The following is a 70,124-nucleotide window of genomic DNA, read 5'->3' as shown; positions in this document are numbered from 1 at the left end:
TTCGATTCACCATCACTTTATCCAAAGCATCTTGAACGACTCTTTCTGATTCAGCATCCAGTGCACTCGTAGCCTCGTCCAACAGTAGGATCTTCGGGCTCTTCACGATCGCTCGAGCGATCGCTACTCGTTGCTTTTGACCACCTGATAGTTGACCTCCCCTCTCTCCGACCACCGAGTCATAGCCCTACATTGTTAAGTGGTTTGAGTTAGGTAAGTAAAAAAATACGTGATGAACAACAAAACGTTTCATTTTCTGTAATGACCCAGGTCCACCACTAGCAGATATTGTCCTCTTTGGATCTTCCCTCTTTGGATCTTCCCTTTTGGGCTCCCCTTAAGGCTTTAAAACGTATATGCTAGTGAAAGGTGGTTTGTTCAATTGGGCTTTCCCTTTCGGGCTCCCCTTAAGGCTTTAGAAGGCAACTAGTAGGGGAAGGTTTCCACACCCTTATAAAGGGTGGGTGGTTTGTTCTCCTCTCCAACCAATATCGGACATCACAATCCACCTCCTTGGGGGGCCCAGCATCCTTACTCGCACACCACCTCGTGTCTACCCCTTCGGGGAAGACCCTTATAAAGGGTGGTTTGTTCTCCTCCCCAACCAAAGTGGGACATCACAATCCACCCCTCTTGGAGGCCCAGTGTGGGAGGCCCAGCATCCTTACTGGCACACCTCCTCGTGTCTACCCCTTCGGGGAACAACGAGAAGGATGACACATCGCCCGGTATCTAGCTCCACCTCGTGTCTACCCCTTCGGGGAACAACGAGAAGGATGACACATCGCCCGGTATCTAGCTCTGATACCATTTGTAACGACCCAGGCTCACTACTAGCGTATATTGTCCTCTTTGGGCTTTCCCTTACAGGCTCCCCTCAAGACTTTAAAACATGTCTATTAGGGGAGGTTTTCACACCCTTATAAATGGTGGTTTGTTCTCCTCCCCAACCAATGTGGGACATCACATTTTCTCACCTGTTGCAAACCACTGATGAACTTGTGAGCGTTGGAAAGCTCAGATGCAGCAATTATCTCACTCTCGGTTGCATCTCCGCCCTTCCCGTACGCAATGTTAGCTCGAATCGTGTCGTTGAAGAGGACGGGCTCTTGACTCACTAACCCCATTTGTTGTCTCAACCATTTTAGTTGAAACTTATGAATCTCTATTCCATCAAGAGTGATACTACCAGAATCAGGATCATAAAACCTTTGCAATAGTGAAATGACTGTGGATTTCCCACAGCCACTTTCTCCAACCAAAGCAACAGTCTGAAACAAAGAATCACAAAAATGAAAACTCGGGCAACGTTTTTTCAATGAATGTTCGAGTAATCGGTAAAAAAAACGATACCTTGCCCGATCGGATAGTCAAGCTAAGGTCTCGGAGAATTTGAACGTCAGGTCTAGAAGGATACTTGAAGCTTACATGTCGAAACTCGATCTCACCCTTTAAATTTTCCAATGTTTCACCTATTTCGATACTCGGGTCGATTTCGGATTTTCGATCAATCATGGAAAATATGGAAGCCGTGGCGTCTTTTGCCTTTGAAGAGTCGGGTGCAAGCGAACTCGATTGAGAAATGGCAATAGAAGCCATGGTTAAAGCAAAGAAAACCTACCAAACGAAACACGAGTTGTAAGTATTACGAGAGTACGAGATGACCATACGTTCGGTTCGACAGGTACTTACCCGAAAGATGTCGGAGACAGATGCTTTGCCGTCTTGAACGAAATGAGCACCGGCGTAGAATGTCGTGGCGTAGACAGCAAACAACAAAAAGAATGATACTCCAAATCCTGTCCCACTGATCAAACCTTGTCTTATGCCTGATTTCAATGGCCCTTCACATTTCTTTTTGTATAGTTCCATCACCTTTTCTTCAGCACAAAATGATGCAACTGTTCTTATACTCCCCACCGCGTCGGTAGCAACTTGGCTAGCTTGTTCGTACATCAACTACAAAACGATAAACGATGTCAACAGATACTAATACGAAGATCACATCAACTACAAAACGATGAACGATGTCAACGGATACTCATACGAAGATCTCGACCTCAAGAGATTTTACCTTAGAATCAGCACTAAATCCGGTCATAAACTTCGTTTGAACGAAGGCGTTGAGTCCAAGAAGGGGAAACATCGCTAGGACTATCAAAGCCAACTCCCAACTCGAAGCGAAAGCAATGACTAAACCAGCTGAAACAGATGCTAGATTCTCGACGAGTTGACTTAGTGCATCCCCGACTAGAGCACGTATGGTTGCAGCATTAGCCGAAAGGCGACCCCCAATCGAACCACTAGAGTTCTCGGTCCTATCGAACCAAGCAATCTCCATGTTAACAATCTTCTCGAAACAAAGCAATCTTATCCGTTGGATTAACTTGTTACCAGCCACAGAAAAGAAGTATGATTTAGCTGGAGCTGAAATGAATGATGCTACACCAAGCAACAACATTATCAATGCCCAAAATCTCGAATCCTTTTTGAGTTCGTCGGGTGGTTTGTAAAACGTTCCGATTGCGTTGGCGAATAGTAAGCCGAAAATTGGAAGAACCATGCCGTTGACGACTGCAGCGACGGATCCAAGTAGAAGGATGGGAATTTCAGGCTTGTTGAGATATGCAAGTCGACGGAGTGGGACGGGTGGAGATCGTTCGGTGGCGTCGAGAGATGTGTTTTCACCTTCCATGGGAACATCTGAAATAGGAACTCCTGTTGGTAAACCAAACGAAACGGAGAGAGAGCGGCGGCTGCTGCTGTTTCCTACTCCGGAAGATCCCCTGCTGATGGATCGTTGCATCGACGTTGTTTTGCTATATCTTCTAAACGATCCCGACGTACTTTCTTGTCTCGTTTTATCGATTCCAGCTTCTTCGGATTCTTGGCTGACTTCTTGCAGCTTAATAAGCTGTGAGTATGGACCTTCAGGATCCTTTAGTAGTTCCGTGTGAGAGCCTGATCATTCAAAGTCAATATTAGAAACAAGCTCACCGCTAGCAGATATTGTCCTCTTTGGGCTTTCCCTTTCGGGTTTTCCCTCAAGGTTATTAAAACGTGTTTGTTAGGGAGGACGTTTCCACACCCTTATAAAGAATGTTTCGTTCTCCTCCCCAACCGATGTAGGGTCTCACAATCCACACCTCTTCGGGGCCCAGCGTTTTCGCTGACACTCGTTCATCTCTCCAATCGATGTGGGATCTCACAATCCACCCCCCTTTGGGGCCAGTGTCCTTGCTGGTACACCGCCCGGTGTCCACCCCCCTATAGGGCTTACCATCCTCGCTAGCACACCGCCCAGTGTCTGGCTCTGATACCATTTGTAACCGTCCAAGCTCACCGTTAGCAGATATTGTCCTCTTTGGGCTTTCCTTTAAGGTTTTTAAAACGCGTCTACTAGGGAGAGGTTTCCACACCCATATACAGAATGCTTCGTTCTCCTCCCCAACCGACATGGGATCTCACAGATCATAACCCACAAACAATAGCGAACCAATATGAGGAGTGCTCGAAAAAAGGAAGAAAGAACTTGTTTAGTACCTTTTTCGACCATCTTTCCTTTATGAATGACAGCAATCATGTCTGCATTCCTTACAGTGCTTAAACGATGAGCAACGATTACGGTAGTACGATTAAGCATGATACGATCCAATGCTTCTTGCACAACATGCTCGGATTCAGCATCGAGTGCACTCGTAGCTTCATCTAGAAGTAAGATTCGTGGATCCTTTAGAATCGCTCGAGCAATGGCAACTCTCTGCTTCTGACCACCAGAAAGCTGAGTCCCGTGCGCACCGACAAGCGTGTCCAGTCCCTAGATTCAATCAAGACTCCAAATATTACAAGCTAAACATTCAAAGCTACTATTGATGCGTTAAACTCGTAGCGAACGTCGATACCTGAGGAAGTTTGTCGATAAATTTCCAAGCATTGGCGAGCTCAGCTGCTGCTTTTATCTCGTCATTGCTCGCACCGTCTTTTCCATAAGCAATGTTATCTCTTATGCTCGACGTAAACAACACGGGTTCTTGACTGACCAGCCCGATTTTGCTTCTAATCCATTTTAGCTGAAGCTCTTTCAGGTTAATGCCATCAATAAGAACTTCACCCATACTTGGATCATAGAATCTCTCAATTAGACTTATCACAGTTGACTTTCCACTTCCACTTTGCCCGACCAAAGCTGCGGTCGTACCGCTCGGGATTTTGAGGGAAAATCCCTTGAAAATTGCCTCGTTCGGTCTCGTAGGATAGCTAAAATGAACATCTCTCAATTCTATATCACCCGAAATGTCGTCTAACGTCTTTCCTTTCGTGTCGTAAGCATCAATCAAAGGCTTCCTCTTGATAGTTTCAAACATTTTAAAGGCTGCAGCTTGACCAGCACCAAATGCACTTAAGCATGGAGAAGCTTGGCCAAGAGACCTGATAATTAGCAACGAGTTAAGTAAGCTATAACGCGACGTTTCCGATGAACTACGTAACGTGCAATGGCACAAATGTAAATAAAACTTACATGGAACCGGTTAACACGGCAATGACGACGTTAATAACTTCTCCTCCCGAGTATCCTTTATCCAAAATCAACTTTGCGCCATACCATATAGCCAATGAATAGCTGCAGAAAACTACAGCTAAAATAGTTCCGAAACCAAGTCCGACGGCCAAGCCTTCGTGAACACCCGATCGATAAGCAGTTACGAGAAACTTCTTATAATTGCTCACAGCTTGTTTCTCTCCCGTAAACGATGCAACCTACAAAGCAGCAAAGTATTAAGCATCGTCTTTGATAAAGAATAGATAGTCGCTAAGACAATGATAACTAGATAGCGTACCGTTCTAATTGAGCTGATTGTCTGCTCGACGACATCGGCTGCTTTCGAGTAAGCACCTTGACCACGGGAAGTGACTTTGGTAATAACTAGCGATGTTATGCCCCCGGAAGTCACGAGTAGAGGGAGGGACGATAACATGACGAGCGTTAGAAGCCACCCTTTAATGAAAGCTATTATAAAGCCTCCAAAGAATGTTGATATAAGCTGTATACATTTTCCAACCTGAATGAAGAAGAAATGGATTTCTTAAGCATCGAGCGTTTTTTCTTGGAACGTTTTATAGAAAATGTCGTTACCTTCTCCCCCATTGCATCTTGTATAAGCACGGTGTCGCCCGACATCCTGTCGACCACCTCTCCGGTGTTCGTTTCCAAATCAAAGAACGAAACGTCTTGTCTCAATATAGTTTTGAGATACAAACCTCTTATTCTTGAAGCTTGCCTTTCTCCTGTGACCATCCAACTCGACACCTCTGATATACAAAAAAACGAAGAATTCGACAATCAGAAAGGTTTATGTAACGGCTCAAGCACACCGCTAGCAGATATTGTCCTCTTTGGGTTTTCCCTTTCGGGCTTCCCCTCAAGGTTTTTAAAACGTGTCTGCTAGGGAGAGGTTTCCACACCCTTATAAAGGGTGTTTCGTTCTCCTCCCTAACAAATGTGGGAAGTTACAATCCACCCCCTTTGGGGCCAGCGTCTTTACTGGCACACTGCCTTGTGTCTACCCCCCTCCAGGGAATAACCTCCTCCCTGGCACATCGCCCGGTGTCTAGCTCTAATACCATTTGTAATGGCCCACCTCTCAAGGTTTTTAAATCGTGTCTACTAGGGAGAGGTTTCCACACATTTATAAAGGGTGTTTCGTTCTCCTCCCCAACCAATGTGGGATCTTACAATCCTCCCCCCCTTCAGGGCCCAGCGTCCTCAGTGGCACTCGTTCCTTTCTCCAATCGATATGGGCACACCGCGTTGTGTCTACCCCCCTTTGGGGAACAGCCTCCTCGCTGGCACATCGCCCGGTGTCTGGCTCTGATATCATTTGTAACGGCCCAAGCACACCGCTAGCAGATACTGTCCTCTTTGGGCTTTCCCTTTCGGGCCTTGTTTCTACCCCCTTTGGAGAACAGCCTCCTCGTTGGCACATCGCCCCGTGTCTGGCTCTGATACCATTTGTAACAGCCCAAGCACACCGCTAGATACTATCCTCTTTGGGCAGCCCTTTCAGGCTTGCCCTCAAGGTTTTTAAAACGTGTCTACTATGAAGAGGTTTCCACACCTTTATAAACGGTGTTTCGTTCTCCTCCCCAACCAATCCGGGATCCTACAGTTTATGCAACACAACACGAATTCAACACTCGGAATCGAAAAAGTCTTACGGATAAAAGCCGCTACACCACATCCAATTGCTAAGTACACAAATTTGAGACTGACCTGCACAAGAACAGTTTGAAATCAACAAAATTTATGAAAATGAAGCTTTTCTTGTAGTAAAACAAAAAGGGATTCTTCTCTTACCTTGGAAACTGCTTTAACTATATCTGTGTTTTTCTGATTAACACCAAATGAATCAGTCAATTCACCAAACAAAATGGTCATAAGGGGTAGAGAGAGTCCATTCCCGATGGCACCGATCGAGCCAACGATCATTAGAAGAACATCGGTCGAATCGGCAAAGGAGAACAGCTTGAAGAACGGAACCGATTTCGTTTTCGTGTCCTCATTTTTGTTCTTCATTTCATTGCTTCTTGATGAGCTTGGATGATCTGTGTTGTTTGAGTTTCCATCTACACCATTTTCTATCTCCATTTTGGTGTCTTAAATTCAGGTTCTAGTAGCTGGAAAAGAGTACACAAAAGAATGGCTTATTAGAATCATTGCTTTGAAATCTAGAACATATTTGGTTAAAAAGTAGCAGAAACTTGTAGAGAACAAACGAGAAAATGTAACCGCTCAAGCCCAAACCCGAACCCACCGCTAGTAGATATTGCCCTCTTTGGATTTTCCCTTTCGGGTTTTCCCTCAAGGTTTTTAAAACGTGTCTACTAGGGAGAGGTTTTCACACCCTTATAAAGAATGCTTCGTTCTCCTCCCTAACCGATGTGAGATCTCACAATCCACCTCCTTCGGGGCCTAGCGTCCTCACTGGCACTCGTTCCCTTCTTCAATCGATGTGGGACCTCTCAATCCACCCCCTTCGGGGCCCAGCATCCTTGCTGGCACACCGCTTCGTGTCCACCTTCTTCGGGGCTAAGCCTCCTCGTTGGCACATCACTCGATGTCTAACTCTTATATCATTTGTAACAGTCCAAGCTCCAGATATTGTACTTTTTGGGCTTTACTTTTCGGGCTTCCTCTCAAGGTTTTTAAAACGTGTTTGCTAGGGAGAGGTTTCCATACCCTTATAAAGAATGTCTCATTCTCCTCCCCAACCATTGTGGGATCTCACAATCCACCCTTTTTCAGGACCCAGTGTCCTCGCTAACACTCGTTCCCTTCTCCAATCGATGTGAGACCCCCCAATCCACCCCCTTCGGGGTCCAGCATCCTTGCTGACACACCGTCTCGTATCCACCTTCTTCGGGGCTAGCTCAAGCTCTTTGGGATTTCCCTTTCGGGCTTCCCCTCAAGGTTTTTAAAACGTGTTTGCTAGGGAGAGGTTTCCACCCCTTTAAAAGAATGTTTCGTTCTCCTCCCCAACTAATGTAGGATCTCACAATCCACCTCCTTCAGGGCCAACATCCTTGCTAGCACACTGCCTCATGTCCACCCTCATCACCCGATGTCTAGCTCTGATACCATTTGTAATGGCTCAAACTCACCGCCAGCAGATATTGTTCTCTTTGAGCTTGCTTCCCCTCAATGTTTCTAAAACGGGGAAAGTTTACACACCCTTATAAAGAAGGTTTCGTTCTCCTACTACGAACGACGAAAATGGCATAAAAAGCTGAAAATCAAATGAGAAACCAAAACCAAAACCAAATGAAGAACAAAAAAAAGCTCCCCAAAATGCTCTACCATGGAAAGAAACACAGAAAACAAGAACAGTTAAGATCAAAACCATGATCAAAGGCTTCATTGAGAAGAACTATCCCAAACCCACATGAAAAAGAATGATACCCACAACAGAAACCATCCTGGAAAGGGACAACACAACCACAAGAAAGCTCCAAAGCACCAAAAAAAGAACAAAAAACAAATACAAGTGGGTGCCAAACCTTGCAGAAGATCAAAGCAAAAGAACACCACCACGAGCACCTCCTGGGAGGAGCACTTAGAACAAAGAGCTCTTAATGGCACCACTTCCTTGGGCAGAGCTTTATAAAGGGCTTCTTTTTTTGATTTTGTTGATGGGTTTTAAAAGAAAAACAAAACCCATTTTCCAAAATTCAAAGCCACCAACAATCCTTTGAAACATCCACACGTCTGCTTGTAAGCTAAGTAAAACTGTTCCCTCATCTGAATATAAAATTCGCCGTTTTGACTTTTTTCAAGAACAAATGTTCGTCTTTTCTTCTTCCTCCTCTAGTCTACAACATGTGGAGATCCGACCTCGGTTTAAAAGGAGAGCGAAATATCCTTTTGTAAAAGTGTGGAAACCTCTCCCTGTCATACGTGTTTTAAAAACTTTGAGGATAATCCCGTAAGAAAAAGTTAAAGAAGACAATATTTGTAGATGGGTAGACACAAGGTGATGTGGACCCTGAAGGAGAGTGGATTTGGTAGGGTCCCACACCGATTGGAGAAGGGAACGAGTGCAAGCGAGAACACTGGGTCCTGAAGGGTGAATTGTGAGATCCCACGTCGATTTGTGAGGGAAAGTGGATTTAGTGGGTCCCACATTGATTGGAGAAAGAAACGAGTGTCATCGAGAATGTTGGGCCTTGAGGGGTGTATTGTGAGATCCCACGTCGATTGGAGAAAGGAACGAGTGCCATTGAGGACGTTGGTCTTTGAGGGGTGTATTGTGAGATCCCACATCGATTTGTGAGGGAAAGTGGATTTGGTGGGGTCCCACATTGATTGGAGAAAGGAACTAGTGCGAGCGAGGACACTGGGTCCTAAAGGGTGTATTGTGAGATCCCACATCGGGTTTGTGAGGGAAAGTAGATTAGGTGGGGTCCCACATTGATTGGAGAAAGGATAAGTACGAGCAAGGAAGCTAAGTCCTGAAGGGTGTATTGTGAGATCTCACATTGGGTGTGAGGGAGAATAGATTTGATGGAGTCCCACACGATTGAAGAAAGGAACAAGTATCAGCAAGAACGCTGGGCCTTGAGGGGTGAATTATGAGATCCCGCATCGATTGTCAGGTGAACGAAATACCCTTTATACGGGTGTGGAACCCTCTCCTACCCGACCCATTTCAAAAATTTTGAAGGTAAGCTCGTACAATAAAGTCCAAAAAAGACAATATCTCCAAACGTTGTACTCGACCCGTCATAGAATATTACAACCAACAACAGGTAATGGATTTGCATCCAGAAATGAGCAGGAAACAGTAAAGATCTTGATTGTCCATTACTTGAATCGGTGCTCTGACAGCAAAATTGTTATTACAAAAAACAACACTTTTCCCAGAAGATTGAATAACGTGGCCATTGTCGGGCACACAGTTCATTTATTTATTCAACTTTTTGACTTGCTTCCTTTGAAAATCAATGAATTTCATATGGGAAAGGTAAAGGGTTCATTTAACTCGAAAAGTCCAAAACGGCTTAGATAAAATGAGCCCGAGAATTTTCCGTTCAGACCTGAAATAGGAGACAGCTCCGAAAAATTTCTAACAGTAAAAAGTCGAGATTCATTCGATAAAATAGAATCGAGAATTTTCATTTCAACCTGAAATGAAAGGGAGCGACAAGACACTTTATCCGATTAAATAAACAGGGATAAAGATTATATTCTCGGTCTCCATCCTCACTCAATTCTCGACCCCTATATATATATATATATATAAAGATTATATTCTTCGTCCTCATTCTTACTTAATTCTCGGCCCCACCTATATTATATATATATATATATATATATATATATATATATATATATATATTAGAAGATTTTTTTAAGTGTTAAAAATTAAATTATAATATTAAAATTTAAATTTTTAAAAATTAAATTAAATATTATACCATTGTTTATATTGAAAAATGAAAATTATTCATTAAAATTTCTTTTAAAATTAATAATTTATTATAAATTTTTTTAAAAAAAGTTTATATTAGGAACTCGATTATAAGAAATTCATGTCCCGATCCTCATAAAAATAAATAATAAATTTTATTTGTTGAGAATCACGAATCAAGTGAAAAATCGATGCAAGAATAAGAATAATAATAAATAAATAAATAAATAAATAAATAAAATAATGACTTGAATTTTACTTTTGATAAGTATTAATAAATAAATAATGCTTAATTTAAATAAATAGTGATTAAAAAAATTAAGAGATAATGAGTGATTGAGATTTATTGAATTAATAATTTTAATTTAAGATAATGAGTGATTGAGATTTATTGAATTAATAATAATTTTTTTAGGGTATAATTCAAACTTTAATATTTTTAAACAATATTTAATTATTAAATTACACTTTAATTATTTAAGGATATTTTAAAACTTTTTTAAAAAAAAAATCAAAATTTAAGAATATTTTTATTAATACAAAGAATAAATTAATTAAAAAAATATTTAATTTTATTTAAAAAAAAAAGATTTGAACTGATTAAATAAAATTTAAGATATAGTTTAAATAATTTAATTAAAAAAATATTAAACTTAATTTAAATTTATTATTTGGGTAATAGATATATTAATGGAATTAATGCTTAAATTAAAATGCTAAATAAAGTCATGTAATAAATATATTAATTATTACATTTAAATTTTAAAGACATTTTTAAATGCCATTTTTTTTGTAATATTAATTTATTTCTTTGATTTAATAATTTTTTAAAAATATATATTTAAATTATTTGTAAAAGATAATTGATAATTATATATAAATATTTTAAATAAAAAATAAAATAACATAATTTAACTAATATTTAAATAGAAAATAAAAAAAGAACAAAATAATTTAGGTTTTTTTTTTTTTCTTTGAAAAATTTGGTTTAGGGAAACTATATACTTTTAAGTATTTGAAAATTCAATATATTTATGTAAAAATTGTATTTTTAGCATTTTTTAAATTAAAATATTTATAATTGATCGGAGTTGCTATTAAAACACGGGGAATAAAAACTTTCCCAAAATGGCAAAAACTTGTTCGGAGTTGCTACTAGAACCTAGCACATTACTCTGGTCCGTCTCTGACCCTCAGAGCCCGAGTTCTCCAAAATACCCTCACCACGTGCCATGTAAATTCAGGTACCATCTAAAAATAAACGGATAGTATAAGTCACTATAAAAATGCTCAGTAAGAAGCTCTACTTACAAGACGTCAGCACTTAAAAATAATAAAGTCATTGTTAACTTTCTCAAGATAAATAACCGATAAGAATTCAACAGTGGTGACAGATCCTCAATCAAGACAACACGTACACAACCGATCACAACCAGTCGTAGGTGAGGACAACGGTAAAAAGTTCCTAAGCAGTCTAGCGAGGCCATCGAGGTTATATCCCGCAATTTATTTTTTTCATTGAAGTCTTAACGATTATTTAAATTCCTCGAACAAAGAGAATATTCCTTCCCAAGAACACAACAAATGATGCCATGCCATTACAAAAGTTGATATTCTAAGGCCTCCAAAAGTTGCATTATGCATTGCTATCAATCATGAAGAACAAATGCCTTACTTTGGATATCTTATTATCAACCATGAACAAACCTTGTCCATAAGCTTTGTTTATCAAACTATTCCTATCTTTTTTTAGCAACTTTCTTAAAATCTAAACAATTTGATCTATGTTGGTTCGTTTCAATTCTGTAACAAACCGTACCCAGAATTCAGATAAGGTTACGAAGTTTAAATTTGACATCTGATAGCCCCGACATTTTCCTACGATATGGTTAGGTTACAAATGGTTCGTTTTTTAGAGTAGACGAACACGAGTCCTTCGACAATATTTTATCCTCACTCACATGCATCTTAAGAAAATTTTCGGGAGGTCACCCAATATAGAATTGCTCCAAGCAAAGCACACGTAACTGTGGAGTTTCTATGATTGAGTTATCGAAAATGAAGGTGCTCCATGTTGATATATATAGTAACTTTCATTTACTTTAAATTTTTCTTAGTCATTATATCTTCACCGTTACTCTCGTTCATATGTGGTCTAGGTTCATTCAATCAAAATTATAATATATTATAATATTTAGCTATATTGGACGTACATTATTGATTTGAATCTCGAAACCACTTTTAAAAAAATATTTCAAGAGGGTGAATATCTAACTTTGAAGGGTTATTTGGAGCGTTGAGTTTGTGATATCCCACATTGGTTAGGGAGGAGAACGAAACACCGAGCGTGTGGAAACCTTTCTCTAGCATACATGTTTTAAAACCTTGAGGGGAAGACCGAAAGGGGAAACCCAAAAAGAACAATATCTGCTAGCGGTGGATCTGAGCCGTTACAAATGATATCAGAACCAGACACGAGGTGATGTGCCAGTAAGGACGCTGACCCCGAAGGGGGTGGATTTGGTGGTGGTCTCACATGGGTTGGAGAAAGGAACGAGTGCCAGCGAGGACACTGGACCCTGAAGGAGGTGGATTGTGATATCCCACATTTGTTCGGGAGGAGAACGAAACACCCTTTATAAAAGTGTGAAAACCTAACAATATAGAAACTTTTCTCTAACAGACGCGTTCTAAACCCGAAGTAATACCTATTAACATATTCAAATTCTGTAGTTGCATACAACGATGCTCAAATTGATATCTATTTCAAAGCAACGGGTTGGAAATTCATTATGTGACCCCACATACGTACTTATGTATTTGGCATCAAATTCTCGTAAAAGAAAAAACGAAGCATAAACCCTTTTACATCGTTTTTCTAACCATATATTTAAATACGAGTATCACTCAGCTGAATAAAACATAAAACGACCTAAAAAAGTAAAAAATTCGAATCTCTCACATTCTCGTTTGTTGAATTAAAAGAACCCTTATATCGGGTAGAAAAACAAATATTTTAAAGATCATATTTGAAGTCATAAATTTTTTTTTAGTTCATCGAAGATATCTAAACTTCTAACGTTTTAAACAATGATATACGTCATTAATGGAGTGGTTGGGATGTTCGGACCCTAAAGGAACGATGACGTTCGTTATTAATATATAATCTTTTAGCTTATAGTTTTTTAGTTTAAATTATTAAAAATATTTTTCAATTTTGTATTTCGTCTAAAAAAAATATATTTCTAAATTTAAAAAAAAAAATAAAAAATGCCTTTTAAGTTAAAAAAAACGTTAATATTTTATTTCACAAATACTATTTAATTTTTTTAAAAAAATCTCTGACTCAGTATTTCATGAATTTTAAAAAATTTAATAATACTTCAAAAATAGCTTTAAAAAATACTATCGGGCAGGGAGAAGTTAACTTTTCAATAATTTAGGGCCCCATAGTTATATGTGTAAGCTGTTGTTGTTGCCTTTTTGCTTGCATCACATATAACATCAATTTCAATCTTTCAAAACTCTCTTTCGAAATCTCACTGCTCCGGTTTTCTAAAACTTTTTTCTTGAACCGGGGCCAGAGGCTCGAGCATACGTCGCTTAGCCGTAGGCGACGCAAGAACAAATTGACTTAACTCACTTGTTGCTAAGAAGTGGGTGCTGCACAATTACAAGTCCGCTATCATCAAAAGTGCGATTGTGATAAGTGGGTGCTATAGTAAACGCAACTGAGTCAAGAATTCAAACTTAATTTTATAACGACCGTTTAAGTTATTACTTGAAGATGATGTTCCGGTATGTTACACACATACTGTTCAAAATTACATTAATAACCCTGGATTTTTCATACAATAGATAATCTTAATTGCAAAGAAAATAATCAAAATTATTATTAAGATTAAATAATTAATTATTAGACTTTAGGACATAAATTTCGACATCTGTGAGTTTATCTCTCGTCCCTAAGTGATTTATTCATTTGGTCCCAAAAAATGATCTTTTTTAATTTTAGCGACCGAAGGATTTATTCCTTTGGTCCCAAAAACGAACTATTCTCTTTTTGTTATTATTATCAATTCAGTCCTTAAATTTAAATAAAATTTAATTTCAATTTTTTAAAATTTGTAACGATTTAATTTTTAAAAATTGAATTTATTTGTTTTAATTAATTATAGTTTTAGCAAAAATAAATATAAAATTAGGCTAAAAAAATCAAATTTTAAATAAATTTATTGAAGGTGCCAATGGTGATAAGAATGTTGGTACCACATTAAATTATTTTTTAATTAATATTTTTTTTTTTTCATTTTTATTATTATAATCCAAATTATTTGTAATTAAAATAATTTTGGGACCATTTAAAAAAATTATAATTTAACTTTGTCATTAAAAAACAAACCAATGGGGTTTTAAAAATTATTTTAGAAAATGCCTAATTTCAATAATTCAAGTTTCAACTACTACAATTTGTTCTTTTGTTTTTAACCTATTTGAAGTATTTAAGAGAAAATAATAATGAACGGGTGTACTAACTCATGCTTCGGATTCGTATCGGGATTTCAAATCTAGATTTGGTATTTTCATGCATTCCTTACGTTACGATCACGTTACTTGTGAGATCCTACATCAGTTGGAGAGAGGTATGAAACATTTCTTGTAAGGGTGTGGAAACCTCTCCCTAAAAACGGATTTTAGAATCGTGAGACTGATGACAGTTTGTAACGAGCCAAAACGGACAATATCTGCTAATGGTAGGCTTCAGCTGTTACAAATGGTATTAGAGACAGACATAGGGTGGTGTGCCAACAAGGACGTTGAACCCTCAAAGGGGGTAGAGGGTTCAACGTCCTTACGTTATGATCACGTAACGTAACGTAACTTACGTAACTTGTGACAATATTTTCATGCATTCCTTAAGTTATTACTTGTGAGATCCCACATCGGCTAGAGAGAGGTACAAAACATTTCTTGTAAGGGTGTGGAAACCTCTTCCTAAAAACGCATTTTAAAACTGTGAGACTGATGACAATATGTAACGAGTCAAAATGGACAATATCTGCTAATGGTAGGCTTGGGCTGTTACAAATGGTATTAGAGACAAACACTGGGTGGTGTGCCAACAAGGACGTTGAGCTCTCAAGGGGGGTGGATTGTGAGATCCCACATCGGTTAGAGAGTGGAACGAATCATTCCTTATAAGGGTAAGGAAACCTCTCCCTAACAGATGTGTTTTAGGGTGTGGAAACCTCTCCCTAAAAACGAATTTTAAAACAGTGAGACTGATGACAATATGTAACGAGCCAAAACGAACAATATTTGCTAACGGTACGCTTGAGCTGTTACAAATGGTATTAGAGACAGACACTGGGTGGTGTGCCAACGAGAACGTTGAGCCCTCAAAGGGGGTGGATTGTGAGATCTCACATCAGTTAGAGAGAGGAACGAATCATTCCTTGGTGAGGAAACCTCTCCCTAACAGATGTGTTTTAAAATTGTGAGACTGACGACAATATGTAAGAGCCAAAGCGAACAGTATTTGCTAGCGGTGGGCTAGGACTGTTACATTACTCGACTCGAGTTACTTTAACCCCACAAACTAACACGAGTCCTTATGTGACATGATTACGTTACTTACTTGACTTGAATTGCTTCATAGAGTCAAAGACTATCCCGACAAACTCACATGAGTTCTTTTAGCATCTTTTATTCTCATTCATTCCTACAAGATCGATCATCTAACATAGAACTGCTTCAAGTCAAACACGTTTAAATTTGGAGTTCCTATTATCGAGCTACCGAAAAGTAAGCTACACCTCGTTCGTATATTAATGTTTTAATTAAATTATTAGTAAATAACTATATTTTCTTTTAATTTATTATATATATTGAATTATATATAATAAATATTAATATATATTGAATTTCTACAAAATGCTTGAAATAATAAAATATTAATGTTTGGTTATAAAAAAAATTATTTAATTAATTTCATCATAAGAATATGTAATTATAAGATAAAGTACTAAGCTCTTGTTAAGTTAGGGATAATTAATTAATTAATTAATAGCAATAATTTTAAACTAATTTCATTTAACAACTAATTAATTATATTGCTAATAAAATATTATTAAATATAGTTAGCAGTTAATTAATTAATTGAAAATAGTACTAGATAATAAAATATTAATTTAAAATAATTTAATTAGTAAGACATAAAAGAATAATTTAAGAGAATTAAATTATTAATAATAAGTGGTACCACAATTAATATAAAAAATTAAAATATATATTAAAAAAAAATAAAATATATGAAAAAGTATACGCAAGCAGATATGTATTTAATATATATATATATTTATTTATTTATTATTATTATTATTATCATTATTTATTAATAATTTGACGCTTTTTTCTTCCTTGACAGTTGGATTTCACGTAAAGTTTTGTTTTTTTATTTTACTTTGATGTATCTTGATTATTACTTTCACGTGAAACGACTAAAACACCCTTATCAAAAAAGGGAAAAAAAAAAAATTGTCATCACATGTCTATATTTCAATAATTAAAAAGCAAATAGATTCGGTTTTAAGGTGTGGAAACCTAGACGTTAAGGGGAAGCGTAGAAGGGAAAGTCTAAAAAGAATATCTGTTAGCGGTGGGCTTGAGCGGTTACAAATGGTATAGAGCTAGACACCGAGTAGGGTGCTAGGACGCCGTTTTAAAACTTTGAGAGGAAGTCTAAAAGGAAAAGGTCAGAGAAGACAATATCTGTTCTACGACAAGACAAGAAAAAGTCCAAAGAAGACATCACAATTTGACCTCGTTCGAGGTTGACCTAGACATGGGCTTTGACCCGAGTTCCTTTTCTTCTCTTCTTACTTGATAGCCTGTCGGGTTCTCATTTCGAATTAATCCATTTTTATTTGTGTTAAGATTTTTTTTTATACTTAATTTCTCGTCATTCCAATTCAATAGTGTGGTCCAATTTCACCTATGTTCGGAAATACATGAAAAAAATATTTATTCATGTCAGTAAAATATTTGTATACTCGTTCTTGCTACTCTGCCGTTTCTAAGTGATACCTAAACTTGTATGTCTATAAAGAGTATCAAAGTTTCGAGGCTATGGGTAATCCTAAATTTTTGTGGCACGTGAAAAAATTATTTTTAATAATCTTCTAGATTTTTAAATGTATCCCTCATCACTTTCTTCGTTTAAAAAATTAAATTTTATTTTCAATTTTCAATTTTAAAATGAGATTTAAAATTAATTAATAATTTTGTGACGTCCAAGATGACGTCACTTTGCTTGGGAAGCATGCCAACTCAGCCTCCTTTTTGACCTTCTAAGGAATCTCCTTGACTGGTCAAATTCAAATGGTACATGTTCACACACCTTTCAATTATTATAAAAATTAATCATATTAATAAATATCAAACATGTTCTAGAAGTATAGTTTGTAATGGCTCGACTTTATAAACTGTGTTTCGTTCTCTTCCCTAACCAATGTGGGACTCTCACAATCCACCCCTTTTGGGGCCAGCATCCTCGCTGGTAGTCCGATGTCTGACTCTGATACCATTTGTAACAACGTTCTCCTCCCTAACCAATGTGGGACTCTCACAATCCACCCCCTTTGGGGCCAGCATCCTCGCTGGTAGTCCGATGTCTGACTCTGATACCATTTGTAACAACGTTCTCCTCCCTAACCAATGTGGGACTCTCACAATCCACCCCCTTTGGGGCCAGCATCCTCGCTGGTAGTCCGATGTCTGACTCTGATACCATTTGTAACAACCCAGATCCATCAGTACCATATATGATTCTCTTTGGCCTTTCCCTTTCGGTCTCCCCCCTCAAGGCTTTAAAACACGTTTGCTACGGAAAGGCTTCCACACCCTTAAGAAGGGTGTTTCGTTCTCCTCCCCAACCCATGTGAGACTCTCACAATCCACCCCCTTTGGGGCCAGTGTCCTCGCTGGCACATAGTTCGGTGTCTGACTCTGATACCATTTGTAACAACCCAGATCCACCGCTAACAAATATTGTCCTCTTTGGCCTTTCCCTTTCGGGCTCCCCCTCAAGTCTTTAAAACGCGTCTTCTAGAGAAAGGTTTCCACACCCTTATAAAGGGTGTTTCGTTCTCCTCCCCAACCAATGTGAGACTCTCACAGTCGTCATCGGGATTGGTTCTCTAGGGAGGGTACCTCGATCAGGACTATGTAGCTTCAATAACTTCGGGTCAACCTAATTTAAAAAAAAAAAAAATTGTTTATTTCTCCGTCTCTCATATGGGTTTCACGACTCAATGGAGCATTGTCGGTGCAATTTTTTCAAAGCCCGAACAAGTTATGATAGACTACGTCTTATTTATCTCAATGAAATAGGTATGTTATCCATGCCTTCCCTTACCGATAAGAAAAAAAAAATCAAACAAATAATTTTTTAAAAAAAAATTTAATAATAGCATTTGTAAACAAGGCCCAAGCCCATGCGCTATCGGCCCAGTTAGTCTCACGACGTGGCACTACCGAAGCCGTTAATTTTTTTTTTAAATATTCCTTTTTTATATATTAATTAATCGAATTAAGTCATAATTAAATTCTCATTTAAAAATTCAAATAATTTTTTTTTTAGTTTTTGTAAATTTTTTGTTCACATGTTTCCACCCGACCCAATTTGTAAAATAAGGCGTTCATGGACTGGATCGAGTTCGGTTGGAATATTTTTTAGAGCCAACTTAAATGTTCGAGTTGGGTTGGAACATTTTTTGTCCACATGTTTCCACCCGACCCAATTTATAAAATCAGGTGTTTATGGACTGGGTTGAGTTGGGTTGGAACATTTTTTAGACCTAACTTAATTGTTCGGGATTGAAAGCATTTCAATCAAAACAACTCAATTTTTGGATTGGGTTGGATTGGTTCGAATTGTTCGAGTAATTTATTTAAATTTTTATTTTTAATAAAAGTAAAATGTCGTTTTTAAATATTTAATTAAAATTACTATTAAATAATAATAAATAAATAAATAAAAGATAAAATAGATTAATTTGATATAATTGGAGCAATAATCCAAGCTATTGTTGTAACTCTCAATGTACAATGAATTCTAAAGCTGCATAATAAGCCACCAATATAGGAAGAGAAATTATTGCCCCAAAAATCACCCTGCATTTCAAGCAACAAATTCATAACTCGATCAGATAACGGTTTTTTTAGTTCAACAACATGTAAAGACGGGAATTTCTAATTTCTAATCTGATTGTCGAAGATATTAATAAGCTTTGACCCGTCGAGGTACGACAAGTGCCGTAAAACATTTATTAGAGAGAGATTTCCACGAATGTTTCGTGCCCGTCTCTAACTGATGTGGGATCTCATAATCCACCTCCCTTGGAGGTCCAACGTCATCGCTGGTACAATGCTCTGTGTCTTGCTCTGATACCATTTTTTTAACGCTAAATTTATTGGACTCTCCCTTCCGAGCTTCACTTCAAGATTTTTAAAATATGTTTGTTAGAGAGAGATTTCCATGAATGTTTCATGCCGTCTCTATCCAATGTGGGATGTCACAATCCACCTCCCTTGTAGGTCCAGCGTCATCGTTGGCACACAGCTCAGTGTTTTGCTCTGATACCATTTTTTTAACACTAAATATTCTCGAGAAATAAATTTATGATTTTTAAAAAGGGACTTACGCTGTGCTGAAAACTTCTGGATGTAACCCATATTCTTTGGCATAAATAAAAGATGTAATGGATTGTGGTACTGCTGCCTGCAATAAATATCAAATAAGTTCATAACTCAACCTAAACGGTACGTGTCAGTATGATTTTTTGGTTGGAAAAATTGACCTGTATAATAGCGACACGTAGAACGTCACCATGCAAGCCCATGGCGATGGAGCCAATGGCCATGGCAGCTGGTCCAGCAATAAACTTTAGAACCATTCCTATTATGGTAAGGGTAGCTCCACAAGCTATCAACTTCTCTTGCAATGCCATGAAGATTCCTGCACTTTAAACGTCCCGTCAACTTCAAAGTCGAATCGATTCCGGGTATTCAAAAGATTTGAAGAATTCGATCAATTGGATCCAATTTGTACTGTTTGAGTCGAGTTATCAACTTAGCTTAGCGTTCAGTTAGATTCAGTTCAAATACATAAAAAAAAAATTATGGATTTGGTTCAGTTCACGTTCACAAGTGTTTCAAAAACTTGTTATCTTACCCATATTAAACATGGCAGTACCAATCCCGGCTTTCGACATGATTAGAATAGATCCTTCCATGATGTCGGGCATTTCAATGTGCCATCTGTAAAAATTAAGAACGAGACTTTTTACTATTAACACACGAAATTTAAAAACATTTTCGATGATATAATCATGCTATCTACTTGTCTTGAAGTGAAACTATTCTCATAAACCAACACGGGTCAGAATGAAAACTATTACTACGGACCAACACAAATTTTTTTTAGCATGTTTTGTCCTTCCTCACGTCTTCTGGGAAAAGTTTTCACACCCTTATAAGGAATGTTTTGTTCTCTTTTCCAACCGATATGAGATCTCACAATTGCCCGATGTCGGGCTTTGATACCATTTGTAATAACCCAAGCCCACCGCTAGTAAATATTGTCCACTTTGTCCCGTTACGTATCGTCGTCAGCCTCACGATTTTTAAAACACGTCTACTAGGGAGAGGTTTCTACAACCTTGTAAGAAATGCTTCGTTTTCCTCTTCTACCGATGTAAGATCTCACAATAGTGGTTCGTTGTTTTAAGTGTTTTTCGAACCAAATTTCATTTGGACGTGGTCTCGATTCGACATGACTATGTTAAATAGGACAAAGCATGTACCTTTTTGCAACAAATGCCCAAGCCAAACCAATGATACAAGCATAAGAGTTGGGATTTGCAACCAACTTTAGCCAAACTTTCTTCATCAAAAGCTTGAAAGAAGGCTTGTGGCTATTGCTTCTTCTTTCCTCAACCTCCATGGCTCCTCCTTCCACATCCTTCCCTCCTTCTCCCACCATTTGTATAGCTTTTTCGTGCCCGTCATCGTCCGAGCTCGAAGATTCTCTACTAGCTACCAAATTCAACCCCGTTCGTCGAAGTTCCAATACAAATAGTAGCATTGTCAGCCAAATAATGGCCTGAATCACCGAACCCTGCACTCAAAATTACAAATTGTGATATCCCACCTTGGTTGGGGAGAAAAACGGAATATCCTTTATAAAGGGTGGAGAAACCTTTCCCTAGCAGACGCGTTTTAAAAACCTTGAGGGAAAGCCCAAAGAGAACAATATCTGCTAGCAATGGGTCTAGGCCGTTACAAATGGTATCAGAGCCAGACACTAGGCGATGTGCCAGCGAGGAGACTCATCCCTAAAAGGGGTAGACACAAAGTGGTGCTGGGTCCCGAAGGAGGGGTGGATTTGGTGGGGTCCCACATCGATTGAAGAAAGGAATGAGCGACACTGGGTCTTGGAGGGAGGGTGGATTGTGATATCCCACATTTGTTGGGGAGGAGAATGAAACATTCTTTATAAGGGTGTGAAAACCTCTCCCGAACAGACGCGTTTTAAAAACCTTAAGGGGGAGCTGAAAAGGAAAAACCCAAAGAGAACAATATCTGTTAGCGGTGGGCTTGAGCTGTTACAAATGATATTAGAGGCAAACACCTAGTGTGCCAGCAAGGACGCTGGGCCTCGAAAAGGGGTGGATTGTGAGATCCCACATCAGTTGGGGAGGAGAACGAAACATTCTTTATAAGGGTGTGGAAACCTCTCCCTAACATACGCGTAAGCTCAAAAGGAAAAGCTCAAAGAGGACAATATCACAAATCTCAACCCTAAACACTCACAACAGAAAAGACGAAATATCCAAACCTACCTGCACGACGAGGTCGACCGCCATCTGGCCATACATGACCTTTGCAAGTGGCACACCAATGACGAGCGCATTCGTTAGAGTAGAGAGCGAGAAGCTAGTGATAGACCAACAATAACTCCCTTTGCTACTACACTTAGCCCAAAAGGCGAGGACGAGGACGATAACGAGCTTCGAGATAGCGTCGGCGGCGATGAAATGGAAGTTGAGGTGAAAAGGGTCGATGTGGGAAGTGAATTCAAAGGTGAAAAGAGGAAGAGTGAAATAGCAAACGAGCTTGTTAATGGCGTCGCATTGTTCAGTGCTAAAGATCTTCCACCATTTCACTGAGCCATAGCCTAAGACCAAAGCGAAGTATAATGGAGCCATGGCCGACAACACCTTGAAAACATCTTCCCAACCAATCATGGTGAAGTGATTACTTAATGGATCTTAGAGCACTGTTATGAAGTAGGGGAATTAGGTATTTATAAATATATGTTCATGCATGAAGATGACGTAATAATTGTTTTTTTTTTTATATAAATTTTATTCTTTTAGAAATCGTGTTTTGATTTTATTCTTTTATTCTCGAGTTCGAAAGATTTTTATTTTTTGGGTAAGGGAAAATTTGGAAGTTCGAGAAATTACGAGCATAAAGCTCTGATATCTAGATGGATATCTAAATAAGAAATACGTGAATTAACGTGGAATACTCGAAAACTGAAGAAAACCCTGGACGTTAAAAGAAATAGTCTACTGTGTGAAAAATTGTTACAATCGTACAGAACTCTCTCTCTCGGACCCGATATGTTCGTTCAAAGCTTTGTATCACTCACACATCTAGAGTTAGTATAATCAGGTAAAAGTATTTCGAGGGTTTTACCCTAATTTATGTAGCTGATTTCAATTCAAGTTTTGATGCTCGATAAGTTTTAATAATATAATGTTTCATGTTGAGGGTTCGAACTTGTGAGATCCCACATCGGTTGGAGAGGGGAACGAAACATTTCTTATAAGGGTGTGGCAACCTTTCTTAGTAAACGTGTTTTAAAACTGTGAGGCTGATTGTGATACGCAACAGGCCAAAGTGGACAATATTTGCTAGCGGTGGGTTTGGGCTGTTACAGAACTAGGGTTCGTAATTCGAGTTCAACCTTCGATGGCCTGACCTTTTTCCTGTAATATAACAACATTACCTATTTGTCTTGAACTAACCATCACTGATTGTTCCAAGGTTGAGTTCTCAGCTCTCGAAAATAAAATTTCATATCCTCAGGATCACTCTCATTCTAATTGGTTGGGGAGGAAAACAAACACTCTTTATAAGAGTGTGTAAACATTCCCCAAGTAGACGCGTTTTAAAGCCTTAAGCCTTGAGGGGAAGCTCAAAGAGGACAATATCTGCTAGTGGTGGATATGAGTCGTTACAGTGATCTTGGTTCATTCATGTGTAACCCTGCATCACAGATTATATCTCGATTAAATATTTTAACGACAAAATCACTAATGGGTATTTTAAAAACACGTTTTAAAACCTTGAGTGGAAGCTCAAAGAGGACAATATCTGCTGGCGGTAGTGGATTTGAGCCGTTACAGTGATCTCTGTTCATTCATGTATAACCTTGCATCACAAGGGAAAGCCCAAAGAGGACAATATCTGCTAGCGGTGGATCTGGGGGATCTGGGCCGTTACGGTGATCTCGGTTCATTCATGTAAGGGAAAGCCCAAAGAGGGCAATATCTGCTAGCGGTAGTGGATCTGAGCCATTACAGTGATCTCGGTTCATTCATGTATAACCCTACATCATAAGGGAAAGTCCAAAGAGGACAATATCTACTAGCGGTGGATCTGGGGGATCTGGGCCGTTAGGGTGATCTCGGTTCATTCATGTAAGGGAAAGCTCAAAGAGAACAATATCTGCTAGCTGGATCTGAGCCATTACAGTGATCTCGGTTCATTCATGTATAACCCTGCATCATAAGGGAAAGCCCAAAGAGGACAATATCTACTAGCGGTGGATCTGGGGGATCTGAGCCGTTACGGTGATCTCGGTTCATTCATGTAAGGGAAAGCTCAAAGAGAACAACATCTACTAGCGGTAGTGGATCAGAGCTACAGTGATCTCAGTTCATTCATGTATAACCCTCCATCACAAGGGAAAGCCCAAAGAGGACAATATCTGCTAGAGGTGGATCTAAGCCGTTACAGTGATCTCGGTTCATTCATCTGTAACCCTACATCACAGATTATAACCCGATTAAATATTTTAACGACAAAATGAGTAATGGGTATTTAAAAAACATAGAAATAAATTATTTGGTTGGGTGGATTTGTGTAAGGGCAATTGAGAAGTAGTGGAATCCAAGAGAGACAAATTAATTTGGTTTGTGGTTGAGAGTGAGTGAGAGTGCATAATATGTTTTTGTGCCCTAATTTTATGGATGGTCAATAGCTTATTGGGAATAAAGAATAATCAAGTGTAGCATATCTCTTGCAATTTGTTTTTTTTTTTTTTTTTTTTTTTTTTTTCTTTATAAATATTCTTTTATAATAGTGATAACTCATATATTTTTTATTTAAAAATTAAATTATTTTTATTTCTTTTTGACGGGTTTTCTTTAGAATATCACATCGTAGATATGAAAGTGGAGGATTCAAAGTTACGAGTCCTTAAAAAAAAATATAACTCCAAACGTCGTACCTACTAAATTGTGATTAGATTTTGATTATTTTATTGTTGTTAGAAAGTACTTATTATTATTTTTATTATTAGGTTAAATAAATAAAAATATCCTTAAACTCGGTATTTTGTCTCAAAAATACCCTTAAATTTAAAAAAAAAATTCAAAAATACTCGTCCTTCTGGACAAAAATTATTAATATTTTGTTTAAAAAATACCCTTACTTCAAAAAAATAACTGCAAATTTTTTTTTTTAAGTTTAAGTATTACTGAAACTTTTAAAAATTTATATTATTTTTTTTGGACGAGTTTAAAGGTAGTTTATTAATTTAGCCTAAATTTTTAAAAGTTTCGAAAATACCCTTGACTTTTAGATAAGTCCAAAAATACCCCTAAACTAAAAAAAAAAATTCAAAAAATTAAAAAAAAAAATTCAAAAATACCTGTTAATGTATTTTTTTAATTTTTTTTAGTTTAATAGTATTATTGAAATTTTTGAAAATTTAAATTATTTTTTAGACGAGTTTAAAGGTAGTTTATTAATTTAACCTAAATTTTTAAAAGTTCTAAAATACCCTTAACTTTTACATAATTTAAAAAAGTAAATATATTTTTTTAATTCAAAAATATTATTGAACCTTTTAAAAATTTAAATTATTTTTTTAGACGAGTTTAAAGGTAGTTTATTAATTTAGCCTAAAATTTAATATTTATTTAATTTTTTATTTTATAAAATTATTGTACACATGGATTTTTTTTTTTTTTTTTAATATCTATCTTTTAAAAATATTTTCAAAATGTTATCCAATTTTTTTTTTTTTTTAAAAAAAACTTATTTCAAATATTTATTAAAGAAATGTATTTTAAAAATTAAGCTAATAACTCAAAATTTTCTTAAAAGGTGAAAAAAAAATATTGATATAAATTTATTTTATAAAAACTAGCTAACAACCAATATGAACATAGATCAACTGACATAAACTATATAATTTTGATTACCCGAACACACGATAACACACCTTATTGTCAAAAGAAAAATCGATAAAATTTTGTGGCCGAAATTACGCCAACGAGGAGAGGATAAATAGGGAATAAATTCTTATGAACAATTGCTTATGGGTTTAAACTTCTCTCATTCTTATTGCTTGGTTTATTTTCATTTTCAACATCATATTCCTTTCTCAATGATTTGTGTGGAAATATATGCTGTCTATCATTCAATTGGCAAGTTCTCGTGGTGGATAGCTACTTGTTCGTGTTCGTTTTCCTGCTTGATATCTCATGAGCGGGATTGGATACTCGTACCTGATCGTAGAATCGTAACTATGTTTCAGTCTTTAACTAGAGGAAGGAAATCGATATCTCATGATCGGAATTGGATACTTGTATATGATCGTAGAATCGTAACCATGTTTCAGTCTTTAACTAGAGGAAGGAAATCGATATCTCACAATTGGGATTGGATACCCGTATATGATCGTAGCATCGTATCCATGTTTCAGTTTTTAACTAGAGGAAGGAAATCGATTCAAGTCAGATTTCTACCCACTCGAGGTTGCTTATCTGCAACCCAAATACGAATGAGTCGACTAACCTGATGTTCGGGTATTTAGTTACAAAGAAGACTACTCAAATAATTTGATAAGCGTTTAATTTTTTTTATTGTCGAATATATTTATATATTCCATTAAATACAATATCAAATTTTTAAAAAATAAAAATAAAGAACAAAATGTTTGATCGCGTCAGATCCCACTAGAATTCTTTTGATATGATTCACCTCGTAAACAACAATTGTCAAAATTACAAAAAAGAACGCTAGAAGGAGGGGTTGAACCTCCGACCTTGTGGTTAACAGCCACACGCTCTAACCAACTGAGCTATTCCAGCACATATTAATTTTTAAACTAATTATAATTAATACAAATCAGTTTCTTAATTAAAGGATTATGTGCATTTCAAAAATAGTAAAAGGTAATACAGAAAACAAAATTTAATTTAATTTAATTTAAAATAAAAAATAAAAAGAAAAATAGAATCTCTAATTTTGTGGATAATAATCACACGCTCACCCGTACCAGATATTGTCCTTTTTGTGTTTTTCCTCTTCCGCTTTCCCTCCAGATTTTTAAAACGCTTATGTTAGGGAGATGTTTCCACACTCTTATCAAGGGTGTTTCGTTCTCCTTCCCAACCGATATAAGATCTCATAAATAGTGAGTCAAACCCTCTTCATCGGTAGAATCAATTTGAAGGAAGAATAGTCGGAAGTAGTTCGTCGGGAAACTGGTAAGTTAAAGTTACAAAATACCCATAAATTTCTTTCGTGAAATTCTCTCAGCATGTTTAACCATTTTGTGAAGAAACCGAGAGATAATTTGGCCCATAAATGCAGCAAATGAGACAAGTCAAGACATATACGAGTCATGGTCTAGTGTTCGAGTCAAAGCTAAGAAGACGTTTAAAGAAAAATAAGAGATTCACTCGGTCGAAGAGGTAGATTAATAAGACTAAAGAGACGCCAAAAACTTTTTCTCATATATTTTTAATTATATAATTAAAATATTAAAACTCTAAAGTAGACCAACTAAAATATTATTAAAAAAATTAATCACCTTTTTATTTTAAAATATTGATTAACATTTTAAACTATTCCTAAAAAGGCAAGAGTATGACAAAATAAAAATTAAGACTAAATAAATAAAAATATCCTTTTGTATTTTGTATTTTGTATTTATTTAAAAAATACTCCTAAATTTTTTGTAACGACCCAGATCCACCGCCAGAAAATACCTACCCAACGAATCTGGGACATTATAATCCACCTCTTTTGGTGCCAGCGTCCTCGCTAGCACATCGTCTCGTATCTACCCCCTTCGGGGAACAGCAAGAAGGCTGACACATCGTCCAGTATCTGGCTCTAATTTAATTTGTAACTGTCCAAATCCACCGCTAGCAGATATTGTCTTGTTTGGGCTTTCCCTTTCGGGCTTCCCTCTAAGGTTTTAAAACCCTTCTGCTAGGCGAAGGTTTCCACACTCTTACAAAGAGTGTTTTGTTCTTCTCCCCGGTCACATTTTTAAAAATTTTACGGATGAAACAGTCAGTACTTTATTTCAAAAATACTTAACTTTGAATTTTTCATTAATACTAAGTTTTTAAAAAAAAAAAAAAATTACCCATAAAATTTTTAAAAAATTAATTTTTTTAATGTCAATATATGGACATTTTATATATTATTTCTAAAGGTTTTTTTTTTAAAAAAAAAATTAAAAGTATTAATAAAAATTTAAATAGTATTTTTTAAATTTTTAAAATTTAAGGATATTTTTTAAATAAAATATTAACTATTTTTTATATTTTTTAAAAAAGTAATTTAGGATATTTTTTATTTTTTTGAAAATTGAAAGATACAAGTCAACGATATTTCCACATGATTAATAATAAAGTGATTACAGTTTCATGGAAAATACTTTAAAAATGTGCAATCATTGCATATTATTAAATATTTTAATTATTTAATTATTAAAATTAATCATTGACTTTCCACGTCTCTTCAACTATTTTTAACTTTTAAAAATTGATTTAAATAAAAATATTTAATATTTTATTTCAAAAATACTTTTGTACTCTTAAAATAATTTTAAAAATACTTTTTAATTCTAAATCTTCATAAATTTTATTAATACCTTTTATAAAATCTTTATAAAAAAAAACACCCTTTGAATGTTTTTTAAAATTTCAAAAATATTTTTACAAAAAAAAAATAATCGTAAAAATAAATTAAAATTTTCGAAGATGATCTATAAGGTGCACATAAACGACCTCAATAAAAACATTTTTTTTAATTTTTTTTATAAATATTTAAGATTTTAATGATATTTTTAAAATTTTATGAGTATTTTTTAAATTTAGTACAAACCGTGTACGGGTATTTTTGAAACTTTTAAGAAAGTTAAAAGCTATTAATGAAAAATACTCCTATTTACATGTTTTTTTTTTTTTTCGTTTTAAAATTTAGATGTATTTTTATTAATTTAACCTATTTTAAAATCCGTGCTTATTATTAAATTTTGTAAAAAAAAAAATTAATCATAACAACGCTTTTAATTAAAAATTTATCCAACATATTAGCATTTTTTAAGATTGAAAGTTATTATTATTATTATTATTTTATTAGGTAATTAAGATATATTTAAAATAGAGCCTAAAATTAAATATTTGAAAGTATAAAAAATAAAATAAAGGCTGATATTTATTTTTTTTTTTTATGAAATTAAATTAAAAATATATATTATATTTATTATAAGATATAATATTTTAATTGAGTGAGATGTGAAAAAAAATAACTTTACAAAATATATAATTAGATAGTGGGTTTTGCATCAAATTTCCATTTCATATATATATATATATATATATATATATATATATATATTTGAATTTTAAAATTTTTTATATTCGATTCGAGTTATAAACAAAAGGATAAAACGGGTTACGTGGCACCCAAATAAATGAGTGATCATGAATAAACCAAAATCACATTAATACGAGAGTGATCTTGAGGATATGATGGTCGATAAATGCTTTAAAAAATTGATAGTCACTACCTATGCCAATAACGTGCACTTTCCTTTTCGGTGACTCAATCGTAAAAACTTCAAAGTTAAGTAGGCTTAATTTGGAGTAATCCTATATTGGACGACCGGGCAATAGCACTGGACAAGCAAAGAACTACATATTCTGACTATCATAGTCTTTTAAAGAGATAAGGTGTGATTTAAGGGCGATTTAGACTTCGAATGCTATGAGCCTCATTTACGAAAGTCTAAGCTTACGGTACGGGATAAACAAAGTTTAAACAGTGCACTTCATGTCGAGATTCAGACTAGAATTTAGAATCTAGATTCAGTGTCTATTTGACTTCACGACACGACCACGTTACCTACTTGTTTTGAAATATTGGGAATGAAAATTATCCCCATAAACGAATACGAATTCATGCTAAAAGACAGAGTAAGTATCAGACTGTGTCTATTAGATTATCCACATATATCTATCATTAAAATTTCCATTTATGGAGGATGAGGTGAGAGAATAAACAAATAAATTTAAGGTTATGAGTAAAATAATGAAGAGACTCGTGGTTGAAATGAAGACACGTGTCATCATATGAATGGTGGTGATTGGAATTCAGCGATGTGGACACCAAATCATTGGTTTGGTTTTCTATTTATTAACAAATAATGTCCATTCAAACATCTTCCACCATAAACAAAAAGAGTGTATTTAAATGGATTTATTATTATTATTATTATTATTATACCTCGGTTCTGGATAGAGATTCGAACCTTTAATCTTTAAAACAAAATAATAATATTAAAGTCGGAACCAAATATGTATAATATCAAAACTAGATATGTGATTAAATGTGTATAATATCGAGACCGATGTTAGATTAAATGGGTAGAGATTCGAACATCTAATCTTTAAAACATGTGTGTAATATCGTAAAACAGATGTATAATATCGAAACTAGATATGTTAGATTAAATTGGTATGGATTCGAACATCTAATCTCTAGAACAGGTGTATAATATCGTAAAACAGATGTATAATATCGAAACCAAATATGTTAGATTAAAGTACGAATTCGAACATCTAACCTCTAAAACAGATGTATAATATCGAAACCAGATATGTTAGATTAAATTGGTATGGATTCGAACATCTAATCTCTAAAACAGGTGAATAATATTGTAAAGCAGATGTATAATATCGAAATCAGATATGTTAGATTAAATTGATATGGATTCGAACATATAATCTCTAAAACAGATATATAATATCGATACCAAAAATGTTTGATTAAACGGGCAGGGATTCAAACATGTAATCTTTAAACAAATGTATAATATCGAAACTAGATATGTTAGATTAAACAGATAGGGATTCGAACATATAATATTTAAAACAGGTGTATAATATCGAAACCAGATATGTTAGATGAAATGGGTATGCATTCGAACATCTAATCTAATAAAGACCTGATATGTTAGAAGTTTTAAAATTGTGCCCACCAACCAGTTGAATATTGAACCGTGTCTATTAGACCTGTAACGTTTTCAATAATATCGAGTCTAAATGGTCGGGTTCGACACATTACAACCAAATAAACACGAAATTTCAACAAACCTAAAATAATAAAACAAATACCCTGCAGCATTAAAGAAACGTTTAGTACAAATAACTAGTAAAAGACAGTTCCATCAATAACAATACATTGACAAAAATTCATGAGCAGCTCAAATGTCTCTCATATACAAATTTATATGTGTAATTGAAGAACATTTTTCAACTTTGAATAGAATTCCCGAGCGCCTCGAAGGATCAATTAGCTGGTATGAACGACGCAGGTTGCTTGGTAAATGTTTTTCAACTTTGAATAGAATTTCCGAGCGCCTCGAAGGATCGATTCGCTGGTATAAACGATGCAGGTTGCTTCGTAACTGCAGCTAAGATATCAGCATAACCCACAACTCCAACCAGGACATCATCATTTTCATCCTCAGTTACCCAGACATGGCTTGCCCTGTGAGAAAGCATCTGAGCCATAACAGCAGCCAATGAACTTGTAACTTTACATGTCAAGGGAGCACTTCGGCCACGGTACATGCTCCGGCTGATCCCGAACGTGGGGCTTGATGGGTTGAATCCGATACTTCTACTGCTGAATTTCTTTGCCCGTGTTGCGCCACCGGCATTGGCAGGGTTGTTTTCGTCGACGTTAGCATTAGCGGATAGATCCGGGACCATTCGAGAGTTCATGTTGTCTTCTACTCCCATTACAAACTGCCCAGCAGAAAGATTAGCTAACGCCCAAGCAGCAGCCAAGTAATTGCATTTCCAGAGTTTGGAGGCTGAAATCTCTCCAATGATCTTGTATTGATTATCATGCATATTTTCGATAACAGCCACTGCAATCGGGTCATCGGGAAGCTTACGAGCGATATCAATTGCAGGAGTCGAGGCATCGATCGAGCAGTAGTTTGGGTTGATGACTCCGAGAGTAGAGATGGAGGATAGAGGGAGTGGTGCAAGGGCACCGAGGCAACCGATAAGGAAACGGATGACATCTTCTCTTGAGAGACAACAAAACTTATCGTGTCCCGTTGATGACGAAGATGGTCGATTGGCATTTACTACACTGAGGTTATGGCTGCTATTGCCAGGGGCATCAATGTTCTTCAACCACTTACCATTATAGAGAACGGAGAACCGTTTGCTCATTCCTTTCCACACCATACTCTTTCGGATTAGGAGACGCCTCACGCCTTGCTTCATCATTTCCAATGCGTCTATCAACCTTTTCACATGGACAGATCAAGAGGTTCAATCAATTGAATGTCACACCCACCCAGTTAAGGAATATAAGAACAAATTTCTTTCATGTAGTTTCTAAGATCTTTGAGAAACCATAAATTTCTTTCATGTAGTTTCTAAGATCTTTGAGAAACCGTAGTCCTTGCACCCAAAGATACATGATGAGCAGTCGCAAGTATTATTTTTTTCATGAATCTAAGACGAACGAAACGAGTCCAAGCTGGAAAACTATTATCAATCAGCTACTCTAGTTACTCAAGTCAAAAGCATCGGAAACGAGCTAAACCACCGTGACTTCAGAAACTCGAGAAAAACATTAGACGGTCCAACTGACAGAACTTCTCCAGAAATTGATAAGAATCTACCTTAATTTTGATCTCAACATGGATATGATATTTCTCACACACATCAATTGACCGTAGCATCACATCATTAGTCGGTCTTGAAGCTACACCGTTGTGCTACGTTAAAGGTTTTTGTTATGAAGTTTGTTCGACTCCAAAGGATATTCTATTCCGGGATACCTTATGTTTCAAATTCAAGTTTGTTCTTTGTTAAGCGGGTAGCCTCACAGTAGCATCTCATCATTGATTGGTCTTGAAGCTACACCATCATGCTACGCTCAAGGTTTTTGTTATAAACTTCGTTCGACTTCAAAGGATATTCTATTCCAGGATACCTTACGTTTCAAATTCAAGTTTGTTCTTCATTAAGCGGGTAGCCTCACAGTAGCATCTCATCCTTGCTTGGTCTTCAAGCTACACCGTCATGCTACGCTAAAGGTTTTTGTTATAAACTTTGTTCGACTCCAAAGGATAATCTATTTCGGGATACCTTACGTTTCAAATTCAGGTTTGTTCTTCGTTAAGCAGGTAGCCTCACAGTAGCATCTCATCATTAATTGGTCTTGAAGCTACACCGTCATGCTACGCTAAAGGTTTTTGTTATAAACTTCATTCGACTCCAAAGGATATTCTATTTCGGGGTACCTTACGTTTCAGATTCAAGTTTGTTCTTCGTTAAGCGAGTAGCCTCATAGTAGCATCTCATCCTTAATTGGTCTTGAAGCTACACCGTCATGCTACACTAAAAGTTTTTGTTATAAAGTTCGTTCGACCCCTAAAGATATTCTATTTCGAGATACCTTATGTTTCAAATTCAAGTTTGTTCTTCGTTACGTGGGTAACCTCACAATAGCATCTCATCATTAATTGGTCTTGAAGCTACACCGTCATGCTATGCTAAAGGTTTTTGTTATAAACTTTGTTCGACTCCAAAGGATGTACTATTTCGGGATACCTTACATTTTAGATTCAAGTTTGTTCTTCGTTAAGTGGGTAGCCTCGCAGTAGCATCTCACCATTGATTGGTCTTGAAGCTACACTGTCATGCTACGCTAAAGGTTTTTGTTATAAACTTCGTTCGACTCCAAAGGAGATCCTATTTCGGGAGACCTTACGTTTCAGATTCAAGCTTGTTCTTCATTAAGCGGGTAGCCTCAAAGGAGCATCTCATGTTAATTGGTCATGAAGCTACACCGTCATGCTACGCTAATGGTTATTGTTATAAACTTCGTTCGACTCCAAAGGATGTACTATTTCGGGATACCTTTCATTTTAGATTCAAGTTTGTTCTTCGTTAAGCGGGTAGCCTCACAGTAGCATCTCATCATTAGTTGGTCTATAAAATCATTGCAAAATTACTGTTCTATAAGAGATCAGAAAAAGAAGAACATAAAAAAGTAAATCCTTAAATGCACTTTACTTTGCTAACAAAAAGTTGAACAATCATCCAATAAATATACTTCAAATGCTTCAGATAAGAACAAAAAAACAAAAAACCAGATTATCAAAACAAAATCTAAAGGAACAAATGCTAACCTTGTTGCAGGATCAACCTGCCTCAACAATGAAGGGTTCGGGACGACGACCTCCGAAATTGGGGTCTTCATTGCCCTATCCTGATCCTCTAGATTCTCCGTTCGAGCCAAGAACGCGACGATATCCAAAGAAGAGAGAATTCCCACAAATCTCTGCTGTTTCATTTCACCATTCTCAATCATTCCCACATGAGTTTTTCTCTTCCAAATCGGTATTCCACACTCCGTCGACTCTCCGATCCCCCTTATCGCCATTTCAATCGTCTCCGTCTCATAAAACTCCGCCATCTCCGGCTTCCCCACTGTCAGATCCCCAACCACATGATACAAAAAAACTGATGCCATAACAACTCTTCACCTCTCTAAGCTAAACACAACCAAAATAAAATGAAACCAATCCTATTAGATCAATCTTAAACACAAATCTCCTCAGAGAATCCAAGATTACTATAGATTATACTATTCAAGCGGGAATCCAAGATTAAAAATCTACACTAAACGGAAAGAATCTTCACTTCCTCTTCGATTTTGTTAGGAATCACGACTCTCACAATGATATAATATTGTCCACTCTCACAGATTTAAGATCCAACAGAACGAGTATTGAATAAGACAATATGAAATTCAATTCAACATATAGCAACAAAAAGAAGGGTTTAACGAAAAGTACCAAGGTTCGCTTCGATTCGAGATTCGATTCAATTCGATTCAAGCTCTCAAACTTCGCGGGAACCGAACGACGGAGCCGAAAACCCCCAACAAAATGGGCAAAAGTTATAAAAGAGAATGAAGGAAGATAAGCAATAAATCAAACCTAGTAATAGGCAATCTACGAAGACTCAAAAACTCGGAGCAAAGAGAATCCGCCATTGATAACGAAGAACAAGAAACGAAGGAAGATGAGAAGAAGAAGGAACAGAGTTAATGCCCATGAAAAACCGAATCCACCAAACAACAACAACAAAAAACAGTCACCGAGTTGCTCTGTCAATGAATCAACGAAGAACAATTCAGAGAAGAATCTAAGAACATGGAAGACGAAGACGAGAAGAAAAAAAATGGGAATCGAGAGATGAATTATTGAGCAGAGACATAGAAGGCAAGAACAGGGTTGGCAATCAATGAGTGATGTGGAAGCTTAGACACATGAATTTTTTTTTTTTTTTTTTTATTATTATTATTTTCAGGGAAATAATTAGTGATAATGTTTATGAGGAAATAAAATTAAATAGGAAAAATCCAAAAAATGAATGAATGATTAAATAAATAAATAAATATATATATATTTTTAAGTCCTTTTCATATTTTTTTTAATTTAAATATTTCATTTTATTTTATATTTTAATAAAAAAAAATTAATTTGTCGGGTTGTTTCGTGAAAATATTTAGTGTAGTCCCCGCTCTATAAATTTTGGATAGAGCGAGGACCAAACTAAAAATTTCGGACGGAAAATTATTATTATTATTATTATTTTTGGACTAATTTTAAGATTTATTAAAAATATAAGGACTAAATTTAAATATATTGAGAGTACCGGGTATTTTAACCGGATATATTATTTACTTTTCTCAATTAATTAAACGCTTATGTGGTAATTTTTATTATATGTTAAATTTTAACGATGATGCGTAGAAAATATCTATGCCGAAAAGAAATTTTTAATTTGATTTTAGTATAAAAATAACAAGCTGGTGAGTAATAAGACTGTCGGATGAATTATAGTGTTAGTTTTACTTCAAACAACTGTCACGGTCATAAATCTTCAATCGTGCGGTGTCATAATCTTAGACACGCTCACGACCAGTCTCTAGGGACACTCAAGCCCCATATTCATTTTTTGCCCAACTTTGTGGTTTTATCGGAATATCGGCAAGGTTTGTCTTTGCCAACTGGACATCGCTTGTGCAGAATTCAAGCTTATTCGGCCATACACGTTCGTGCGTGCATGTTCATTCATTGCGACACAACAACGTCGCATCTTGATTCCTAACAACACGACCCATTTATCGTGATATTGTTCCATGCTACGGGACATATAAGCTATTTTGATTTGTTCGTACACGTCTGTTGGAAATGGTCAAAATTGATAATTATGAAAATTTGAGGGGTCTAAAGATAAATTTTGAATTGGTAAGAGAAAAAAAAAATGTAGCCTTTCATATTTCCATAAAATATCTATGGGAAATTAATGACATGAACTATTTTGAAGCATTTTAAGGGGTTAAATTGCAAATATTAAAACTTGTGGGGACCAAAAGAGACTATTCAAAGCAACCAATGATAGGGACTATTTGGAAGCATTCATAATTCTAAAGGACTAGATTGCAAAATTCTAGAACTTGTTGGGACCAAAAGGGACTTCTTGTCAAATTTGGGACCAAAGGGACGTTTAAGTTCGGGGTATTTCACGCTCGATAATAGTGGTGTTCATATAGCCCGAGAACCCGATCAACCTAAACTACCCAATCCATACCATAAAAGTTGGGTTGGGTTAAAATTTTCGGGTTGGGTTGAATGGTGAAAAAATAAAAAATTTGGATCAGTTAGCGAGTTGACATTTTTCTAGTCGAGTCAACCCGACCAATCCAAAAATAGGGTTACCGTTCATCCCAACCCTACCCTACTTTTAAGATTATTACGAACACTAAAAATATTTTACATTTGTAACCGAGATAATGATGTGTTGTAACCTATAAATATTTGATATTTGAGTTTTATGAAATTTTATTTATTAACGTAATATGGTAGATAATTAGATTTTTTTAAATATTTTTTAAAAAAATTCTACGGCCCAATAAAAAAAAAAATGAAGGAATGACTCGTGAATTCAAGTTGATCGGGTCACCGACCCAAATTTATTATTAATTTTATTTATTTATTTTGTTATTCTTGAGTTATATATACATATATCTATTTTATTTTTATTCATAATTATTTTTTATTATTTATCCTTAAGCAAATTATTAAAAATAATTTTTAAATATTTGGACGGTAAATTAAATGTTTAAAAATAAGTAAATACATATTTTAATTTTACTTTTATTAAAAATAAAATTTTAAATATACTACCCGACCCAAATCAATTGGACTAAAAAATTTATAGTTGGGTTAGGTTTGATTCATTATTTAATAAGAATAACCCGAACAACTAGGTTGAATCTAAACAGTACCATAACCCGACCCAACCAAACTCATAAACACTCTTAAATGATTCAACAATCGAACCATCTTCGTTTTCTTGCTTTGGAACATGCGCTCGACACCGACTCAATTTGATTTTGTCATGCATATACGTTGTTTGTATCAGTTTCATAGTGTGGTCGTATTTTAGCGGAATATTTATTTTAAGAAAATTACAATAATTTTCAAAAAATAAAAATACTCAAAGGAAATAAATACTTCATATTATAACAACAAATAATTAATTAATTATATTTATACTTTTATGAGAAAAAAATATAATTATATTATATTTTAAAACTAATAATAAGATTTAAGTAAGTCATTAAATAATATAAATTTTAAAAAAAATGAGTTTTATAATAATTTTTTCCTACCGTGCTAATAAATAATTAATTATATTTATACCTTTAGATATTGTTCGTTTTGATGGGTTACCTATCGCCGTCAGTCTTATGATTTAAAACGCGTTTACTAGAAGGGGTCTAGCGTCATCGCTGGTACACTGCCTGATGTATGGCTTTGAATCATTTGTAACCGTCAAAGCCCACCACTAGTAGATATTGTCTGCTTTGGCTCGTTACGTATTGCCGTTAGTCTCACGATTTTTCAAATGCGTCTACTATGGAGAGATTTCCACACCCTTATAAGGAATGCTTGTTTCTCATCTCTAACCGACGTGGAATCTCACAATCTTTAACTTCTAGCTTATTTTGACTCCGATATTGTTCGCTTTGGTCCGTTACTTATCGCCGTCAGCTTTACGGTTTTAAAGCGCGTCTACTATAAGGGGGCTTAGCATCCTCGTTGGCACATCGCCCGATGTATGGCTCTTAATCATTTGTAACAGCCAAAATCCACCGCTAGCAGATATTGTCTTATGGTTTAAAACGCGTTTACTAGAAGGGGCCTAGCGTCATCGCTGGTACACTGCCTGCTGTATGGCTCTGAATCATTTGTAACCGTCAAAGCCCACCACTAGTAGATATTGTCTGCTTTGGCTCGTTACGCATTGCCGTTAGTCTCACGATTTTCCAAATGCGTCTACTATGGAGAGATTTCCACACCCTTATAAGGAATGCTTATTTCTCATCTCTAACCGACGTGGAATCTCACAATCTTTAACTTCTAGCTTATTTTGACTCCGATATTGTTCGCTTTGGCCCGTTACTTATCGCCGTCAACGTTACAGTTTTAAAGCGCGTCTACTATAAGGGGGCTTAGCATCCTCGCTGGCACATCGCCCGATGTATGGCTCTTAATCATTTGTAACAGCCAAAATCCACCGCTAGCAGATATTGTCTTATGGTTTAAAACGCGTTTACTAGAAGGGGCCTAGCGTCATCGTTGGTACACTGCCTGCTGTATGGCTCCGAATCATTTGTAACCGTCATAGCCCACCACTAGTAGATATTGTCTACTTTGACTCGTTATGCATTACCGTTAGTCTCACGGTTTTTCAAATGGTCTACTATGGACAAATTTCCATACCCTTATAAGGGATGCTTATTTTTTCTCTCTAACCGATGTGGAATCTCACAATCTTTAACTTCTAGCTTATTTTGACTCTAATATTGTTCGCTTTGGCCCGTTACTTATCGCCGTCAGCGTTACAGTTTTTAAGCGCGTCTACTATAAGGGGGCTTAGCATCCTCGCTGGCACACCGCTCGATGTATGGCTCTGAATCATTTGTAATCGCCAAAGTCCACCGCTAGCAGATATTGTTTGCTTTGGCTCGTTATGCATCGTCGTCAGTCAAACGATTTTTTAAACGCGTCTAATATGGAGAGATTTTCACACCCTCATAAGGGATGGTTAGTTCTCCTCTCCAACCGACGTGAAATCTCAGAATCTTTTACTTCTAGCTTATTTTGACTCCGAAGATTCAAAATCAAGGTTTCGAGCATGAAATTTGGCAACCTCCTCGTTTAAGTTATGTTATAGTCGATAAGAGTGTTTAGTATCGTATTTAGGATTGGAGTTCCCAGTTCGCTTAAGTACGGTAAATACAGTCAATAGATTGATAACCCGAACAACCTAAATTTATAAATAAATTTAAGGGTTATTTAAATTGACTGTAACCAAAGTAATCTGTATTCGTAAATATTTGATATTTGAGCAATAGAAAAAATAAAAATAAAAATAAAAAAAATAAAAAAACAAATAAAAAAACAAAACCCCTAAACCCTTACGTCTTTACGTGCTCAACTTCTTTCTTCTTCAAGCCGGTTCCTCCTCCCTCTCAGCAGATCAGTGCCGCCGCTTCCGCCGCCACGTCCCTCCGCCTTCTGCCGCTTCGTACGTAATTTTTTTCTCTGTATGTTGTATCATTCTCAAAGTGGAGGCAAGAACGCCTGCAAAAAACCCTAATTTTTTTTTTTTCTGTTCGTTTTATAATAGTTTTGCTCTGAAAACTACATGTAAACGGAAGAAATCGATCCTTATTTCGTCTCTCCCTTAACCTGTCCAACTGTAAAATCTACTGTTTATCGTTCTCGTGTGTTAGTGATTTCAATTTTTTTTCCTCTCTAGAAATTTGTCGGTTGTGATGCGAATTTCTCTGGTTTAAGGTTTGTGTGTTTGGGGTGTTATGTAAAGGGGCGTTCGCTTAATTGTATCTTCGAATTTCATCTATGATTTATTGACTTTGGGTTGATTGCTTTTCTGATACTGGCTTGCACAATTGCTTTATATTCGAATGTAGGGAAGCTTATTTTGTTGTAATTGCAATGTCGTCCTTAAAGAATGCGGTTCCTAAACGGCCTTACAAGGAGAGAGCTCAGCCGTAAGTGATAAGGCTTTTCATGTTACTGTTTTTATTGTGTGTGTGTGTGTGTTTTTTTTTTTACCTTTTATGGATGACGGATTTGTGTAATTGTTTAGGAATTCTCGGAAGAAATTTGGGCTTCTTGAGAAGCATAAAGACTATGTCGAGCGTGCTAAGGCTTATCATAAGAAGGAAGATACTTTACGGGTAATGTTTGAAATGCCTTTACCACGGAATTTACACAATATTCAGTTATTTATCGAATTCTGTCGACGTGTCCTTGATTTGGTTGTTTTGTATTCTTTGTGTTGATCAATTTTCAGAAACTTAAAGAGAAAGCAGCATTCAAGAATCCAGATGAGTTTTACTTTAAGATGATTAAGACGAGAACAGTTGACGGAGTCCATAGACCAGAGTAATCACTGTAGATGATTTCGAACATCGATTGATTTTGGTGCTTCTTTCTGTTTTCTTATGCCTCTTAATCCTTAAATATGTTGTAGGAGTGAAGTAAATAAGTATACTGCAGAGCAACTCATGTTGATGAAGACCCAAGATGCAGGGTATATACTTCAGAAAGTGCAGAGTGAGAAAAGGGTGGGTTCTTAGCGAGGTTTTGTTTCTTTTATTGACTAGGATTCCTTTGAAGAACTTGTTGATTTATTAATTTATCTAATCTATCAACTCTGACTCTTCTTTACAGAAAATCGAAAAACTGACAGCCACGTTGCATTCGCTTGATAATCAGCCATCAAATAAGCATATTTACTTTGCTGAAGACAGGTTTGAGCACAACTTGAAACTTTTTCCACTTATCGTTCTTGGTCTGCAAATGGGCAAGACTAAGAGTTATTTGATAAACGCATCAAATAGTTATTGGTCTTCAAATGGGATAGACTAAGAGTTATTTGATAAACGCCTCAATTTTTCATAGTTATCTCTTACCATTTATCTTGTTACTTCAGTTTTCTTGAGGCTATAGTCATTATGGTTGTGACTTAGTGTAAATGCATCCTACCCTTCCATCACTATAGCTATGCCACTCTTTTAATCAATTGGAGAGCTCTTTGTAAATATCCTTTTGGGTTCTCCTCGTCTCTTGTAACTTCATTTGATCAGTGAAATTGTTTTTTATTCAATACTCTTCTTTTGGTTTCAAAGAAGAGCCTCAGGAATGCATTAACTTAAGATAAATATATACAAAAGAACATTTGATACTGTTGCCTAATGCATTCAACCTACTTATTTTGGATAAACTGGTAGACCTGACTCATTAGCTTCATGCTTATTCTAATGCAGTTAAGTTTTATTTTATTTTATTTTATTTATGTTTAATTGCTTATAAATCATTGTTGATTACTTGCAGGGAGGAGGCCAATGAAATTCAATCTCGCTCTTCCAAAGGTAGATCAGTGGCATCTTCTGAGGCAGTTCCGGACAGTATTAAAAGGTAGCATTATTACTGAGGATGCAGACAGCTGCATGTAAATCTTTTTTTTAGGATACTTTTAATTGTTTTGAAAAGATTAATCAAGCTTATGCAAAGGAGGCACCCCCCTAGGAGTTGACATAAATCCTCTTCGATTATGGTTGATTACAATGGTCAAATGAATTTCACAGGAAGCCTCAACGGGAACAAAATAATTTAGCTAACAAATAAACCTTTTCCCACTTACCCTCCATTGAATATTTTTTCCGCTCTTTGATGATCCCCTGTAGTATAGTTTTGGTTGCTTAATTGCAAGTGAACCATTGTGTTTCAACCTATGCAGTTATGATGAATTTACGTATGTTTGATTGAAAAGGAATGGCCATGGTTTTAAAATTTTATGATGCAGCTGCGTACACTTGTTATTTTTAAGCACTTGGACAATTGGTATAGAATCATTAGCAACATCATGTGCATCGTTCAAATTGAAGTAATGTCAAAATTCTTGACATTGGATTTTTTCAGTTTGTGTGAGAATATTACTTAGAACTTCATGTTGGATGTCCGCAACTTATAAGCCTCACAATATTATTTAGGGCTGGAGTGTTGAATGGACGGTGTAAACAAAGATGTTTTATCACTTCCAGATTCTCCCATTATGAGTGTAATTGCAGGAATATATTTAGTTATGAGGCTTGAACACATACTTTATTCTGCACTGACGGTAAAGATTCTGCATGTTGAAGCATAGGTTTATTCCTCTCCTTTCCTCCAAAAAGTTCGTTCCTTTCTAGCCAAGTATTCCAAAGGAATTTCGGATAAGATCGAGCCAAATGATTTTAGGGCTGAACTTAATCTTCTATCAATGATCAGGTTCTATAACCGGGCATACATAATAATTATGATTTGAATCTTTAGAGGTTCAATTTCTTACTTGGCATATTTTACTCAGTAGACTGGCAGTCTTTTTCAATGCATAAGATGTTACCTGATTTGTGTGTGGTTTCCTTCTTTTCTGAACACAGGAAAACCATTTCGTCTTACAAAGAACTGGAGGCAAGGAGGAGTAGAGTCAGTGAATTGGAGAAAATTTATATGGATATGACACTGCAACAGGAATTAATGGTACTTTTCTAATGTGATTGTAGCTGTGTCAGTTTCGTGGATAGGTAGAGATAGTGTATTAAAATGATTATTGAATCTGAAATGTGATACATGCTTATAACAGAAAAAGGGTCGCAAACGTAAACTCCGGGAAGATGAGCTCGCCAATCCAACTTCAAAACCTGTATACAAGTGGAGGGCAGAACGAAAGCGATAACAAAGGTCTAATGCTTTACAGTTTTGCTCGCTCTATATATGTTAGTGTTTTGTTTTCTAAAAAATTTTCTACATTAGCATCATCGGGTTTCCTAAGATTGTAGAAGTTCTTGATGTTGCATTGCAATGGGGCGCTGCTGGCACAATATCATTGTCAGTGGTGTGTTATTGCAATTTCTCTTAGTTTTTTTTTTGAATCTTTTGAACTCTGTATATCAGCCAATTGATTGTTTTTCCTGATTGGGTTGTGTACTTGGACCACAACTATCAAGAATTGACTAATTTGAAAGGCTCAAAATCATCAGAATTGAAAAGGAAAATTACATTTAGAGTCCCATAGGTTAGATTGCATTTGAGTCCCTGATTGTTTTTGAACTCAACAAGGAGATTTCTCATTTGTTTTGGGTTGAAGCGAAAGTGGAATTCCCCTTTGATTTCGTCTTTGTTTTAATGTGACTTCCTTCTCAACTTCCAAAAAAATATATAAATTGAGAAGGGAAGGAGAGGGAAGAATATGAACAAGAATAGAGAAAGAACAGAGAAAAAAAAGAAAAGAAGCCTCCCTCGTCCTAGATCTAGAATGGACTAGAATGAAGGAGGGAACTGTAACAGCTCAAGCCTACGACTAATAGATATTGTTCATTTTGGGCTTTCGCTCTCGAGCTTCCCCTCAAAGCTTTAGATCACATTGGGACACCACCTGGTGTCTGGTGTCTGGCTCTGATACCAATTGGAACAAAGAATTCCTTATATGGGTGTGGAGACCTCTCCCTAGCAGACACGTTTTAAAACTGTAAGGGGAAGTCTAAAAGGGAAAGCCGAAAGAGGACAATATCTGCTAGCGGTGGCTTATTAATGGGAAAATTAACACTAAAATGGATGGAGGGAACAAAATGAAACCAAATTTAATATTCAGGAGTATACTTGTTGGGTTTGAAAACTGAGGAATACAAATGCAACCAAATCCAAGCCATGTTATTACTGAATACGTTTGTTTTCATTTCTCATTGCCTTTGTACTCTGGTGGTTGATTCTAGGATTTGGCTTTTTGTTTTCATTTCTCATTGCCTTTGTACTCTGGTGGTTGATTCTAGGATTTGGCTCTTTGTTTACAGTTCCTAGCCCAGGCAGATTTTGAAGAAGATGATGTAGTCAGTTATATATAAGTTCACAACTCGCAATATCCTAGGAGATGGATAATCACCTGTTGAATCGCTGTTTTCCCTGCCAAGTCCTTTGAGAAAACTAGGCTGAGATCACTGAGGAGACCAACATTCTGGTTCCTTGTGTTAGTTTTTGTCAAATTTTGTCTTCACAGCTTAATTAATTAAACATGCTACATTTCTTCTGGGGTATGAAGAATGTAATCTAAGATTTTGTTTATAGTTTATTTTATAGAATATATACTTTTGCTCCGTAACGTGTGTGGTCGGTGTCTATTTGGGTTGATTAGAGTTTTCTCTTCGTTCTCGTTCATTCTATCTGTGAATGTTTGCTGAATCCACCACACCTAAATGGTGGTGAGAGTTCTCTTGTTTATAATTATTTACAGAAATATAGAAAATTACAAATAATATGAAAATAATAATAAAAGGAAAGAATAATAAATGAATACAATATATTTGCCTTTAATAAAAAGGGCAAATATGATAACCAAGGCAAATATATGAATGGTCAACTATCCTTAACACTATCCCATTTGTAACTCTCGATGGAATGAAAAATTGATATTTTTGACATGTCTATTTAATCTGTAGGCTGTGAAATCTTCACAGGGACTCGCCTCGAATGGGGTGAAATTTTTTTCATTTAGATGAAGAATGAGAGTCAAAGATTTCTTGTTGTTAGCTAAATGAGGCGTGAGACGAGATTATATTTCTCATCCCAGTTCTTACCCTCGACCTCGACCAAATTTAGTTTAGTTGGTTGATGATATGAAATAGCAATGTCCTTTCTTCGTATATTGTTTGGTATTAAAACTTTCTCGATGCCTTTGATTTTGATTTTGTATCCACAATCGACCCATGCCCAAGTTATATTTGTACTAAATAACGAGAGAATCACAAGGGAGGAAGATCATTGGATTGCATGAGTATCTACAACACTCGAGCAAATGAGAGATACATGAATGAACCAATACCACGTTTGAATGAGAGTGATCTTGAGGATATGATGACTGAGAAAGACTTAAAAGTAAAAGAAAGTTACTGCATATACTAACAATGTGCATCTTTCTTTTCAGTGGCTCAATCATAAGAATTCCATAATTAAACGAGCTTTACTTGAAGCAATTTTATGTTCGGTAACCTCCTAAGAATTTTTCTAGAATGCACGTGAGTGAGGGCAAACCATGTTGGTCTGTGGGGATAAGTCTTCACTCTTAATAAGCAAAGAGTAGGTAATGTGATCATGTCACGAGGAAATGTCGAGGCCATCGGGTGTTGAATTAAGATTTCGAATCTTGATCCAGATCTTGGGCATGAGTCGTTACATATCATAGCGATACCTCTCACAACAAGATGTGAACAAACCAAAGTGAAAGTTGGTGGCCATGTGATACCCGAGTAAAGCAAGGATACATGAATGAACTGAGACCACATCCAAGTAAAAGCAATTTTGAAGCTCGGATGACTAAGAATGACCTGAAGAAATGAAAGTTACTACCTATACCATTGAAAAATTGCAATCGATCTCGACGTTCACCTGTTGTGTCGACGTTGAATCAAACAAATACGGAAATAGTGAGGTGGGTTCGCGCTGACCTAAACAAAATGTTAATCATCAGAGTTCGAAATATAGTCATATTTCATTTGAGGTTGAAAATTCATGGGTGTTCATCATACACCGAATTGTATGCTTGAATCAATGTAATCATTCGTTCATGAGAAGAAAACTTGGAAATGTCAAAGGAGAAAGCCATTATCACTCTCTTGCAAGGCTGCAACAGCCTCAACAAGCTTCGAAAGATCCACGCCCATGTTCTTGTTAGCGGCCTCCGCCATCACGTCGCCATTAACAACAAGCTTTTGAACTTCTGTGCCATCTCCGTTTCAGGTTCCCTTGCTTATGCCCAGCTTCTCTTCCATCAAATGGAGTGCCTACAAACCGAAGCCTGGAACTCCATCATCAGAGGCTTTGCGCAGAGTTCATCTCCCATTGACGCCGTTGTTTATTACAATCAAATGGTTTGTGCCTCTTTCTCTTCCCCTGATACATTCACTTTCTCATTTGTGCTCAAAGCATGTGAAAGACTCAAGGCTGAGCGTAAGTGTAAAGAAATTCATGGCACTATAATCCGCTGTGGTTATGATGGGGATGTTATTATTTGTACCAATCTTGTCAAATGCTATGCTGCAATGGGGTCCGTTTGTATTGCCCAACAGGTGTTCGACGAAATGCCTGTGAGAGACTTGGTTGCTTGGAATGCTATGATTTCGTGCTTTTCCCAACAGGGTTTGCACGGGGAGGCATTGAAAGTGTACAATCAGATGAGAAGTGAAAATGTGGATGTAGATGGGTTTACCCTTGTTGGTTTGATTTCTTCATGTGCTCATCTTGGAGCCTTGAATATTGGGGTTCAGATGCATAGATTTGCTCGTGAAAAGGGTCTTGTAGAGAGTCTTTATGTTGGAAATGCGTTGATAGATATGTATGCTAAATGTGGTAGTTTGGATCAAGCCATTTTTATCTTTGATAGAATGCATAGGAAGGACATATTCACTTGGAACTCAATGATTGTTGGGTACGGAGTACACGGTCGAGGGACTGAAGCTATATTTTGCTTCGAACGGATGTTAGAAGCAAGAATGCAACCGAACTCTGTCACGTTTTTGGGTTTACTTTGTGGATGTAGTCATCAAGGCTTAGTTCAAGAAGGTGTTAAATATTTCAATTTGATGAGCTCCAAGTTTAGGCTAAGACCTGAGGTTAAACACTACGGATGCCTCGTGGATTTATACGGTCGAGCTGGGAAGCTCGAAAAGGCACTTGAAACTATACAGAATTCATCACCGAATGATCCGGTTTTGTGGCGAATCTTACTTGGCTCTTGCAAAATCCATAAAAATGTGGGTGTAGGAGAAATTGCCATGAACAATCTCTCTGAGCTTGGAGCTACCAATGCAGGGGATTGTATATTGCTGGCTACGATCTATGCCGGAGTGAACGATACAGCTGGTGTTGCGAGTATGAGAAAAACGATCAAGAGCCAAGGGATAAAGACTAGCCCAGGTTGGAGTTGGATTGAAATTGGGGAACAAGTTCATAAATTTGTGGTTGATGACAAGTCCCATCGTGATTCCATTGAAGTTTATGAAAAGTTGAGGGAAGTTCTTCATCAAGCTTCCTTGTTTGGATATGTAAGTGATGCAGAGACTTTGAAGACTTCCTCTACATATCATAGTGAGAAACTTGCCATTGCATTTGGATTGGCAAGAACTGCAGATGGGACACCGATACGTATCGTTAAAAACCTTAGAGTTTGCAGAGATTGTCATTCGTTCATGAAGGCTGTCTCGGTGGCGTTCGACCGAGAAATAATCGTTCGAGATCGGGTTCGGTTCCACCATTTCAAGGGTGGCCAATGTTCTTGCAATGACTACTGGTGAAAAGTGAACAATGTACTTTCAGTTCTGCAACCATTCACAAACCTGCTGCAGCATGATGAGTTTATGTAATTACTTGGGCGTTCTTGGAAATAGATATGGTGTTCTTTCACCATGAAGACTGCATAGCAAGCACAAACTTACCACAACGAGGACGCTTTACAGGTTTGAATTAAATTGGTTATATCATAATTTTAGTTCGGGATTGTGATGTCCCACGTTGGTTGGGGAGGAGAACAAAACATCCTTTATAAGGGTGTGGAAACCTTCCCCTAACAAACACGTTTTAAAGCCTTGAGGGGAAGCCCGAAAAGCTAGACACCGGACGATGTGCCAGCTTTCTCGCTGTTCCTCGAAGGGGGTAAGCACGAGGCGGTGTGCCAATAAGGACGCTGGCCCCAAAAGGGGTGGATTTGGTAGAGTCCCACGTTGATTAGAGAAAGGAACGAGTGCCAACGAGAACGCTGGCCCTGAAGGGGGGTGGATTGTGATGTCCCACGTTGGTTGGGGAGGAAAATAAAACACCATTTATAAGAGTGTGAAAACCTTCCCCTAGTAGACGCGTTTTAAAGCCGTGAGGGGAAGCTCGGAAGGGAAAGCCCAAAGAGGACAATATCTGCTAGCGATAGTCTGGGCCGTTATAGTGATCTTTGAAGTTTGTGTCTATATGGTCTATGAAGTTTCAAAATTTTCTAATGAGTTCCTAAACTTTCAATTTTGTTTATGCTATATGTCACAATCTTCGTGACAACGATGAAGATAGAGGAGCAAGAACAAGGATGGGCAACGAAGGTCAATGAACGTTCAATGATGAAGAAGATGAAAGAATAACGAGAACGGGCAATGAGTTTGTGAAAGTGTGAAAATTTAGATTATTTTAATTTTTTTTTAACAAACGTTAGAAAATGTTTTAATAATCATCTCGACGTTCTTTTCACGTCTAACATTAATGTTTATGGAACAAAAGAAACAAAACATATCAATAGCAAAATATACTCGAAAAACTTCGAAAATGAAGTAAATAGACATTGCATACAAATATTTATAACTGATAATAAAGTATTTATTTTATTTAAATGACCTGTGTCGTTGAGAGTTTGAATCTCTTCGATCGAGAACGTCTACTACAGACCAGGATGCTCATGGACGAGCTAACATGAAATAAAAAACACATTCGATAACGTAGGGTAGAATCATAGGTGAAAAAATGGATTAAAAATTTAAATGTTTAGATGAAAAAAAATAAAAAAAAATGCTTAATAATTTTAGTGGGAATAAATAGCGGGTATTAAAAAAACATTCTCCTAACGTCCAGTTTGGCCAATCTTACCGCTCCTCCAATCTTCATCTTCCATGCCCGATCCGACGTCGGACTTCAGATCGATTCGCTCGTTTCAAGTTCTTCTTCCTCTGCATCTCTAATTCTTTCCCTCTCGATTCGTTTCGAAATTCAGCACTTTCGAAGCTCTGAGGGAGAAACTCTTTGGCAGTTCCTGAAAATTCAGCACAGGGAGGGGAGCGCCACGGAGACGGACGGAAGTGGTGCCAATCGCTTTTGGTTAGTGAATTTAATCATAATTTCGTTTTGTTCGTTTCTATGCCATTTTTTTTAATCATGAGTTGAAAGACGATTGGAAATGGGAGAAGTATCTGTGATGGAGCTGTTCTTCTCTCGTTCTCTTTCTTTCTTCCCTTTTTTTTTTTTTTCTTTTTTATTTGGTGAGATTATAGTTGGGTGTGATTCTGTCGCAGGAGGAAATAGGGAGGTCCAGATTCCGATCAGGGTTTAATGAAATTCGTGTCTGATTGGAGGAACGTTGAGTGTGATTCGAGGAGAGTGACGAAGCGGGAGTTGGAAATCACGTGGCGCTATTGGACCAGTGAATGCATTTCGACCCCATAATTGCTATTGAAATTTACCCATTTAGGGAGCTGTATAATTTTTAATCAGGCAAGGTTCCCTCTTCTTTCCATTTGTTGAAGGAGGAGGAGGAGGTGAAAGAAGAGAATCGAAGATGTTTAAGTTCTTAAAGGGAGTGGTGGGTGGATCTGGGTCTGGACTCAAAGATCTGCCCTACAACATCGGCGATCCGTACCCATCAGCTTGGGGCTCCTGGACTCATTTTCGCGGCACCTCCAAGGTATGTTTTTTAAGTGGTCGCTTGGACATGAACATGATTTAACTTCGGCATTCCGGATTGCTGAATTGTTGTTTGTTCAATGCTAAATGATTCGTACTGAATTTTGGAATTGACGAGGCTTGTTCTTGTATTGGGGAATTGTCCATCCTTTTCATAGTTGGCTTCTAACTGTTCAGGTCGCTGGTGTGTGGTAGCCTATTTATGGGATGAATTTGCATTGGTTTACATTTGACAAATTTGAGTTTTCTTGTGTTTTGGTTTTCATTGCTCAACCTTTCCAGCTTGTGCGTTACGAGGTAGCGAAATGAACTATCAAAATTCTTCTACGTTGAAATGAAACCATGCTAGCTGAGGTTCATACGCTTAAAAGGAAATGAAATGTAAATCTGGCTGTACATTAACTTGCCTTGCATGATGTTGCCAAACTCTTCTTGTTCTTCCCTTTTCTTTGGAATCTTAAACACGTTAGTTAATTATGAAATGCCCTTTATATAGTTCCTATATAAGAAAAATTTAAATAAGACAGTCTTAGTAAAATAGTGACTTACCAGATCCCAGCGTGGGTTATGGGTACGACTTTATTTGAATAGGATTTGTTCTATTGGTTGTAGTAGAACTGTATCTTTGAGTTCTAGGAAGGAGGTGGGATAATGAATTCTTATGGAAATGGTTATATGAGGTTCTCATATTTTTATAACAACGCGGAGGCTTTCAAAAGTAGTGGCTTTAGGATATAAGTGTTTTATTTTAACTGGTCATCTGCTATTCTTTTTCTTCATAGAGTAACAATTTTTTTAGATTCGTGAAATTACGAAGGAGAAGCTAATGACAATCAGCCAAAGAGGAGTGTGTCTGCAATGAAAGAATCAAGATATATGAATCCTTCCACACAATTGGCGATGTAAAAATGAAAACATCCCAGATTCTTACATTGCTTTTTCTTTAGATATTGCAGCCTGGTTGGTAAAACATTTGGAGCAATAAGGAAAGGGTGATGTCAGAACAGCTTTTGAAGTTGATAGAAAATTATTTATTCTTGGTTTCCCTAAAATCCTGCCATGTCTTCCTTGTGCATGGCAATCTCCAATCATGTTTGCTGTTTAGTCTGATGTGAGCCAATAGCAGCCTGGAACTGTATACTTGCTTTTGTTAGGATCTGGAGCTGGGATTTTTTTGCGGAGTTTCAATGAGAAATCTTGTGGAGGATTCATAATAAAAAGGTTGAAGGGAACAAACTCATTCTTTTTTCTAAAGACAGACATCAGGATGGGAAGATCTTTGAGTCTTTGGGATAAAGTGCTATTTTTCACTTTGTGGTGGTCAAAGAGGGTTAAAATTTTAGATTTGTACTTACATTTGCTTCCATTTATGCTGAATGGAGATTTTTTTTAGTTAGAGGATTTTTCATCATTTTTTCTTGTAATGATTCTTTTTATATGATTTTTTTTTGTCCAAAAAGAGGCTTGCTGTATTCTCATATTCTCCTATCCAAGGGTTATTCATCCTATGCATATTAGAGATCGTTTGCTAGCTGGTTTATATGACATCTGTAGAGATGATATTTGAATCTATTTTCGAATTTTGTTGGTCTAACCAATTGCATTTTTGTTCAATTTAAAACTCCTATTTGAGGTGTATTTTGGACATTTTCCTTGTCAAGCGGTTTGCAGCTTATATGTATATTTTATGTCGTCTTTATAATCTTATGAAATTTTCATTTAAAGTGAAGTTGATGTAAGATTGGTTTCACTTTCAGGATGATGGGTCTCCAGTATCTATATTTTCTCTATCAGGTAGTGATGCACAAGATGGACATTTGGCTGCAGGTCGCAACGGTGTGAAGCGGCTACGAACTGTAAGCTGCAATGCCTATTGTTATGGATCTAATGCATACAAATGAGTTTTTTTTTTCCTTTTTTTCTTTTTTCTTTTACTAAAAAACCAAGCTTTCATTGAGATCAAATGAAATAATACAAGGGGGCTACAAAAAGATCCACCCTCAAGAGGAGCCCAATTAACACAAATGAGATTATTTTGTGTCTATTTATAATTTGGATGGCTTTTGTGCTATATAAACTCTATTTTTGTGGATTTTGATCCTTCTTTTTAAACAGTTGATGATATTGTTGCAACTTTGCTCATTAATAATGTAATGTTATACCAAAAATGTCATGTGTGTGGTTGAGTCTCAGTTGTATGGGCGAAAAAGTAATTTTCAATAACAAGCAATCTACTTCCCTCTGTCTGCTTCAACTTACGTGTTATGTTCCTAGTTTTACTTCATTTTCCTCTTCATTTATACTAGGGATTGATAATTTCTCTTGGTTCATCCATAGAATCTAACATGTGACTTTTTAAAGAAACGTCGACAGAATGATATCGACATTAATAGTCAAAATCTGCAATTTTATTCAGGTTAGGCATCCAAATATTTTATCCTTTCTTCACAGTACTGAGGCTGAAACTATTGATGGTTCTGCTTCCAAGATTACAATTTATATTGTTACAGAACCTGTTATGCCATTGTCTGAAAAGATCAAGGAGTTGGGTCTAGAAGGTACCCAAAGGTATAAGCAATCCAACCAGCAATATCCAATTTTGGTTTTTACATTCGGTTAACATGTTTTTTTTGTTCTGTTTTGTCATTCATTTTTCAGAAGGGGTAAAAATTTTTGTTTTGAGCTTCTAAAATGATCTGCCTTTAGTAGTTTTATGCCTTGGAACTGAATGCTAGTTATTGATCTTTAAGAAGTTCAAAATGTGACAACGACAAGGTATTTTTCATGTTATGAAATGCATCGTTTGTGGAACAGATTTGTCTATTTATCATCAAAATAAGATTGCCCAACTCTTGCTCAAGGAGCCCTCTGAAAATTTCTATTGGAGGATTGAAAATCTTATTATATTTGCTTGAAATCACTTATGGCACAAACTGTCTTCCTTCAAGGAAATCTCCACTACTATTTTAATAATGTAAAATTTTGAGCTTGATAGCCATAATATAGATTTTTACCAGTAGCAAACTTTTCATCTTGATACTGCTGCTATCTAGATTCAAAACTCTTATGCTACAAGATTTCATATTTGGAATATGGTATTGGCTTTCACTTTTTGTAAATGCAAGTGTGGTATATTTTAGTCATTGACATTGTTCTGAATTTAAAATGTGAACTTATTTAATATCAATCATGATAACATAAAAATTATTCAATGTATTGAACAATATATTTTTAAAATTTTAATAAAGGAAAGATACACTTTTAGTTCTTGAGGTTACATTTGAGCGATTGTGGCTTCAAATTCAATATTCTTCCCCTTGAAGCTTGTGATAATCTCAATTTTAGTTTTTCCCGTTAGCATTTTTGCTCACTGTTGTAAATTTTGGTTATGTTGGGCTGATTGGACAATTTGTTTATTATTTTTAAGCCAGCTAAACATTATATATATAAATATATTCTCACAGCCTAAGAAGCATGAATATGGACACGACATGACACAATGTGTCAATTTCAAAAATACTAGGTGGCTCAAACAAGCTAGCAAGAATCTTGGAGGCTCGAACCAACCCTGAAAACTTGAAAAACACAAGAAAAGTAAAAAGCCTTGAAACATAACAAGAGCGAAATTGTCAGCAAAACACATGGGAACCTTTGCAGACTGCTATCTGAGAGCCAAGAGATCATAAACTTTAACCAATGCTGAAAAGATTAATCAGGCAACCAACCAATCAGGGCTGAAAAACATGAAAGACGAACCAAAACATCAAAACCTCAGCGAAGACAAAACAAAGACCATATGCTTTAAGAAATGATGCGAATTTGGAGGGTGGAAGAGACTTTTTGTCCCAGTCCTAAAATAATATGTCAAAGGCTTTAGAATAAGAATCTTTGAAAGCACCATCGTCCTTGTTGAAATCCAAAAATGAAGGTTCTCGCATTGCTCATGCTTACCTTGGAGTATGCATTAGAGGTGGCGATGTCACCACGTAAAGGAGTAATAAATGCCCAGTCAACCCTACATAACTAAAAGTTTACGGCAATGACCAAAAATGTTGACGATGAGACTAGAATGGAGATCATCCCAAACCCCAGTGGTAAATATGTCGAGTTTGGAAACGAGGAAAGGGCCTATGTGAACTTCTTTGATAATGTTCTTTACCCTGCTCTATCTTGTTGTATATTGAATTCTCTCTTTCATTCCTATAACTTTTCTTTCTTTTTTCCAATTGGAGAAGGTTATTGTAACTCCTTTAAATTGGGGTCTTTCTTTTATTCTTTTATTTATTATTATTATTTTTTTTTTTGTGTATACTTAATACATCAATGAAATTGTTTCGTATAACAAAATGTTGAGTTTGAAACCTTATAGACCCAAATGCAATCGAAGTCAGACCTTAAGGACCAAAAGTGTACATTTGTTTTTTAATAAATTTGTCTCTCAAAGTCCGTTCAAATGCTTTTAGGAACATGTCATGTCTGTTCTGTGTTCATATCCATACTTCTTAGGAGATAGTCTATCTTTTTCAGTTTTTGTGTTTGATGTTGCTGCAAAATAGTCTTTTAAGTATATTAATGATGGGTTTGAAGCCGTCTGTTAGTTTTCTTCTTCCATGGGCTCTCATCACAGCAGTTTTATCGAGAAATGGTTTGATTAGTACTTTGGACTATGGTATTTTTCAAGTTCCACATTGAAGATTATCCATATGTTGGCTTCATTGCAGTTCGTATAAGGTCTGGTAGGGATGGAATTCTCCAGCTGTTCTTTGGTTGGTTGTTTTGTTAGTTCCAAGTTTTGGGTTGTATATTTTTCTTAGCTTTTGGTTTTTTTTTTTTTGGTTATCTTGTATTTTCTCGATTCTGGATTGAGTTTTTTTTTTGTTGACTCAGTGTATTTTTTTTATTCAATCAATTAAAATTTGTTCTTTTCTAAACAAAACAAAAACAAAAACATTCCTGACAAACTCATTCTTCCTCCGGAATACATCCGTTACTGGCAGGGATGAGTATTATGCTTGGGGTCTGCATCAGATAGCTAAAGCTGTGAGCTTCTTAAACAATGACTGTAAACTTGTAAGTATTTTGATATTTTGCATCTGCATATTAATTATGCTAATATTCTATGTGGTCAAACCATCTCTTCATTCTCACATTTGAATTGGCCCTGCCCCAGTCTGCCTCCCCTGCTCCCTTTCAAGTTTCAACTTTTTAACTAGCTAAATCTCCAACAGGTTCATGGTAATGTTTGCTTAGCCAGTGTAGTTGTAACTCCAACCTTGGATTGGAAGCTCCATGCTTTTGACGTGCTTTCTGAGTTTGACGGGAACAATGAATCTTCCAGTGGGCAAATGCTGGTAATAGTATCTCTTGACGTTTGGAGTTTTGTGCGTGGATGTTTCCTTATCTTTTCTATTGTGTTCCCCATGTTATGTTTATGAGCTGGAATTAAGAAGCAAAAGGTGAAAATTAATACTGAAAGCCTCCTTAGTTGTGAGATGTTTTAAAGAACTTAACATTGACTTTTAGTAGATGATATTTTATAATATAAATGGTGGACTGTCAAATTGAATGCTACTGAGGTCTCAGTCTCAAAACTGAAGTCTGTTTAATTGACACTGTACCCTAGTCAATCGGTAATGGATGCTTTCTCCATCAAAATAGATGTGGCATGAATCGATGGCCATTATTGACATCTTGTGTCTTTGTTCTGCCTTTTGGCTTTCGATTACGTAGGAATGCACAAGGGGTTTATTTTAGATTTTCTCTTTAATTCGTAACCAAAAAGCTATTGTTTGTACAGAAGGTACAACAATTATAATAATATGTTAAGAGGGTAAGATGTTCCCCGTACTGTTGATGTAAAAGCAGATTACAGAAAAAATTCCGCCTAGAATATTTGGAAGTGAAACAAAGATTAAATATCAAAGGGCTCTCTTTCTACTAGACCAACTAAAAGTGAGGAATTTAACTCTAGGCGTACCAGTCCTAACAATTTAAAGCTAGGAAATCTTTCATTGTGGCACTTGCAACAGATAAAGATAGTCATCCTTTGCTTTCTTTTAGGTCCTCTTATTGCATTCAATCTTGGATTTCTGTGTTGGTAACTTGGGTATTTTCTTCAGCAATATGCCTGGCTCATTGGATCCCAATATAAACCGATGGAACTGGTGAAGTCTGACTTGTCTGTTATTAGAAAATCCCCCCCATGGGCCGTTGATTCTTGGGGCTTGGGTAAGTATTGGTTATTCCTACTGTTTGGGTTGCTTATTTATTGGTTTTTTTCAATGAAGGAATTATAGTATCCTGTTGTGCTTTAGTAACCTTGTAGGAATTCTTGCTTTGTTAGTTATTGACAATATATGCAATTTAAAGGGAAGAGTCCTTGATGCTTGAAAATTTAACATTTGCAAACAAATTAGCAAACTTTGATTAGGAGTATGAACAAAAATTTCCTGCTTGGGAGCGTGTTCGATTCTCATTATTGACATCTTGAGTATGAGCACAATCCTCTGCAACAGAACGTCAACAAATAAAATATATTGTGAATATGTTTTTTATTTCCTTCAGAATACTGAATTTTTGTACTGGCAATGGCATAATACCTACATGCTAACCACGTTCTTGTTTCAATATTTTGCAATCTGACGGCTCCCTGGATTCCTATTCTAATATAATGGATGCTTCTCAATCAGTTTGCACTCCTGGTGTTGTAACCAATAGAAGTTATAAATTTAAATCCTTTGGTATCAGGAAAAATCTATATGAACTTGTGCAAAGGGGAAATGGTATTGGAAACAATATTGGCTAATGTAGTGGTTCTGATAAATGTAGAAGATATTTTGACACTATTATCATACATACATATCTTCTCACATTGTTATCATACGTTTACTTTCACTTGCAGTAATGTTACTTTATTTTTGTTGATAGGTTGTCTCATCTATGAACTTTTTTCTGGTTTAAAGTTGGGCAAAACAGAGGAGCTGCGAAATACTGCTTCCATTCCCAAGGTTTCTATTCTTATTTGAAAAATGCTCATGGGATGTTGATTTTTCTCTTATTCTTTTTTCTCAAAGATTTTCATTCCTCACAATCAACTGTATGCTATACTTTAGCTTTAAACAATTTGTTCTCATGTTTTCTCTCTTTCGATTCTATGTCTGTGCACCAAAATACTTTGGCAAGGTGAAAAACAATGTTGTTTAGGAGGAAACGCTGATGAAGAAGTCTCTTTCCTCAATAGATGTGTAATGGAATGATCTAGGGAGTTGAAAGGTTGCTTCTAACACCTATAACTGAATCCCTTGTACTTCGACATTGTCTTTTTAATAAAAATTGAGGTTTCGTTGGAAAGTAAATGGAAAAAAATGCAAGGGGCATACAAAAATAAACCCATCCCTCGAAAGGAGCCAAGGTAAAGACGAGGGCTCGAATGAAGCAAGATCAAATGCAACCAGTAATTACAAAATTCCTTATGCATTGTTTTGGTTTTCATGATCAAACATAACCACCTATGATTCTAGAATGTTTATGTTACTTCCTCGGGAACATTAATTGGGATCTTTCGAAAGCAAGTCAGTTTTTGCTAGTATGTGTCTTTGTGTCCTCTGCTCTATTTGGTATACAAATTCATGTTGCTTTTTAACTTGCAATCTCACTTGATTGCTTTTGAATATTGAGGGATTTGTGGCATACAAATTCATTTTACTTTTTAATTTGCTCTTACTTGATTGCTTCTGAATCTTGAGTGATTTGATTTCATTCGTGGATGTGTCTGCCAGTCTTTACTTCCAGATTATCAACGGCTATTGAGCTCTATGCCTTCTCGCAGGTTGAATACATCCAAGCTTATAGAAAACAGTGGTGAGCTTTCTTATTAACATGTAATTATATATTTGAATTACCAGAATGCACTTTGCATCATTATGGCCTAATTAAAATCGTTTTGTAAATACTTGGATATTAAAGGCCTATGGGAATGTGAGCTGTAGAAAGGTTAGAAATATCATTTTCTATTTTTAAAAATGAAAAATGCTTTAAATTTATTCAATAATTTTCTTTAGGAAGCTTGTGACGCATCAAAAAAGGAGGGGGTTGAAAAAATCCATGGTAGCATTGGACATTAGCATCCTAAATCATAATTGGTATTAAAAAAACTCAAGTACTTAATTTATTTATTAATATTTAATCAGGTGTTTTAAAATTTATTTTGAAGCAATTTATTAAGCAAAATGTTGTTAAATTTAATTTAATTTTATACAATTAATTAATTTCTAAAAAAGACTAGATTTTTATGATAAATAAATAAAAAATAAAAATTTCTTTTTATATTTCTCATTCCAACATCTAATACAATTATTATCTTCTTTCCAAATATCTTATTCTCAAACTTCATATTTACTTTTCCATCTGTTAAATACTCTATGCTTTCTGAACACTTTTATCTGCGGTCTTTTTAGTAGCTATTTTTAGATGTCAATAGACTGTACCACTTAGTGTATAAACTGAACTTATGATTTGTTTAAAGAAGAAAAAAGAAAAGAAAAAGAGAGAACTATTGAAAGAGAAGTACAAATAAATCCCTAATAGTTATCTAAAATGATATGTCATGGTTTTTTCTGGGTGAGACAGAGATATAACATCCAAAAAGGGTCCAAAATTCGGGCCAACAACTGAGAAAGTACTCAAGAATATGGGCCCCTTATTCACAGGGAAAGGCTGAACACAAACCTTCCAATATAAGTGGATGGTAAAAGTAGAATAAAGTCTTAAGAACTTGTGAAGAGCTCTCCAACTTTGGGGCTGATTCTGTCTCCTTTTATTAAAGAGAAACAAGAATTTCTCCATTATTAGAAACTTACGAGAAGAACATATAGTAATAACATCCTTTCCTTATAAAACTGCCAAAATGAATTATTAAAATGGCCATCCAGTTCCAACTACAAAGTTGTTCAGGTAATCAAAATAACAAAGAATTGATCAGTAGATCATCATGCATGCCTCTCCCACACTTCTCCTTGTACTTTTCAGTTTATTTTTTGTATTTAGGTTTAAAATTATATATCATGTATATTTTATTGCACTCGTGTCTCATCATTTGAAAGTTATTTTCTTTTCAGTCATTTTTCTTTTTACATTTCTTATTAGTCTATCTTCTATTTTTTTTTTCTTTCATTTTAACTTTCTGCTCTTGCGTTTATTGATTAATTTGCTATCTATGAATGATAGAATATTTTCAAAATAAGTTGGTCGACACTATACACTTCATGGAAATTCTTAGCCTAAAGGATAGTGTTGAGAAGGATACCTTCTTCCGCAAGCTCCCAATTCTAGCTGAACAACTTCCTCGTCAAATAGTACTGAAAAAGGTGACTTCCAAACTACAGTATTTGTTTTCTTGATGTGCATCGTAAGTATCTCATTCTTTTGTTATTTTACAGTTGCTTCCGTTATTAGCTTCTGCCCTTGAATTTGGTTCAGCTACTGCCCCTGCCTTGACCGCACTGTTAAAAATGGGTTCTTGGCTTTCAACTGAAGAGTTCAATGCTAAGGTTAAACCAAAGTTGAATTATTATTTCGTTTAAGTTTTTGTTTGTTGATCTTTTACTTTTATCTGTCATGAGTTTGATTCTGGTCCCTTACTTTTTTGTTGACTCGGGTTTGGCCTCTATGATGTTCAGGTTCTACCTACGATTGTGAAATTATTTGCTTCCAATGACCGAGCTATCAGAACTGGACTCTTACAACATATTGATCAATTTGGAGAATCATTGTCTTCCCAAATGGTTGATGAACAGGTATGACATCAGTGATAATTATTGCATCTACAGATAAGGAAACTAGTTTATGTTGTTGAGGAGAAAATGATGTTGGATGAGTATTAGATGATTTTTCCACTACCAATTGAAAATATATTAATTTACATTTGAGCTTGATTTCAAAAACAAAACTAAGATTCTGTATAGGGATGCAATCCTTTCTCTCTCTTTTTCTGAAAATTTGCTAGGAATGAGCAGAAGGCAGAAGAGTTTTTTACTATAAGGTGAATAGTTTTCCTATACATTTTGGATGCGATTGTTGTTGAAATTTCCTATCAACCTATTGTTAGTTGTTACTAAGAGCTTCGTAAGAACTTTTTACTTTTTATTTTAATCAATTAGAGATCAGTCTTTTTCAAGTCCTTCGGACATGGATGAAATTAAATCTGCTTCTTTTATATCTTTCGTATTTTCACGTTACTTTGTATCTCTATGCGTACATGTATAGAATAACACACGATGGTGGGCACCTGCTCTCACACTATGAATGCTTCAATGGGGGTTGATTAGATGCTTATGTGATGCAGGGAGGGAAATATTGTATTTTATATTTCTGAGTTTGGCTGGTTATGTTAATGGCATGGCATATTTCATCTGAAAATTTTACAATCTCACCTTGTTTTACTTAGGTCTATCCTCATGTTGCCAATGGGTTCAACGACACATCTGCTTTTCTTCGTGAATTAACTCTTAAATCCATGCTTGTTTTGGCTCCCAAGGTATGCATGTCATTTTTTACTGTTCTTAATGTTTCTCAATAATATTTTAAAATGATAATAATTTCTTTTTTCTTTCGGTAAGGAACTTGAGACTTCAGAAATGAGCAATCAAACAAAAGAAACAACCTATGGCCACATGGACCTGATGTCTTTATACTAGGAACAAGGCTTCTCGTTCTTTTTAGGAATCACACTTGTATGAAGAAACAATGAAAGAATACAAGAACAAACAAGAAAACGAGTGAAACTAACATTAAAAGAGGCTTCAATTGAGCAAAGTAAGAACTAAAAGGTAATTACTAAAATCTTTGTACGCTGAGGCCTAAAGAGAGGTTTTAAACCTTAGAAGGGACCAAACCTCCACCTTCTCAGTTTCTAGTATAGCCCATAAAAGTTGCTGCCAAACAACCATGCCTTTCCTCTTCGCAAGTCTCTCTCACCCTACACCAATTCCCCCACCTCATGTTACCTAACCATGTGACTCAGTGGAGCTCGACCATCTTCAGGTAGCATAGACCAATGATACCCCACTTCCTCTTTGTTCTTCTCAATCAATTGTAAGGCTTTTTCCATCTATGGAAATCAAGGACTTCACATCATTGAATCATTGAGAGACTGTTCCTTCACCCATACCCTAAAATTTGACTCTCACTCTTGGCTGATCTCTTGTTTCATATCTCTCATCGACTTCCCCTTAACCTAAAGTACTCCGCAGAGAGCCAAATTGATGAATATGTGCTTTCGGTTGAAAAAGTACCCAATCGTAAAGGGCATTGTGTTGAGATAGCCAAACTGGTGTGAATTGAGACTTAAATAAGATTATCCCACCAATTGACGAATTCAAATCTGGTTGGAAGATGTTTTAAACCTTTTTTTAAAACCCTCCACCACCACCATCCCCCATTAATGCCAAAGGTTTGTACAAGGTGGCGTTAAAGGCTAATCATTGTTTGAAGATTCCTCAAACCTCTACCCCACCATAAATTTTGGCGACCGAACTCCCATCAAAGAATACTCCTTTGTCTGATTTTTGCTAAATTTTATCTGGAAAGGGCAATCATTCTTTATCAGCAGCACCTACATGATGACTCGTATGAGATTGTTAGAGCTTTGCAACACGTGGCCACTGATCTTGGCTCCCTTAGCCCACTCCAACCAAATAAATTTCTCCTAGATGTGAAAACAAGTAACAAGGATGTATTTTGTGCAATATTAAGGGCCGGTACAAGGTGGGTTCATATTAGGTGAAATTTGAACCTTGGAGCACAGAGGCCTTCCATAGAGACCAGGTTCCATCATATGGGGATGGATAGGGTGCAAAACCTCTCATTCGACAAATTGTCCTTGGAGATCTTCAAGCAAATGGGTGATTTATGTGGTGGTTTTGTGGAACATCTTAGAAGACACTATCGAGAATGGACATGATGGATTTTTGTTTGAAGATTTAAAAAAAAAAAATATATATATATGGCTTTGTGCTTGTCGTTTTTCATTTCTGTTGTCCTCATTTGCCCATGTGGTGGTGCATATTGACCTGTTTGTCAACTGCGACCTTCACATCAGATTTGATGCTGGAATTCATGGGCAAATTCCCAACTGACACGTCTTCTACCCTTACGGTTTAGATCAGATGAGAGGATCTTTATTTAATCAAGTTGTGAACCATTTACTAATAGAAACTAGTATCTATATTACCTACCTAGCTTACGGAAACCAACTATTTTACCCTCTAATGGCTTGCTTTTAACTAACTAATGTTACGGCCTACTAACCATTGTTCCTTTAATGGCTAGGTTACAACCTTCTAATTGCAAAATAACTAACATGTCCACCCACATCATTTCATCCATCTAAAATGTAATTACACCTATACAAAGTGGTCTGAGTTTACCATAGCATGCACTTGGAATGCCCATGAGGTGTTGTAAGGTGTGTTGAAGGTTATGAGTTAACGGAGGTCAGTTGCTCCGCCCAATGCCAAAACAGTGAAAACGTACTGCTTTCTTCAAAAACATAAAACTTAATAGTTAGATACCAAATGGCTCCTAAGTTTTCTTAAAGAAAGACGCCTGTGTTCTTATCTGAATTCTAGTTGAATTAGTAAAAGTAGGGAAGAATACATGCCACCGAATCCAGAAAATTTGAGGCCAGGGTATTTCTTGAGGACACTTATTGTTTTTCTGTCATCTTGAATCGTTGGACGTGCGTTAATATTTTGGCTTATCTTTCTTTTTTAATGTCTTCATGATGGTTTCAATCAATAATTGTCTTATTTCTTGTTATTTATGGAGTTTTGAGATTATCTGAATTGGTATGGCAGCTTTCTCAACGGACTATTTCCGGGTCATTATTGAAGTACCTTTCAAAGTTACAGGTACTGCTTTAGCCATTTGTTGCTAGAATTGTTTTTTTCTTCCGCTATTCTGGTTGGTGTATGTGCAACTATCTATTTTTCTTGACGATCAGTCCCAAAGAGCCCTTTACATTAAAATGGAAAATATAAATAAATCTCTTGGCCAAAACACCACTAACTAACTGAATATCCTATACAGCTTTTCTATCTTTATCCTTGTCCTCACGGGACAGAATACTATTCTGTTTGTAACATAAAAAATAGGTCCTACCTTTACAAGCTTGGACACACAAAATATGCTTCTTTTATTTCCTGGATAACTAAATCCATTAAATAGGCTTAGATTCCTCTCAGCACACATAAACCGAGTTGGAGGTTTGACTTTCCTACCACTCCAGTATTGTTATTCTTTTGTATTATTAACTGAGAACGTTTCTGAGTAAATATAGGTTTTGGGGTCTTCCTTTCCTTTTGTTTTATAAATTTCATACATCAATCAAATTGTTTCTTACAAAAATAATAAATTATTTACTGACAACATTTCTGAGTCCTACAGGTTGATGAAGAAGCAGCAATCCGAACAAATACGACCATATTACTTGGGAACATTGCAAGTTACTTGAATGAAGGGGTGGGTATCTCTGTAAAGCTGCTTGCTGATTCACTCAAAACCATCAGTCAACAATCTTGATGTACTTAATTTTTAGTGATATTTTTCTTTCTTACAGCTATGTTTGGTAATAGTACTAGTGTTTCTTGGTATTTAAAATGCATGCTCTCTTTGTCCTTTATTTCGGATCACTTTTCCTCTTGTTCTTTGTTATTTGATGATCATCTTGATATGATTTTGATTTTTTTATATTTCAACAATGCTCATGTTGTATCTTTTTTTTTTTTTTTTTAACATTTAAACGTATATTAGTCTTTTACTGGAATAGCATCTTTGCTTTGGGTATCCAGGAAGACTTAAGAGATTCATTTCATTCGCTTTTTCTAATCATAAGAAACTGGGATTCATGGTCATAAAGTTTGGGATATTCTGGTTTGGGCTTTATTTAATGCTGCCAGTTGTTTTTTAAATGTACACCTGATCCACTCTTCATAGTCGTATCATCATTTTACAGATGTTGTAATCCAGTGGTGAACGATTTTTTTTTTTTTTTTTTTTTTTTTTTTTCTATTGAAATAAAATCTGATTGAGTTAAAATCTAAATGCAGACAAGGAAGAGAGTTTTAATTAACGCTTTCACTGTCCGTGCACTGCGTGATACATTTTCTCCAGCCCGTGGTGCAGGTATAAAATTTGTAGCCCCTTTTCTTCTCTTTTCTGTTTGCCATATTAGGTCCATCCAAGTGTCTCGATTAAAGGACTTCCTTACATATTATACTTTAATTTCTCAGAGATTTAGTGTTGACTGCCCAATAAATGACGTTATCATGACAGGCATCATGGCATTATGTGCTACAAGTGGATATTATGACAGTGCAGAGATTGCAACTAGGATTCTTCCTAATATTATTGTGCTTACTGTAGATCCTGACAGGTGTGTTATGATGTTCAACATTTTCAATACATTTTCTTATCCTCCCACCCCCACCAAAAAAATAAAAAAATAATAATGCACATCTCGCCATGCACTTGAAATATCCTGCTTTTTTACATGCCTTGTGTTGATTTTATCAACACTCTTGAATAATTCGGTGTTTTGCATTAAGAAGCCACAAACTTGGTTAGCTCATATACTTATTGCTTGAGGTGAATCAGGAGCTTGCATAGCGATATTTAGAAACAATGTTCTTGTGTTATATAAATTATTTTCTTTTTCTTTCATTTTTTTTATATCGAAAGCTGAGCCTTCATTTTGAGAAAAGAAAGAATATAAAGAACTAAAATGTCCAAACACAACTATAAACACAAAGGAGTTGAAAAAAAGTTAATCAACTACTTGAAATAACTTCCTTCATTCCTAGTTCAGTGATGATTTTATATTTCTTTGGAAAATATTTTCACCCTTCTGACTTGTTATACATTATATAGCACGGCATAGCAGACACCTTATGTAGTGGAGAACATGAGAGACAGATGGCTCTTCTAATAAATTTTATTATTGGACTAGTACATGTGGACCATTTCTACTTGTTTCTCAAAATTGGGGATTTTGTTAATTTGCTCTTTTTCCTTTGTATCTGGAATAAATCGTCTCATTTTGTTATTGACTTATAATCATAATATCTATCATTTTACATCATTTCTATATTCATTAATATCTTTCATTTCGTACTTCTCTGGTTGATAGTGATGTTCGATTGAAGTCCTTTCAAGCAGTTGATCAATTCTTACAGATATTAAAGCAAAACAATGAGGTGTGTTAAATACACATTTAGCTCAAGACCTCAAATCTTTGCTTTGTTAGTCTTTTATAGTTTCTTGTTACTTAAGATTTTACATTCCTGGGCATAGATTAATGATACTAATAACTTCATAGATTGTCTGATACCAGTTGCTTTCATATATTTGCTCAATTGCGTTTGGAAAACCAGTTGAGCTGCTGCTAGTGAGAGACAGCTAGTGTTTTTTGTTTTCTTATAACCCAAAATAACTCTCTCTCTCTCTCTCTCTCTCTCTCTCTCTCTCTCACACACACACACACACACACACACACACACACACACACACACACACACACACTCATAAATTCCCGTACATATGCTGTCTTTGTAATTATTAGATGCAAGAATAAAAGTTTTCTATTCAAGAAGAATACAGTGACACATAGCTTGCCTATTTCTGGAAAAGCAAAAAATAAAAATAAAAAATAAAATAAAAAAATAGGACTCCGTGTTAGTCAAATACTGGTCAACTCTCTAATAATGGAATGTGTTTTGTTGACATGTCTCCTACGGTTTATTCTAGGAAATGTCGGGAGATACAGCTGCATTAGGTTTGAACATCCCGTCTCTACCAGGAAATGCTAGTTTGCTCGGGTGAGTTCGTTTGAATATTACAATTGAAAATAATTATAATCATTTGTCTCTGGATTTCTTATGTGATGTGTAAAGCATACGGTCAAGTCACTTTTATGGTTTGTTTTTATGCTATTGTTGTATTTTCTGTTCAAAGTTTCTTGTATCTAATACGTCACTTAATGAAAACCTTTGGTTATGCATAGAAAACACTTTATACTGATATTGACTGTCTTATTGTGATTAGGATAATATGTCACTTGTGAGATCCCACATCGGTTGGGGAGGAGAACAAAACTTCCTTTATAAGGGTGTGGAAACCTCTCCCTAGCAGACGCGTTTTAAAAACCTTAAGGGAAAGCCCAAAGAGGACAATATCTGCTAGCGGTGGGTTGGGCCGCTACAAATGGTATCAGAGCCGGACATCGGACGATGTACCAGCGAGGAGGCTGATCCCCGAAGGGGGGTAGACACGAGGCGGTGTGTTAGCAAGGACGCTAGGCCCCGAAGTGGGGTGGATTGTGAAATCCCACATCGGTTGGGGAGGAAAACGAAACACCCTTTATAAGGGTGTGAAAACCTCTCCCTAGCAGATGCGTTTTAAAAACTTTGAAGGAAAGCTCGAAAGGGGAAGCCAAAAAGGACAATATGTGCTAGCGGTGGACTTAGGTTGTTACACCACTGACGTGGTAATTTGTAACACTATCAAAAGTAGATTGATGTTATCGTTGTCACAGGTTTTTGCAATTTCAAATTATTGGCCATAGATACACCGCGAAATATGTCATCTCTGCTCAAAATCTGACCCCACCAATCTATTATCCACCCTGATCTCGTATATGTATGCAGATGGGCGATGAGCTCCTTAACTCTAAAAGGAAAACCCTCTGAGCATGGTTCTACCGCTCCTGTAAGCTCTAATGCACCTTTGGCTGCTACAAGCTCTGATTCCACATTAGGTACATTATATATCTTGAAACTTTTCTTTGAATTTATGCATACGTCTTTCATATTCCTCAGCCATGCTAGTGTTTTTTTCATGGTGGCTGGTGATGGATATGCCTCTCATATTTGTAATTTCTTTGAACTCTATGAGAAAGGGCGTACATCTATTTTGAAGTCATTTAGAATGGTGTTTTTCTTATATTTTTTATAATGATAATATAGAATGGTGCTTTATAATGATAATATAGACTTATTGGTGTATTGTTGTAATATCCCACGTTGGTTGCGAGGACACCCTTTATAAGGGCTAGGAAACCTCTCCCTAGCAGATACGTTTTAGAAACCTTGAGGGTAATCTCGAAAGAGAAAGCCCAAAAAGGACAATATCTGCTAGCCGTGGAAAACATAGCAAGGATGAGTACCGGTTCCGCTGTGTAACTCTGAAAGACGCGTTTTAAAGCCTTGAGGGGAAGCCCAAAGAGGACAATATCTGCTAGTGGTAGGCTTGGACCTTTACAATTGTATTAAATTTTTTCTTGATTTTATTTGCTTCCAGTTGAAAACGCTCCAACTACCTCACCTATAAGGGTAAGCTCGAGTTTCGATTTAACTGAACAACACGCAACTGAATCCCCTACATCGACTGATGGTTGGGGCGAAGTTGAAAATGGAATTCATGATGAAGATGAAAATGAGAAGGATGGGTGGGACGAGTTGGAACCGCTCGAGGAGTCTAAACCGTCTCCAGCTCTTGCCAACATTCAGGCTGCTCAAAAACGACCTGTATCTCAAATTGTGTCACAAACAAAACGACCAAGTAATGCCATTGTCATTCTTGCTTTCTAGATCATAGCTCAACTTCATAATAATAACTTATTTCAGTTCATTCAGGTTCAAGTTCGGGTTCAAGAAGTACACCCAGGCCAGCTAAAGAAGACGACATTCTGTGGGGTTCCATAGCTGCCCCTGCTCCAAGAACTGGTTCAAAATCATTGAAAGTAAAAGCAAGCACAACTATTGACGACGATGATCCTTGGACTGCCATCGCCGCTCCCGCACCAACGACTCGAGCTAAGCCATTGTCAGCTGGTAGGGGAAGAGGAAACAAACCCGCTGCTCCAAAACTAGGTGCACAACGGATAAACCGAACATCGTCGACAGGTATGTGATTACATATAGTACAAATCAAAAAAGAAAAAAAAAGATTTCAAGATTCAAATTGCCTGCAAATTGGTCAATCCCCTCCATGAGCTGTTTCATCATAGTTTGATATGCAATATCTTTCTTTTTCCTTGTTCAAGGAATATGATTTTGACATTTTCAAGATGTAATAAATTTATTATTCTTTTTATTAGATTGTAATAAATCTTTCATTTCATACAAATATATACTCAAAATATACTCAAAATATACCCAAAATAGATCAAATAAGCAATGAAATTAGATTTGTCTCAACTATAGTTCAACTCTTGTATTTCTCATATTACAAAATTTATTATGTTTGATTTATGTGTAAGCACCAGGCATGAATACATAACCGAAGGTCGAAACGATACCAATCCCGAAGTGTTATTAGTATGAGGACCAAAATAATAGTCGGAGAGTCTTAATATTTGAGGGTTCTTCTCTTTGAAAAAGAAAATTAATACGAACAATTAGATCGGTCTAAAAGATGCTTTCATTGTGAATCTGTGTGACAAGTGTGTAATTATTATTGTCTAACTTAAGATATGCTTATTGGGATCTATGTATTAATGAGCTGGAATTGTCGGGTATTTGTGCAAATTGGTATAATCCATGTAATTATAGATATAATAAAAATGAAAAAAAAAATCAATAATAATTATAAATATAAGAAAGAACCCTTTTTTTTTTTTTTTTTTTTGTAATCTTCATGATGCAATTTCAAGCTCGATTTTTGGTTACACACCCTCAATTTTGAGTGAAATAAATACCGTGACTTCGATCTTTTTCAACAAAATCATCATGTATGTATATATATATATAAATATCATTTTTGCATTGGAAACCTAAAAACCAAATCTTATGAATTAAATGGGGATAAGTTATGAATCTACAACTCACACCACAGGATCAATAAAATTTATAGTGAGGGATCAAGCCCCTCGATCCTCACGATCTCAAAAATGCTTGTTGACCTCCTTAATATTTATCACGTTTTTTCTTTTTTTCGATTCTTTTATGAACGAGAATTTGATTTAAGGAATCTCTCCAATTATTAACCATATGTTTGAGTCATTTAAATGATCCAATTCAAAACTATTTAAAAATTAAATTTATATAATTTATTTTCAAAAGTTAAATTATTGCTTGATTTAAGTGCTTTTAAACTCTTAAAAAAAAGTAATTTTTTTATAAAAAAAATATGATTTAACAAAAAAAAAAAAAAAAAAAAAAAATCAGAAATTTTATTTTTGCCACATCAGCATATATTTTCACTATTGTTAAATGTTTGACACGTGTCTAATATTTTAAACATAAGTGATGTGTCATGTGTCTTGCTTCGTGAATCACGACGCTCTTTCTTTATACATTTATTTATTTATTTATTTATTTATTTATTTATTTATTTATTTATTCATTTTTAAAGCAATCTTTGCCTATTTTTTTATTCATGGAATAATGAATATGGGCAGTGAAAACATTTATTATAATAAATAAATAAATAAAATAAAATAAGAGATGACAGAAATTTATCGACTGTTGCTCATTTTATTTTTCTATTTCGATCGATCTCTCATTTATTGATCTGTTTAGATCCGTTTTTGGCTTATCGATCATTTGACATGTTGATCTGTTTAGATCGACATGTTGTTAGCTTGTTGATTTTTTTTTATAGATCGACAGCTGGCTTGATGATCTGCTTGGATGATCATTCCTTAGACTGTTGATTTTCTTGAACGATTATCGTAATCTTGAAGTCTTGTGATCTTTAGAGCATTTTTTATTTTTTATTTTTAATTGTTTGAAGATTCTTCGTTGAATGTGTTTAGGTTAAATTAATTTCCGTTCTACTTTAATTTAGAATCGGTGTAAATTTGTAATCTAAATTTGCTCATTTTAAAACACTTTATTTAAGTCATATCATTTTTTAGTTCTACAAATTGTAACTTATTCTTTAGAACAAGATGTTTAAAGATAACATGAACAATAGGGGAGCTCGACATAGCGGGCTACGAACTTTAAAACAAAAGATGAACAATAACCGTGAGATCCCACATCGGTTGGAGAGGAGAACGAAACATTTTATTCTTTTATAAATGTGTGAAACCTCTCCTTATTACCGGACACGTTTGGGAAACTCAAAAGGGAAAGCCCAAAGATGACAATATCTGCTGGCGGTGGGCTTGGACTGTTACAAATGGTATCAGAGCTAGTTATCGGTCGTGTGCCAGTAAGGACACTAGCCCTCAAGGAGATGGGGGTGTTGTGCCAGTGAAGACACTGGCCCTCAAGGAGATGGGGTGTTGTGCCAGCGAGGACACCGAACCCCCAAGGAAATGGGGGTGGTGCGCCAGTGAGGACACTAGCCCCCAAGGAGATGGGGTGGTGTCCCGGCGAGGACACTGGCCCCAAGGATATGGATTGTGAAATCTCACGTCGGTTTTAAAGGGGAACAAAACATTGCTTATAAGGGTGGGGAAATCACTCTCTAGTAGATGTGTTTTAAAATCGTAAGGCTCATGACGATACGTTGTTTGGATCGCACAACAACACACACTTGATATAGATGAATACAAAGAATAAGAGAGAGAAAATGCAAGAAGAATATTGGCTAAAAGATTTGTATATGACGTAAGGTAGGTACGTAAGAGAATAAAGATAATACATATATTTTCAAAGCTCTGCATATATATATATATATATATATATATATAATTCAGCTTACTATGTATAATTTTATCTGATATAATCATCTACTATTATAACTATCTACCATATATCCGTTTTTATGACAATTTACCTTTACTATATATAACTTTACTATGTATAACAGTCGACTAAGTTATAAATAATTAGCAGGCTCTATAGCCTAACATCCTAACGGTCAAAAGCAGACAATAACTGCTAAGG

At 35.9% G+C, this 70,124-nt stretch overlaps 6 protein-coding genes and 1 non-coding gene across 10 annotated transcripts in view; 3 read left to right on the top strand and 4 right to left on the bottom strand.

Moving 5' to 3' along the window:
- The window catches only part of LOC111798130 (ABC transporter B family member 21), an 8,489-nt gene extending 274 nt beyond the window's left edge, over positions 1 to 8,215 (bottom strand). The window contains exons 1-13 of one of the 2 annotated variants that reach the window (XM_023681108.2): positions 8,056 to 8,212; positions 6,356 to 6,675; positions 6,217 to 6,271; positions 5,135 to 5,310; positions 4,839 to 5,060; positions 4,520 to 4,758; positions 3,903 to 4,428; positions 3,544 to 3,817; positions 2,075 to 2,961; positions 1,693 to 1,959; positions 1,354 to 1,617; positions 978 to 1,271; positions 1 to 187 (exon numbers count right to left, since the gene is read on the bottom strand). The exon at positions 1 to 187 is cut by the window's left edge and continues 274 nt beyond it. In XM_023681108.2, coding sequence (XP_023536876.2) covers positions 1 to 187; positions 978 to 1,271; positions 1,354 to 1,617; positions 1,693 to 1,959; positions 2,075 to 2,961; positions 3,544 to 3,817; positions 3,903 to 4,428; positions 4,520 to 4,758; positions 4,839 to 5,060; positions 5,135 to 5,310; positions 6,217 to 6,271; positions 6,356 to 6,646 — 3,682 coding nt within the window. In that variant the 5' untranslated portion in view covers positions 6,647 to 6,675; positions 8,056 to 8,212. Of the gene's footprint in view, positions 188 to 977; positions 1,272 to 1,353; positions 1,618 to 1,692; positions 1,960 to 2,074; positions 2,962 to 3,543; positions 3,818 to 3,902; positions 4,429 to 4,519; positions 4,759 to 4,838; positions 5,061 to 5,134; positions 5,311 to 6,216; positions 6,272 to 6,355; positions 6,676 to 8,055 lie in introns of both variants that reach the window. The other variant, XM_087125519.1, reaches the window with a different exon arrangement.
- A 10,781-nt stretch (positions 8,216 to 18,996) lies between these two features.
- PIN5 (Auxin efflux carrier family protein) lies at positions 18,997 to 22,298 on the bottom strand. Its single transcript, XM_023681213.2, has 6 exons — positions 21,869 to 22,298; positions 20,831 to 21,144; positions 20,200 to 20,285; positions 19,826 to 19,983; positions 19,670 to 19,746; positions 18,997 to 19,139 (listed from the first exon to the last, which is right to left on the bottom strand). Exons 1-6 carry the CDS (start codon positions 22,271 to 22,273, stop codon positions 19,064 to 19,066), a joined length of 1,116 nt encoding a protein of 371 aa, XP_023536981.1. The 5' UTR covers positions 22,274 to 22,298; the 3' UTR covers positions 18,997 to 19,063.
- Positions 22,299 to 26,345: 4,047 nt separating this feature from the next.
- Positions 26,346 to 26,419, bottom strand: TRNAN-GUU (transfer RNA asparagine (anticodon GUU)). Its single transcript has one exon. It is a non-coding gene; the product is annotated as a tRNA-Asn (tRNA).
- A 4,311-nt stretch (positions 26,420 to 30,730) lies between these two features.
- Positions 30,731 to 34,902, bottom strand: LOC111798591 (CBS domain-containing protein CBSX6). 2 transcript variants are annotated; one of them, XM_023681834.2, is made up of 3 exons: positions 34,462 to 34,902; positions 33,793 to 34,158; positions 30,731 to 31,895 (listed from the first exon to the last, which is right to left on the bottom strand). In XM_023681834.2, exons 2-3 carry the CDS (start codon positions 34,134 to 34,136, stop codon positions 30,965 to 30,967), a joined length of 1,275 nt encoding a protein of 424 aa, XP_023537602.1. In that variant the 5' UTR covers positions 34,137 to 34,158; positions 34,462 to 34,902; the 3' UTR covers positions 30,731 to 30,964. The 2 variants fall into 2 exon arrangements, with proteins under 2 accessions (XP_023537602.1, XP_023537603.1); XM_023681835.2 differs by having other exon boundaries at positions 33,793 to 34,153.
- Positions 34,903 to 39,164: 4,262 nt separating this feature from the next.
- EDA14 (embryo sac development arrest 14) lies at positions 39,165 to 43,904 on the top strand. The gene is made up of 10 exons (XM_023681159.2): positions 39,165 to 39,271; positions 39,678 to 39,758; positions 39,857 to 39,947; positions 40,064 to 40,155; positions 40,244 to 40,337; positions 40,444 to 40,523; positions 41,107 to 41,190; positions 42,195 to 42,294; positions 42,398 to 42,495; positions 43,605 to 43,904. The coding sequence occupies exons 2-9, from the start codon at positions 39,703 to 39,705 to the stop codon at positions 42,488 to 42,490; spliced, it is 690 nt and encodes a 229-aa protein (XP_023536927.2). The 5' UTR covers positions 39,165 to 39,271; positions 39,678 to 39,702; the 3' UTR covers positions 42,491 to 42,495; positions 43,605 to 43,904.
- Positions 43,905 to 45,255: 1,351 nt separating this feature from the next.
- LOC111798374 (Pentatricopeptide repeat (PPR) superfamily protein) lies at positions 45,256 to 48,028 on the top strand. The gene is made up of 2 exons (XM_087125243.1): positions 45,256 to 47,258; positions 47,853 to 48,028. The coding sequence occupies exon 1, from the start codon at positions 45,390 to 45,392 to the stop codon at positions 47,094 to 47,096; it is 1,707 nt and encodes a 568-aa protein (XP_086981369.1). The 5' UTR covers positions 45,256 to 45,389; the 3' UTR covers positions 47,097 to 47,258; positions 47,853 to 48,028.
- A 359-nt stretch (positions 48,029 to 48,387) lies between these two features.
- On the top strand, positions 48,388 to 67,413 carry LOC111798373 (uncharacterized). Of its 2 annotated transcripts, none has more exons than XM_023681467.2 (22): positions 48,388 to 48,651; positions 48,846 to 49,234; positions 50,991 to 51,089; positions 51,650 to 51,801; positions 54,231 to 54,303; positions 54,462 to 54,584; positions 55,353 to 55,461; positions 56,161 to 56,240; positions 57,012 to 57,093; positions 58,459 to 58,598; positions 58,671 to 58,781; positions 58,911 to 59,027; positions 59,678 to 59,767; positions 62,088 to 62,141; positions 62,677 to 62,751; positions 63,339 to 63,414; positions 63,565 to 63,664; positions 64,418 to 64,484; positions 65,035 to 65,105; positions 65,934 to 66,043; positions 66,586 to 66,846; positions 66,912 to 67,413. In XM_023681467.2, exons 2-22 carry the CDS (start codon positions 49,109 to 49,111, stop codon positions 67,196 to 67,198), a joined length of 2,403 nt encoding a protein of 800 aa, XP_023537235.2. In that variant the 5' UTR covers positions 48,388 to 48,651; positions 48,846 to 49,108; the 3' UTR covers positions 67,199 to 67,413. The 2 variants fall into 2 exon arrangements, with proteins under 2 accessions (XP_023537235.2, XP_023537236.2); XM_023681468.2 differs by having other exon boundaries at positions 48,389 to 48,651; positions 66,921 to 67,413.
- The last annotated feature ends 2,711 nt before the right edge of the window (positions 67,414 to 70,124 follow it).

Source organism: Cucurbita pepo, chromosome 7 (genome assembly GCF_057944985.1).
Source record: "Cucurbita pepo subsp. pepo isolate OVF chromosome 7, ASM5794498v1, whole genome shotgun sequence".
NCBI classification, from domain to species: domain Eukaryota; kingdom Viridiplantae; phylum Streptophyta; class Magnoliopsida; order Cucurbitales; family Cucurbitaceae; genus Cucurbita; species Cucurbita pepo.
The sequence above is the reverse complement of the archived record's forward strand: the minus strand, read 5'-3'. Positions and strand labels throughout refer to the sequence as shown.

What these genes read in the sequence shown, in the direction of transcription:
- PIN5 (XM_023681213.2), bottom strand. Translation starts at nt 22,273, where the DNA reads ATGATTGGTTGGGAAGATGTTTTCAAGGTGTTGTCGGCCATGGCTCCA. An exon ending in TGGGCATTTGTTGCAAAAAG is followed by an intron (nt 20,286 to 20,830) that starts GTACATGCTTTG and finishes TAATTTTTACAG; the next exon opens with ATGGCACATTGAAATGCCCG. An exon ending in TACTGCCATGTTTAATATGG is followed by an intron (nt 19,984 to 20,199) that starts GTAAGATAACAA and finishes TTTAAAGTGCAG; the next exon opens with GAATCTTCATGGCATTGCAA.
- LOC111798591 (XM_023681834.2), bottom strand. Translation starts at nt 34,136, where the DNA reads ATGGCATCAGTTTTTTTGTATCATGTGGTTGGGGATCTGACAGTGGGG. An exon ending in CAGGTTGATCCTGCAACAAG is followed by an intron (nt 31,896 to 33,792) that starts GTTAGCATTTGT and finishes CCATGTGAAAAG; the next exon opens with GTTGATAGACGCATTGGAAA.
- EDA14 (XM_023681159.2), top strand. Translation starts at nt 39,703, where the DNA reads ATGTCGTCCTTAAAGAATGCGGTTCCTAAACGGCCTTACAAGGAGAGA. An exon ending in AGAAGGAAGATACTTTACGG is followed by an intron (nt 39,948 to 40,063) that starts GTAATGTTTGAA and finishes ATCAATTTTCAG; the next exon opens with AAACTTAAAGAGAAAGCAGC. An exon ending in AAGTGCAGAGTGAGAAAAGG is followed by an intron (nt 40,338 to 40,443) that starts GTGGGTTCTTAG and finishes TCTTCTTTACAG; the next exon opens with AAAATCGAAAAACTGACAGC.
- LOC111798374 (XM_087125243.1), top strand. Translation starts at nt 45,390, where the DNA reads ATGTCAAAGGAGAAAGCCATTATCACTCTCTTGCAAGGCTGCAACAGC.
- LOC111798373 (XM_023681467.2), top strand. Translation starts at nt 49,109, where the DNA reads ATGTTTAAGTTCTTAAAGGGAGTGGTGGGTGGATCTGGGTCTGGACTC. An exon ending in CTGAAGAGTTCAATGCTAAG is followed by an intron (nt 58,782 to 58,910) that starts GTTAAACCAAAG and finishes TATGATGTTCAG; the next exon opens with GTTCTACCTACGATTGTGAA. An exon ending in AGTACCTTTCAAAGTTACAG is followed by an intron (nt 62,142 to 62,676) that starts GTACTGCTTTAG and finishes TGAGTCCTACAG; the next exon opens with GTTGATGAAGAAGCAGCAAT.